At 31.8% G+C, this 72089-nt stretch overlaps 1 protein-coding gene across 4 annotated transcripts; it reads right to left on the bottom strand.

The window, feature by feature from the left end:
* Nucleotides 1-9005: 9005 nt before the first annotated feature.
* LOC118202625 (transmembrane protein 163a-like) lies at nt 9006-48889 on the bottom strand. Of its 4 annotated transcripts, none has more exons than XM_035374795.2 (8): nt 48655-48889; nt 30864-30995; nt 29336-29379; nt 26546-26637; nt 24201-24297; nt 21752-21863; nt 18425-18566; nt 9006-9553 (listed from the first exon to the last, which is right to left on the bottom strand). In XM_035374795.2, the coding sequence occupies exons 1-8, from the start codon at nt 48758-48760 to the stop codon at nt 9490-9492; spliced, it is 789 nt and encodes a 262-aa protein (XP_035230686.1). In that variant the 5' UTR covers nt 48761-48889; the 3' UTR covers nt 9006-9489. The 4 variants fall into 4 exon arrangements, with proteins under 4 accessions (XP_035230686.1, XP_035230689.1, XP_035230688.1 ...); XM_035374798.2 differs by lacking the exon at nt 48655-48889 and adding an exon at nt 35035-35188; XM_035374797.1 differs by lacking the exon at nt 48655-48889 and adding an exon at nt 31103-31145.
* Between the last annotated feature and the right edge of the window lie 23200 nt (nt 48890-72089).

Below are 72089 nucleotides of genomic sequence, written 5' to 3' on the forward strand. Positions count from 1 at the left end.
CTTTCTGTTGTACATTAGCTTGTATTCAAGTTACCCATAAGGAGAAATACAAAATCTACATTCATCCGCCCCTTTTCGTCAGGTACCGGATCTGAGGCGAAATACCAGTTTTCAGCTGTCTTCTCTATCATATCAGCAGTTGATGGTCCTAATAAAATGTAACTAGCAAGAGATAAAAATGTTTATGTTCGCGATTAATCCTTCTTACTTTGAGTAAAACAGCGTTCGTTTTTAAATTCATTGCTGACCTCTCGGAGCAATTAATTACATGCATCCTTTGGAACTTTTCACGCAAGATGTGGAAAATTTGATATCTAACACATGAAAGTTTAATGAACATTTTATTAAAAGAAACTTTTGCTCTGCGGAGATTGTATAAAGCCTTAGATTTTATTTTGCAGAATCTTTCGGATCTAAATGTTGTGATTGTTTTAACACACTTATGTTTCTCATTTTGAGAAATTTTCCTGTTGAAAATACATGCTAGAATCAGTACAGGATATTAAATCTACTACCACCGTTGTCAAAACACTCCATATGTAGATATAATTTTCGCCTTCTATTATATATGCGTATTTACATTTTTTTTCTGTTACCATTTTGCTTCCTGCCGTGATGTTTTAGAACTTCGAATATATTCTCTTTGTTTCATTCTCTACAACGACGGTTTGTATTATTTAGCACAATGACGTTTTTCTCACGCGTTCTCTAAAGGGGAGAAGAATAAGATAGCGTCTCCTTTCAAACAAACATCGTTTTTGTCTAAAGCGTTATGAAGATAGTATCCGTGGTCGAATTAACTGTGACGTGATATTATATTTCCATATGAATCATCGCCGTGTATATCAATTTACAATTATGAGTTATAATACGGGAGGAACTCAACCGAGCTTGCACCTTGCAGACATTCCCGGAACAATAAACAATCAGGTTATATATGTGAGTGTTTGGAACCTGTTGTTGTATCGAAGCCAGTTAGTTACCTGAACTTTGAAAGCCTGAAATCCAAAGCTTGATCAGGAATGGCATGCAACTTGCAACAACTTTTGGATGGCTCCACATTTCTTTTCTTCTCTTGTTTCGCTTTCATCGGTTTTCCACTGCTGAACACGCCAGTCCGCGTAGTCATGCAACGAGTGAGACAATACTCACCAGCCACGGCTCTAAGAAGTAAACTTTGGAAAGAGTGTCGAAATGGCCGTGAACTGACATACCCAAACTATACACTGAATCTCTCTTTCAATGCTAAGGTTGTATACAAACAGTTATTTTTCTAATAATGGTTTCGTGGAATACATTGTTTTAAGTTTGGCAAGTAAAATATGTTTGTAATTGTGCTTAATTCCTCCTTGTTACTGACTTAGATTAGCTTCTGCCTTTCGTACTGCTGTAGCTTTAACGATCGCCATTATTACAGTTATTATTATAATATTATATTAAAAGATTTTTTCCTCTTTTTTTAAGAGCAAATCTCTGTATACATACAGTGACAAACTTTAGTTTTATAACCTAGCTTTATAGGCTAATTATAAAGGTGTACCTTTGCACAGTTTATTGCACACTAATCTGCATGTGCTTAAATTTAGATCCATTAGATAATTGCTTTGACGCAGCAATGTGTTATAGCCTGAATTTTTATTTATTTATCAGTCATCTCGTAAAACTGCCGCGGCAATGGACATTAATGAAACTTGTCATTGTATTCTGCATCATATGTAACAATCGAAAGACTAGAATTGTCTTATTGTTTCATTTTTTAATGCTATCGTAATTTAGACATTTTAAACAATTACTTAAGCATCTTCTAGTGTGCTTGTTATGGCATCTAAAGAAAATAACAGAACACCTATAAATTAAAATCAGTGTTCTCTTTATTACAGCCATGATATCTAGAATTTTTTATGAGAAAATGAAGCACGATTTTTAAGAAGAATTTGCTCGATTTTTAGCCTGAGATAAATCTTTGACAGATCCTCATAATAATCTAACCTTGAACTCTTTTCTTTCTGTTAAAAGCATTCTTTTGAAGAGCACTTTTTATTGATAGCTTTTCAAGTAATCTTGTACGTTTTTCTAGCAGGATTCAGGAATCTATCCTTAGAAGGTAAGTCTTATCTCACAGCCAGACTGAAGTCAATTTCTCTTGTCCAGAATACTTCCGAATAGGATGGTCCACCTTAAGGTTTTTCGAGACAATTTAATCTAAAATAAAATTTTAGTTTTTCCGGACAATGCAATCGGAGAAGAAAAAAACTCTGAGTTTAATAACATTTGCAGGAAAAAGCCTTCCTAAGAATACGGAAGTCTGAAATAAAAATGAGAAGCTTCTTTTAGTTTTCATTTTTGTCTTCTAGAAAATGTCATTGCCTTGGAGAGACACAAATTTCTGATGCCATGACTAGTCCGGCACTTGACGCCCGTTATTTGTTTTCATTATGTCGTAGAATTATTGGTAGTTTAATATCACAAAAAATAAAAAAAGGAAGTGTAACATATCTTGCATACTTTGGTACAGAATAATTATTTGGGTTTCCTTTTTTTCGGGATATTATAAAACTCTAACACTAGTGATACGTTTTACCCTCGAGGGCCATTTTATGTCTTTTTTATGCCAGATTATGGTACTGATGTACGTAGAATAATGTATCGCTTATTTCATCTTACCGAAATTATTTGTCAATGAAAACTTTTTTCTTTTTAGATTTTCAGTAGTTTTACTTTGTTTTCTAAACAACGTTTTGAGTATTATAAGCTACTGACGCATTCATACTCAATTTCTACCCTCATATTGTACAGATCATTAGCCATTTTTATTAGAAGACCTGAAAAATATGAAGTACCCTAGCCGAGAGTCGAACTCCGGATCTGCCGACTGCTAGCTGTACGTGCTTCCAATTACACAACGAAGGCACATGTTAAAGAGAAGGAAAATGCCTTGCAAGGTGAATGCATTATTTTCTTAATTTTTGATTACATATAATAATCAAACGTTATATTTCGGATTTGAAGTATAATTTCGTTTTCAGTTTTTAACTTTTAATTTTAACTATTTTTCGTTTTTACCTTGTAATTTTGCACTTAACATTTTGTTTCAATTCTTGTTAACTATTCTATTATAATTTTTCGTTGTGAGCAAAGCTTTTCACACTCATGCTCATGTATTAAATAATATATCAGAAGCCTGTCCCACACACATATTTTTCATAGTTTAATTTGATAACAAGTCACAGTTTGAAATCTGACTGTCGGATAATTTTGTTAGTTATTGAAAGAACATAGAAAACTGATTGAATGCAATGAAGTAGAAGATGAAATAATTATTTCAAATGAACTCAGAAATGAATGTTTAAGATGTTAAGAAAACTAATGTTACTAAATGGCGTTAAAGACTATATAAAAATAAATTGGGAAAAGATTGTTACTGAATAAAATAATAAAATTTATCAAAATATTATACTTTTTTATTTAATAACCGAATAACTATTGGAATATGAAATGTAAACTTAACGCATTTCTAATGGCTCATTTTTTGTGCCGTATGTCTCTCATGTAATATATCTTAAAGCACTGACTCGAAGACTAATTAAAAGGCGTCGCGAAGCAAAAACTGTTCACTCTCAGAAAATTCTGAACGATTTGATGCATTTTTTTCAATTTCTTAAAAGATATTTATTGGTACAGTTGGTTTTAAACGCCTTAAAGAATGGAAAGAAATTCTTCAGTCCTTTAAAACAAATAGAATGCAATATGCATCACAGGAATACATTATTGTGCAAATTATCTCATTCCAGATTTAGAAAGAGTTTACGTATTTAACTTTGAAAATCAGATTTAGAGAGATTTTTCAGTGTCCGGAGCTATATTTTAAGCCTAATTAAATGAGATTTCTCATTATTATAGATTCTGAGGCAAACCTTTAATCTCATATTACGAAATTATCTTTAATCTCATATTACGAAAAATTCTTCAGTATCAGTATTTTAAGCCGATTTTAAGCAGCAAAATTTTAAGCGTCATTAGCTGACATTTTTCATTATCTGTAGCAAATTTTTAAGAGAAATAACATTTTGAAAAATATTTGAGCTTTGCTGTGATTATTGCATGGAGTATATAGAATATACGTGCGAGATTTGGTACATGCATTATGTAGGAGGTATTTTAGAGCATTTGTGAAAAATGAACAGCAATAAGATAAAATACATCCAGAAATTTTAGCTGTTGAAGTAAGTTGCAACATTGCGGCAAAGCAAAGAATTGCTAAAAAATAAAACACTCTAAACAAGCATTTTTGAGAATGTTTGAAACCAATTCTACATTTTTCAATATTGCTTTTGCTGCTTTTTATTATTTTACCTACATATACTGCAGCTGAAAATCAAGAATTTTCAATAACAGCAGTTTCTTATTGTGCGAGGTATTTTGGATTTCAAAGATCATAATTAGTATTAACTGTATGGTAACCCTAAGAAATCGGAAATATACATGAAATACAAAGTTCTTAAAAATGAGAAAGATCCCAGATCCAGATCCTGAAACATTCTTGGACCTTTCGAATTCTTATTCATAAATTAAATGTAAAAAGTAGGAGGAGAAAAATCTTTTATCAATAAAAAGTTTTAATTAAAGCAAAATCTGAAATATGCTTTTAATGAAAAGCAAATTTAAACGCACACATTTAAAAATACCTGCATATATAGTAAAACGACACAAATGGAATTTATTAAATGAAATGCATTATTAAGTCACTTGAATGGGCTGGTTTATTACCTCAATCTAGTTTGACAAAAATTGAACATTTAAAATTTTCAAATTGTTTTTAAAAGAATTTTCCAGAATCTTTTTAAATCGAAGAAAATATTCATAGGATTATTTCAAGAGTAAATTCAAATAAGCATTAAACATATACCATTAAATTTTTCCCTGAAGTTAAACGTTTGTCATAAGGGCCCCCACAAGGTGATACAAGTCATCAAAATTCATTAAAATTACAATATTGCATTTCCCCCCAATAAAAGCTTTGATTGGATACCAGTAAAGCGAAGCTTTCCAAAATTTTGAATGAAATTATTTAATGATTTTTTAGTTTGATATGCCAATGATTCAGATGACAAAAAATGCACAAAGATTCTAAATTCCATTCTTACCCAAATGCGTTTAATGCCAAGTTTCATTCTAGAACTGTTCATAACGTTTTCTAAAATTATTTTACTTATGCTGAACCCTTAATACTTGGAGAGCATCCCTGTTTTAAACGGAACGTGCCAATGTAAAATTAAAAATTAGACGAAAACAAAAAACGCAATCTTATTGGATAATAAGTAAAGGAAAGAAGGATAATTTATTTATTATTTTGTTCCTGTGTTCTTGTAAAGGAAGGGACTTTTTCTAACCAACCTAAAAATAGATAAAGTTAATCAGAATCTATGCGAAGATAAAGTTGCCTTTTTATTTTTTTGTCTGCTTAGTTCTAAATGGTTAAGTAAAATCGAAAGCAACATGTTTGGTGAATTAATATCTTAGGAACATTTCTCTGGCATTTGCTACTTTTTATAATTTACTTCGACCTTATTTTTCGATTTTACTTTAGTTTAATAAAATTTATTGTATAATCTTTTGATCATTTTAACAAAATTGTTTATCATAATAGCTGAAGAATTCTCTTTGTTCATATACAAATAGATGGGACTTTAGCAGCTGGATAACAATATCCGAATTATTATTATATTAACCACGATCACATTAAGCGGCGTCTATTTACTTTGTCATGAGCCATCCAAAAGTCTAAGATCTTGCACTTTCATTAGCATCAATTTTTTCATTAGCATTTATTTTACGAAGGTTAGTATTCATATTTTGGCTTTGGCAATAGTAAATGTTGCTTGTCGACATCAGACGTTTCCAATCGAAAATTTGATTTTTTTAACCATAACTTCTTCAGAATGTTTTGCCATTTTAGCATGATTTGTGCTGTTTCCTGTAAACTGAAGTAACTGTAAACATCTTGGGCAAAAAATGGTTCGTGAGCATTTTCGTGCGATTATTTTTCATAACTTTCGACGGGGATTATCAAGACAAGAGTGCTTCGATGAACTTACTTCTTCATACAGCTATAAAGCGCAATCCTACAGCACTGTAAAAAAACTGGTATACCGAATTTCATTCGCGGTTGACGTTTGCTACAAGACCAATTCCGTGAAGGTCGTCCAAAATTGGTTGTTGTGCCAGAAAATATCGATGTTGTGCGGGAACTGATAAAGCAAGATCGTCATGTGAAATACCGTGAGCTTGAGGTATCTTTGGGCATTAGTATGACAAGCATCAATAAGGTATTGCATGAAACATTCAAGGTGTATCAAAGGCTGTGTATAACATCTACACAGGTGACGATTAATGGATCTATGCATATGAGCCTGAAACAAAACAGCAGTCGACTGTATGGATCTTCAATGACGAGCCAAATCCAACGAAAGTTATTCGCGAAAAAACAGATCGAAGCAAACGGTAGCCAATTTTTTAGGTATTACCGGTCACGTCGCAACAGTGATGTTGAACAACGCAGGATGGTCAATTCCGAATGGTACACGACCATTTGTTTGCCAGAAGTCATCGCAGAAATACAAAAAAAAATCAAAAGAAGAGGCGAATCATTCTTTACGACAATGCGAGCTCTCACACATCAGCTCAAACAAAAGAATTTTTGACGGGCCGAAACATCGACTTGATATGTCATCCGCCGAACAGCCCCGACTTGGCACACAATGCCTTTTTTTTTTATTCCCGCACGTAAAAAAAAAATTACGAATTCAGCGATTTACGAAACCCGAAGGAGCAGTTGATACATTCAAAATGCATGTTTGGAGTTACTTCAATCGGAGTGGAAAACGTGCTTCGAAAATCAGTTCAAACGCATGCAAAAGTACGTGAATCTTGTTGGAGAATATTTTGAAAAAAACTAAAACCGTTTTCGAACATAAATATTTGTTTCTAAACTATTAGGCCAGAAATATAACTAGCAACCGTAGTAGCACAAGAGGTGCTATTAATCTCAAATCCCACTTTTTTATCTGCATCATTTTCCAAATGTGTTACCATTAGGCAAAGCTTAAGATATGCCTTTCAAATTTAATAAAAGAACTCAGCTATTTAAAAGGAGAGTGTTGCTACTGCCCATGTCTATCTTCCATGTATCAGTTTGATGCTATTTCGCGAAGCGAAGATATTTATTTATTTGTTATCTGTCTGTTAACAAACTAAGCGATTTAAAACCAATAAATTCAATCTTTTATCTGTGTTATTAAGCACTAGTTGAATCCGTGAAATTATACTAGCTGGATTTATTAAACGCATCATATATATATATTATAGTATTAATTTTAGGCGGCTGGCTGCGCCAGTAGCTAGTTATTTGAAAAGTAAAAAAAACAAAAAAATGTGATTAAACTCAAAAATGAGACTAATTAGCCCGTCTGTGCTAATAAAGGTAGTGTAACGCTAATACTGTGTCGAGAATTCTAAAGGTATGTTTTTTAAAGTATTGTGATTTTGCTGTAAGTTTTATGAGAAGGGCAGAGAAAGTGATGTTAATAATAAAGTTAAAAAAGACAAAAAAATATTGTATATGTAGGAATAAGTCCAAGAGCAAATTGATAAACTGCGAACTCATTGAGAGTATATCTTTTAACAAACCTTCTAGTTCTTCCTAAAACCTGAATCCTTTCGACTTAATTTTTTTTTTCTTTATTTTAAGTCCCCACTTTAGCACTATAAAGTCAAAGCTTCAACAGCCAAGCAACTTGTGAAGCTATGCAAAGTATTTGCAGTTCATACTAAAATTCAGAAGTCTTATGAAATTCTAAGGTTTTTTTTTCAGGCAAGATATCATGAAGGTAACTGTACGCATTATTTTTTAATTTAAGAGTGAGAACTTTCTTTTGAAAGGTATCAAAAATAGCATTCATTTTCATACTTAGAATGGAATTATGTGTTCAATTTAAAATGAACTGTATTATCTGAATCCTCACGAATAATTTATTCTTAAACTATTCTGTATTTATAGTGTAGCCCGTCTATTTATTTTATGTTATTATGAAAAACGATGCTATCGGTGCTACTTCTTTAAGTATTTTTAAAGGAAAAGCTCAAACCTATAATGAAGAATTTCTCTTGCGACCCTTCACTAGGACCAGTACACTAGAAATAAATAACCTTATTTTTAAGCGAAACACACTACAGCTGTTTGCTTAAGCTCCTTTCTAATTTTGATCAAAAGTACTCTACACGAAAACGAATTTAAATTTCCTCACCAGTTTTGGCCTACAGTCAAACTTTCGCGAAAATTTTCGTATCAATTTGAAATCGATACGAAATGATGATTGTGATATCTATTACAATCATAATTGTAAATGCCTTTACTAGGATTCAAAACAGGCTGTTAGAAACATAATTCCATTTTTTTCTGTCACAGAATCAATGTATGGGATATGTTAAATCAAACGATTGATCAATCAAGCCAAAATGTGATTAATGAAGTTTACGATAGTAATATATGATCGCAATGCGTGTAAATAGAAACTGTTATACAATGCTGCAAACATTACCATATATGTGCATATAAACATACCATGTATGTGTATATGCACATATTGTACAACCTATTATGTTAACATGATTCCGTTTTCTGTATAAAATATACGAAATATAAAATATACGAAAGCTGTCCAACAGAATTCAAGATATGTTGAAAGGATGCCTAACTGGCTCAAAAGGTCTTGAATCAGGTCATATCAGGTATTTGTCTGTATACAGATGTTTGAGCGGTTAATTTATATGTAAACCAGAAGTGGTTTGATCGACTATGGAAAATAACTGATTGCTTGGATGATTGTTTTAAATTTTTAATTTAGTACCCGTTATGATGAGGGAGGGCTCAATTAGGTGTAAGTTTTACGCAATATGCGTTTCTCATAAATAGACAAAAGATTTCTTTAAAATAATGCAATGCAATATTCTGTGCAAAATAAAGGCACTTTAATTTTCTGTCAACAACAACAATCATGCAATGCAATGTTCTATACAAAATAAAAACACTTTAATTTCCATCAACAAAAACAATTTTGCAGTTACCGGAATATTAAAAAACAGCATATTGTCGCACACACTTTACATCAGCGTTACACAATAATATATCACACTTTAAAAGTAACAAACTGAATACAATGTTAATCCAAACGGGGAGATTGACAGAAGGACAACACGAACTGGGAAGAGTCTGGAGAAGACTAGACTCTGCCGACCAGACCAGGAAGATGGAGATTATTTTACTTCTGCGGCCAGCCTCGACCTTCTACGGACAATTCTGACCACTTGGCCCCAAAGGCCAGTCACTTGTCCTTCATAGAAGGGTGAGGGTGCAAAGGGTGCTGTGCTCTCTGCAGCTGAAGTTCTACTAGCTAAGGATGAAGGTTTCTACAAGAGTTGGAGGCGTGTCGTTCACACCGCACCACCGCCTAGTAACGGGGTAGTCTCCACAACACGTTCTTTGCGGCATAAAACTCTGTAAAGAAGATTAAAAAAGTGTTTAATGAAATATTTTTTATTTACTCTATAATGTAAACAGTTTCAACAGTAAAATTAAGTAACTTTTATTCTTGTTAATGCACACAATCCCGGGTGAAAGGTTAGGTATAGGCTTTATTTTCTTTAACTATTGATCCTGGGTATGCTCTACCAGTTACAAAGTTTAAATAAGGTTGAGAGTTTTTATGAAGAGTTATTTCGAAGCCGGAGGATAAAACGATTTTTAAACATGAAATTTAACCTTTTTACAGTACTTTAAAGCAAAGAATGTCATTCCACTTGAATAAGTTAAATGTAAATACAAGTTCCGTGTCTTGACATGCATAAATTTTACTGAGCTACGACTTCGTGAGATGGATCAGGTATATAAAACTAACAACTAGTGTGTCTTTACTCAACACGATTTACTCAACGTTATTTGTTTAGTCAGTTGCTTTCTCGGGTTTTAGGAGAAACTTAGGCAACATTTTCGTAAATATGTAAGTTTGATAGAATTCTATTTATGTTGGAAAGTAACCATTGTAAGTAAATTTATCTTCCAACCTCGTCACGAATGAAAATGGCTAATTTGGCCTTTTGTTCTAAGGAATGATTAATGAATTTAAGTTTCCTATACTCAGGTCAGTTATACCTTCAGTTTGGAAACGTATTTTTCCTATTGTGTTAACATGATCAGGTATTTTCCTGCCAGGACAGATTTCATTGGTCAGTCCGCCACTGTTTGTGAGTAATAATCAGAAATCCCGCAAAAGGTATATAACCTCTAAGAATTTGAATCATAAGAACAGAATGCGAATACTTCAAAAACTCAAAAGGCAAATTATAATCTTCGAAATGCAAACAGCTGATTGATTTCCTTGCCACAGAATAACCATAAACGCTAATGCATTAAATTAGCCATGAATTAAATATTACACTTTTGAAGACGAACCCAGCAAAATATCAGGCAGACTATGTTTAATCCTCATGATCTCATGACGAATTCATGTACGGTATATTCTACCAAAGTAGAATTAGGGTTTCAAATTGACTAATAAAATATTTATTGAGTGCAACTGCCGTTCAATAAATACTTTGCCGTCACTTACAAGTATGCTGATATACTACATAGCAAAACAATGTTTTACTACGACGGCATCAGTTAATAGAAGTTTAGAATGAGATTGTGCTGCCATCTAGTAACAAAGAAAGGAACCACAATGAGAAACTATCACTGGCACCAAAGGTCGGCAATTAGACGCATAATATCAACGCGTATCTGCAATAAATGCATATGTAAGTTTATAAAGTCGCTTTGGATATAAGTTAGAAACATCTTAGAAATCATTTTCCTGATTCAGTCACTTTTTTTTAGAATTCTGTAATTAGATTCATTCAGTAAGCATTTCCTTAGAGTTTGTTATTTCAAGGTTTTATTGTGGCTGTTTCGAGAACGCATATGCGATTAGAAATATGTAAATAATTTTTTAACTTGCATTTCGAAAAAGAAAACTCTATTATAGAATTTAGTGAAATGGTTAGTTTAAATCACTTAAGAGTGTTTAATACAATAAAATCATTTAACAGTATTTGATACAAAACCTGGCAAAATTCAAAATACAAGAAAGTTTAGGAGACTCTCAGTGAAAATACTTCAGAAATAAAACAGAGTGTTGTCAAATATATTAAAATGATAAAAATGTGTTCGCTCTTTAAACTTGCATCAAAATGTTATTAAACATGCGACACAACATTTGATCCATATGCTATTAAAATAGTAATATGATATGCTAGATACATCCGTGGGGAAGAGGGTAAAAGTGTGGTACCTATGAAATAAAAAAGGTCTTCTATCTCATAATCTGACTCATAAGAATTCTAAATAACGAAAAAATCAATTTTTGGAGAAAAAATCTAATCTGAAAACATTGATCAATTTTATCATCGAAGAATTGCAGAATCCAAGTAATAGTTTCAATGGTAGAATATTGCGGAAAAGAAATAATGTAAACGTGTCACGCCTTTTGAAACTGTAACCTTAAGTTTGTTGATGATGCAGTATAGCGCATCGATTTAAAATGAAATTTCAAATCATCTGCATAAATCTCAACTGAGAATATAACTTCAAATTCTACAAGGACAAAGACCGTAAACACTTTTTTGCCGAATGTGCAACTCTAGGTGCTCTTTAGAATGCACATAGGAGTTGCGCACACCCCAACACTCTTCATTCGGCCCACGAGCAAGAGCTTGATTCATAAAAACTGTAAGCAATTAACTAAAGAACATTTTTCCATAGTTTGATTCTTTTTTAATGTTTGAATTATATCAGATCACAGCTTTTTTATTGTAATAACTATCTGCACCTTTACCTGTACTTGAATGTCAAAATTCTGAACCTACTCTAGGGTTAATTTTTCCAAATATTCAGAAAACCTTCTCAGTTATCAAATTAAAACCCTATCGATCATAATGCAGAAAATGTTTTTCTTTAAAATGCTACAAATTAAAAATGCAGGTTGAATGTATAAAAATTAGTTGCGAAATAGAAATATATCAATGAATCCATACTGAAGACATCACTTCTTTTGAAAGCTAATCCAGCAAGTACAAATATTAAAAAAAATAATTTCCTTTCTTTTATCTTTTTACATTGTACTGGAACAGTAAATGTTCGATCTGTTTTGCCACACAACTTTTTTCGAACTTTTGCCTACCCAAACGGACGCTGACTTTTGTGTCATATATTAGTCATGTGAAAAAAAAAAAATAAGCATTATTTATAGTTTCACGGTAAGACGTTTAAATCTTTTGACATTATTTTCGAAAACTAAAATGTGGGCGGTTACTTCTGAAAGCATTTTTCAGTCCCCTTTCTCTCTCAAAACATGCACTGAAAGAGACCAGTTCAACAGCTAAGGAAATATCTTTTTCAGAATCTATAATTATTCTTACAAGGTGTAAATACTTCAGTCAACGTTAAATCATGCATGAAAAGTACTCAAACTTCACTATTCTCGGAAGCAATCTTCGCTCTGATGAAATTTTAAAATACGTGAAGGTTCTTTATCCCAAGGGATTCCAAACCGGAAATTTCCCCCCTATAAGAGTTTTTTTATAGGAAACACTTTCGTGAGAATAGGAAGAGTGATAGTATTTTAAATAACTCCAATATTTACCTGATATCAAGTGAAAATATTCCAGTATGATTAAATATTGATTTCAGAAGAAAGTTTTGCGCCTAAGGCTTTTAAGGAAATGGCTACAGTATAAGCTGTATTGATTTTAAAACATATGCTTTATATATCTAAATCTCTGCATATCAAATAACGATCATTTCACAATTTTATGGATTGAAAGTATGAAAAACAAAATGTAAAAAATGATTAATGAGTTGAATTATATGGACTTCATTATTTTAAAACAAACGTAGTTTTTTTAACTTCTCCCTCACGAAATCCTACGATCCATCATTTTTTCCCAATTTTAGCTCGCTAGAATCAACTGATTTATTGTAAAAAGTTCGTTTTTTTACTACTTAGCCAAATTAATAATAAAAACAATTATTTTACATCATTTTGTATGCAACGAACCACCAATAATTTTCGGTTTTTTAATTACATAAAAAGGTTTGATCAAAATTTAATAATTTAATATTAACTAGAAAACTACTCCTCGGATACAATACATGAAAAAATCTACTCATACCTGCGCATATGTAAACTAAAAATCCAGTTATTCTTTATCCTGAGTATGTAATATATGGCATCACATTTTATTATTTCTTATAAGGGCGCAAATGATTCTGAAATTTACGAATTATATGCGAATCATAAATCACATGACCAAGACATGAATTGCATCCATTACGAGATATAACCAAAAATAAATCTATGAATTATAAAAAAGGTATATACAATAATTTTTAGTCGTTCAGTTAGATAAATGATGCAATGTTTCAATTCGAAAAATTAAAGTTGTTATAGAACTTTGAATGGCAGCAGGTGATAAAAGAAAGAATGTATATTTTGCATAATGGGAAAGCTGGGCGGATGATAAATGCCTTACTGTATCACAACGTAACGGTAACGGGACGACAGAAAGATTAAGCTATAGACATGTCTGATGTCACAACAATCTTTATATCAGAGTTTCTTAAACTGGGTCGCGACCCCCATGGGGATCGCGGGACCTGCAGTAGGGGGTCGCCAAAAATTTTAGCAGTTTTGGTATTTCTTTAACTTGTTACAATAATTTTACAATTACCAAATATTTTTACATAATGTATCTGAAAATAGATAAAGATAAGTCAATGCAGACAGAAAAAGGAAAAAGAAAAAAAAAAGTTTTTGACGCATTCTTTTTATACTATAAACGTTCAAACGCTCATTTTACTTGCTTTGCACGTGACGCTGTCATTTCGTTTGTTACTTATTTAAAATTTTCACATTGTTCCATGTCTTAAAATTAGAAATTAAAGTTAATGACCTAAAATTGCATTAGTATATTACAGTACAAGTGAAAAGATTGACAGTTTCATTCACGTGTGTGTCGGATTTGCGCAATGCTTATGGGTTTCCACACAATCTTCGCAAATATTATGAGGTCGCGAAAAAATCTGTGATAAAAGGGTTCGGGGCTGAAAAAAAGTTTAAGTTCCCTGCTTAATACCCTTTTTATATTTTTTTGCACTGAAATATCTTACATTAGGAGGAAAAATAAATCGTGTAAATATGTTCTGTCCAAAAATTACAGATTTTTGCAGTTGCAGATATTTACAAAATTTACCACGATCTTTTATTAACATATTGTTAAAGACAGTACGTATGCATCTGCAGCTATTTTTTCTCTGCAATAATACGCAGAAATCAAATTATCTAAATCTATTTAAGTTACATTTTAACTTCTGAATCAATGAATTCTGAACAAACTCAGTTTTTGTTGAAAACTGAAAGAAGTCTACATCTAAAGCAGCTTACTTTGGAATCTACTGTTGAAAGGAAATTAAACTGACGTAGGTTTTAAACAAACTAATCGAGAATCGGTTTATCTTACAGACGGCTACTCATGTCGTAACAAATAAATCGTAATAAAGATATGGTGTTTTTAATATTACACATATCTACTGTTTATTTTCTTTACTTTCTACATGATGATACATTATGTTATACTATAACAACAATAATCAGTCATGCACATTTGCAGATGCCAGTTTTAATAAAAGTTATTGCTAGCCAAACTTCTAGAAGAAAAATTTAATTATCCATCAGTTGGCTGGTTGGTTGGAGTGTTTTGGCACAAAACCTATGGGGGTTATGTTACGCCAAACAAAAGGTTGTATATTTTCAAAACTTAAAATAATAAAGACAAGAACACATGCACCATTCAGTGCGTACTCACGAATGGAAGTTTAAGACCACGTTACATTTAGGTACAAAATAGCAAGCAATAAAATCAAAAACATAAAATTATTTTATGAAAAACTAAGATATGAAAACCATGAAATACAGATAGAAAAACTCTGTAGTCAAAGGATAAATGTTGATGATATGACTATAACTAGAACTAGATACCGATCAGATCTTCTGAAACCTAAATTGAATTCAGGGCATTTATATAACATAGTAAAACTTTGCAGAATTTGAAACGTGAAAAATATTAGAATGTGGTTCTTTAACCAACTAAATCTTTTGCTGAAATCTCACAAGTATTAAAATAAAATTTTTTGAAAGCAATTAAAAGTTAAACAATTAATTAAAATATGTTTAAAATAGTGCTGTATTCAGCAAACACTGGTTCCGTTTCGCCTATCAATAGATATCTGTGTGTTAGCCATGTGTGACCGATTGTTAATCGGATCTAATTATCCATCAGATTATAAATGTTTCTTACTATGAATTTAAAAGTATGACCGATTTTAAAATATACACATACTTCTAGTTAACTTTTATTGTTATTGTTTTCAAATGTTTAATATAATTTATGCAACGCAATAACAATATTTCTGAGAATTTTCTCAGAACGCTTTTATTGTTAATGCAATTAATAAAAAGTTTTTATACTATATATTATTACAAATTACATTTAATTTTTACAAATAATTATTTCCATTCTAACCTAAATAATAGTAACAAGTTTTAAACCTTCTGTAATATTTTAAATATGTTTTACATATTTATTGGTTCAAGCAATGCACTTTTTTATGAGAAGACAATGCATTTGAAGAAATGTGATATAACGCGTATTTGTCCCAAATATTTACAAACAGCAGCAGAGACAAAAACTTCATATTCAGCTGCAGCTAAAAGATAGTTTATCAAGGTCAAAGGTAAACTGTCAGTCGTTTTGAAAGTCATTGATAATTCCCATGCAAAAGCTTTCCAAATCACGTCGTCACAGGTGACAGGAAATGAGAATATAAAAGATGTGACAAATTTAAAAATGCATAACATAAGCTATCATATGACTTGATACCATCCGGCTTAAACTAGTTTTGTTGTTTATAGGATAGCCACAATCCGAAATTCAAACAGGTGGTTGTTTGCACGGCTGCTCGGTCGCATTCTCCATTTAAGCGTTTGAGTAGCGAGTAAGATCTCAGATCTGATGTCACAGGAACAGCGGATATGTATTTTAGGCAATCATTTCAAAAAATTTTTAAGCACGTGAAGTGCATAAACTAAATACTCTTTAATATCTAGTTCTTTAAGACTCGCTTAATTCATAGATATGTTCATAGAATCTTGGGCTCCAACTGCATTTAATTTCGTTGTTATTTTCGAAACTATCCGGTTCTCATATAATCTAGTTTTATAACATTATCCTTCATAAGATTATTTACTTTATTAAATAGTTACACAACGGTAAAAACACTCAAAATCCAGTGGACTCAAATGATTTCTTGCGAAACTTTTCTCAAACATTAGTTTTGCGCTACTGTGTATTGTTTATAAAAAGCCGATAGATTGTAAGATATAGTTTCTACAATTCTTTCATTTTAGATGCAAACGAAACAGCTGCAGAGACCAATAAAACAAACATCAAAAATTTTCTTTTGAAGTAACTGGTAATTGTCTCCAGATGAAAATTGCTCATTTGTTACGGAAAAGCATTTGATTAGCTCCCTTCTGAAGGAAACTGGCTTGTGTTCATTTTATACATAAAAAAATCAATGAGTGAGTCTAGACGTTTGCCAAAACTGAGCAAGGGACGAACTACCGGTGGATAAGGACTAGAACTATAGCCATAGGGCCAAAGCTGGAACAAATAGCCTTTATATGGAGGTAAAAAAGGTTTTCGTAAATCAGAACTGATATATACAAGGGTATCCCATTAAGATCGCCCAAACTCTGCACAGTCAGATTCCTCGCTTGGAATATACAAAAAATGCCCTAAGACAATGCCCTTTGGAAATAAATGCGAAAGAAAAATATGACGTCATATCCAAAGCAAGGAAAAAAAACTTTATTAGAAGCATGAACGGTGCGCGCAAGCATACCTTGATATGCTCGGGGGACATTTCGAACATATTCCTCTGGAAACATGGAAATGTCAAGTGCTTGTTTCTAATAACTTTTTTTTTACCTTCACCGGATATGTCATACTTTTCTTTCGCATTTGCTTCGAAAATTATGGGTTGTGCAGGTATAATTGCTTGAGCATTCTTTATGTATTTTAAACGAGGAATCTGGCTATGCAGAGTTTGGGAGGTTTTCTTGAGGCACCCTCTATATATATATGTTAATACATATAAATTTACTGTTAGGTCTTGACTTACAAGCAAAAGTATCTTAACGATAGTTTATTGAAAAAGTCTTTCTAGATTACTCTAGGAAAATTCACAATTACAGTAACAATAAAAATGATTTTATATTTAGTTATCGATTGTTAAAATGCAAAGAATTTACTTGGCAATAGCTTCTAGATTTGGATTATATCGTTACTGGGTTTTAAAGTGATTTATCTTGTCCTTTCCCGCGACGTTTTACTGAAAATACCCTGTTCATTGAAAATGTTTAATTAAAGCTGGAAATCGGGGTAAATCAATGAAAATCAGTTATCACAGCTTTAGGAGAAATGCATTCATATCGATTTACATAAGGTAAACTAGCCAGAATTCACATTACACATTAAATAAATCTCACATAACTAGCCCGATTAGTCTCCACTAATCGGATCCATCATAATTACTTTATTGTTAAAGAGAATTGAGAGTTATCTGCTATGAAAGTATTATCTTACACGAGGATATTTTAAGCGAATTACTTTTTATAGTTTTATTCTATAGTTTATGAACAAAATCACTCATATAGCCAATCCTTTCTCTTATTTCTAAATGTGAAATGACACTGCAGATGCTCAGTAATCTTATACGTTTTTCAATTCAAATTCCCAGCTTATATGATAAAAATAAATGAATTCTGAAAGAGAAAAAATAAATTTTGATGGAATTGAACCCGAACTATCTAGAGAAAAAATTATTTTGTGATAACACATGTTAGTTTAAAAATAAAGTTAAGACTTTTGAAAGACGTTTATTATCAGTTGCTGAATGGTAGTTTGCAAACCACGTTTTGTAAATATGACCAAAATGAAAACGGAAAAACAAAATATTTATTTTTAAAAGAGTTTCTTTATACTACATGATGTGCATAAGCCAATTCTCTAAAAAATCATTTTTTCTAACTTACCTATGTAACAGTTATACTTTAGTATAGAAGTTTAGATTCGAAGCAAGATTTACCCAGACTGTGCTGATTTTGTACTAAATTGCATAGCATATGCATTTTCTTTCGACTTTGCAAATTAGTTTAAAAACATTTTAATAATTATTTTTTCCTTCTGATCAAATCTACTGAAAAATTCTTACCTGATGCCTCCAATAAATAAGATCAAGGCCACAAACAAGCTTGTGATGGGATCAATCATCCATGCCGATGGGTGATAAAAATATAAGATGTCGCTGACGGCCAGCATCAGCGCTAGCACCGAGCTTAGACTTGTATTTACAGCTGAAATAAAGAACAGAAACTCAATCTGAGAAAGCATCAAGTTATTTTCCCTGCTTACGATATTAAATAAATGCAAATAAAATACTCGAAAAATGTTAAATATATACCATTCAGAGGCGAACCGCAGTTCAGTTTGCTTTTGTGATGGAAATGACGTCATTTAAGCCTGATACTTGTTTGTGTTCATTATCGTACAGGAGGGCGGAACTTAGAACAACATTCAATTTCAATTACTGCTGAAGAAGTTCTGTTTATCTTGAGCTATCTGTATAATATCATCTTATAGTTCACATACGTTCTTCACTTGCCTTCAGTTCGGTTTATTTTGGGCCACCCTTTCTTTAAATATGCTGAATAACTCACCTAGTTACCATACTTTTGAGATTGAACACAGTTAATACATTTATGAGTTTTTTTGGAATTTTATGTATTTTATTTTCTTACATATACTATGAAGTATTCTCAAAATTTCTCTCAATCAAATTGGCCAATTATACAACGCTGTTGAAGGTCATCTGCCCTAAAGTAAAGAATGCCTTTTTATTCAAGGATTTTCTACAAAATGCTAGCAATCTTATGAGGAAATCGTTTGCATAAAGAAAAAGAAAGAAAATCGAGCAAAGCCAAACTAAAGAAAAGTGCGGTAAATCCGTTAAATAATTTTATTTTGCAGAGAAAAACTGATAATCGTGTTCATTCTTAAAAGCATATCAATACCCGATAATTATTTTGCTTACAGTTATAATTACAGTTAGGAGAAAGTAAAAGTAGATTATTAAAAAGTAATCCATATTACAACCCGACCAGCTACAGTTCTAGTGAATCTATTTAAAGAACCGTATAAACTTCTTACTTGTGGATATGGGTTGTCTTAATTATGATTATCAGTGATGGAAATTATATATTTGCATTACAAAACGACTGATTTACCTTAATCGCTTTTTTTTTTGAGGTTGTTAAAAACAAATTCTGAAGTAGAAATTAATTAGATAATGAACACATTAGATAATGAACAAATTAGATAATGAATAACACAAATTATATAATGAACACAAACAAGCAGTACATAAATTTTATTAGTAAGTTTCATTAATAAAATTACGAATCATTTACAAAAATGCATAGCCAAACTTTTAAGCGTATTTCTAAATTTATTACTTTTACTTTTTCACTCGTACAATCCTTGATCTAAATTTGATCATTTAAGATTTACTTAAGTTAAAGAAACCATGCGTACATACATTGAGCTGTCAGCTTCGTAATAAATACGATCTAATGCAATAATGTAAGAAAGAGAAACTGCTTACGTGAACGAAACATTGATTTGTTATATGTTTTCAGTCGCATGAAAAGAAAATATTAAGAAACACATGAACCATTTAAGAATGATGAATCCTTTCAAAAGCGTGTATTATAAACTGTATGGGATAAATTGCATGACATTGCGAAAAGGTAGGATTGAATTGTTGAAATTATAACGAAACACACAATTGCTATCTACCTAAAATTTAGGAACACCTTCATGAACGACTTTTAAGGGAATTAAGTTCGAATAAATGCTACACGTGCGGAAAAAGATGAAACCTCTCACAGAATTAGCTCGTTTTCCCAGATTGGAACTCTGGTTGAACTGTCAATATTTAAAGGTTTTACCTTTAGGTAAACTGCCCATTTTAAAGCAACAGGCTGCTGTAGTCTATTACTTTAGAAAAGCTGTTCAAGGTATTTTTCATCCTTCCCACCTTGTCTAGTAACCGTAGTAACGACCAGTTCCGGAAAGCCGGGTCAAGTACCTATATTTTTTCTACCACTTCATTCTCTTGTTTCATGCAGTGTGTTTCGCTTAGTGAAAAGCACACGAATGAAGGCTACTTGAACTACAGTCTCAAATGCAGTGTAGAAAACAAATTTTGTGTGGCTGTTACGATGTATGCTATGATCGGAAATGGGGAACGGGAAAGGACCTCAAAGTTCTCATTAGAAAGTAGTGAACCATGCTAAAAAAAAGATAAAATTAATAGTTCAAAAATAATTAACTATTCTTAACCATAAACTCAATATTTTTGTTATAATATGAATTAAAAATGCGACTCTGATTTATTTCGCACATAAAATGTTTAGTTTGTTAATAGAATGACACATTTTTGTCTTAGTCTTCAGACGTATTTGACCATCGCGGACGACTTAAGTAGTCTTATAGAATAATATTATATTGTAATTACGAATAACAGTGTTTATCTCCTTCGAAATACTGTTGTTGTTGCTTCTCCTCACATGTCTGACGTATAGTCAGCTTAAGCCTAAGAAATTCATCGTGGCAAGGAGCGTTAGATTACGTCTGCCGTTGGCAAGAGCCTTAAACACCTTTCAGGTGACTGAGCGATTTTGCTCGGTTCCGCCCTTCAATTTTGATGGAAAGCACCCCGGAGGGGAAGGGTCGGAGGGTCGAAACACTGCTCACGTTTAGTCTTGGTTTCCAGAAAAGGGTTCACTGCATATTATGTATTTAAAAAAGATGAAAGGTAAACTCGTTTTGATGTTTTAAAATGATAAAATTATCCGTTTTGAAAGAAGTTCTTAAGTTTATTTATCAACATTATGTTTTTCTATATATATGCCATTGTTGAATCGCTATAAATAAGTACTGCTGTGAACACTTACTGAAATCTTTTGAGAAAATTGAAAAAAAAGGAAAATAAATAAATATCGTGAGATGCACGAAATCTGCTGGATGATGAAGCTTTACCATTAAATATAATTTTTAAATGTGAAGGATTTAAGGAAACTAATTAAGGGGAAATAAAACAGATAATTATTCTAGTTTTTGTCCTTTTCATCCAACAATATTTACATTATCTGCTCATGACAGTGAATTCTGTATACTATTTGATTCCTTCAACAAATAGTGCTAAGTATTTGTTGCATTATTTTCATGCAGCAGAGCAAAAAAAAATACGAGAAAAATAATTTGTTTTTGAGAACATAGAGTACAATACGATGTCTCTCGAATTTGTTTGAAACTTTCCATTTAAAATAAATGTTTTAATTTTGTTAAACTTTAAGATTAGCGTGTATGTCGTGTGTACTATCTATGTGCATAATTACTTTTGCCAAAGTTAACACCTCCCTTAAAACATGTCACTTCATGAAGTGATAATATTATTGGGCTGAAAGTACTTTCTTACCTTCAAGAACGAGGGACGGACTCCTCATTTTTCTACCCAGTATATATTTCACCGTTCCCAAGACAGCATTCGTGAATCCACCCACGCCAGCGAGGATGAACACATACATCAGCTGAAATAATACATAATTTTATTGAAATATTTACAGTTTTGAAAGCAGCTAAAAGTATTTAATATCTCACAGATTATGGTAAAACTTTGGAGTACCGTTTGTTCTTAAAAAATGTCTTCGTGGATATCTTTCCGAAAGAAAATGATTCCTAATTTTGTTACGTGGGAGCAAGAGCACGGTAAGTTCATACCGCCACTTCATTCACACGCCAACAATCAAACTTGGAATACTTACTAAAATCTAGCCATCTCTGTAACTGGTAGAATAGTAAAATTAATAGCCTTTTCATTAGCAGATGGCAGAAAGTTAAACGAAGAAATATTTTCGGTGTACACCTATCTCTCGATTTACAAGTTACTCGCTTTACACGATTTCGGTTTTACACGGTTTAAAAAATTACGGACTTCAAAAACTTGGTAAAAATGTATATTCGGCTGCATATACACAAATACATACTATACTTGAAGTCATTTTGACGCTCAATTCTTTTGCTAATACTGGTGGCGGCAACAAAGATGGGGATTCCCCGCGTTTGTAAAAGGGGAATTCCCGTAGTTTATATATGTATTTCACAACAGTAAAGCTATTTGATTCATGTGAACTAGTGCAGTATCAGTATTTTAGCAGGAAAGCTTACATCATTTTCATCTATAATATTTGAATGTTTACTGGTAAGTTTTAAACATTAATATTTTTTGTGACATTTTTATAATTTACATAAATTATTTAAGGTTTTATAATGCCAAAAGTTTTGAAAACGGTCAAATAAAAAGAAAAATTACTTCTTTAGAAACAAAAATTAAAATATTAGATCGTCTACTTAATACAGAAAGACTAACAGATGTTTCTAAATTTTACTCCATAAAATGAAGCCACAATAAGAACAGTTAGAAAAAAATGAATACTGTATTAGAAAAAGCATAGCAGCTGGAACTTGCAGCAGTAAGAGCACAATTCCATATGCAAGAGACGATGCAATGGTAAATATGGAAAAGGCATAAGTGATATGGATAGAAGACCAAAATCAAAAACAGATTCCAATTGATACTAGGCAATTGTTAATTACGGATTTCACTAGAAAGTCTTGTCGATCTCAGATCTTTCCCAATTCGTCAACCAGTGAAGCAGAATCTTATCAAGAACGCTCAAGTGATGAACGTGGCATCATACCAATCAAGAAGAAAAGACTATAGTTCATGAAAGTGATGCCAATGATTAAACTTATAATAATTTTTTGAATGATCTTATATTTTCCTAACGCAAAATAAATTAAATATATACTTCTATTATCTACATATATTTGTTATTTTATGAACGAAGTATAACTGTATTTATTTTAAGATGTCTTACTTTTATTTTATGTAAATAAATAACTAAATTATGCGCATTTAGTGTGTTTTTCATTTTACACGGTTTTACATAGCAAAATCCAAAATTTCGATTTAAACGGTTTTGTGCGGAACCTATCTTCCGTGTAAATTGAGGGTTAGGGTGTACATATTAAGCAGCGTATATAGAGTATGATGCATTTATACATGTCCTTAGACATTTAATTTAATTTGTATTTACAAAAAGGAGGAACATTGTTTGTAAGTAACTTTGCCAATGCCGTGATAACACTTGACCACTAAGTTCGGCGTTTAATTGAGACAAGCCTTGAAACAGTTTCTGATAGGCTAAGGGTAAGTTTTAGCTCAAAATTTCACTAGTAGATACCGCTATTACCATCGTACCTTATTATAATAAAACATATTCCGCATTCATTCATTTGCAATACCAAACATATTAAATTAGCGGTACTGCAAAACTAAAACATTTATTTATCTGCATTTGCTAGCATTATATGTGCAGTTTGTATCAAAGGATTTGAATTTACGCAGTTTTATAATATTAACTCCATAGCGTCATGTTTCAATTAAAATTTAAACTTAAATGTATCTAATTGTGTTAAAAATTCCACTTGTGCTGAGTATCATCTGTTATAATCATTTAAACCATTTCAAGCAAATAAAGGTATTTTGCCAAACATCTATCCGAAAATAAAGGCGGATGTGTACTGCTTGGACTTAAGTCTGATCTATGAGGTTAGTCGTATCAATGAATTTTCGAATGCAAAGCAGATAGAACACTAACGAAATCTAAAATTAAGAGAGCTAGTTTGGCAACCCTAACGCAATCTTCGCTTCATTTATTTCTTAACATTTGTGTCTAAATATCTAACAGTCTAAATTTCAATCATTTTCTTGTACTTCATGGGAGAAAAAGGAAATTAAAAAACATTCCCAAATTGTTAGAACTTCAAAATCTTTAATGGAATTCTTTCGGATAGAATATTACCTGTTGAGGAACGGTGTGAGCCACTATATCATAAACTGATTTGGAAACAATTCCAGCAGATGCTAAACAGAATAAAACTCCTAGACAAATGCAAGCCCTAGAAAAGAAATAAAAACAAATTTCAATTTAGTATACGAAAAAAGTCAATTACAGTTTCCGGTTTTCACCCGATTATTGATTCGATGCATATTAGAAATTCTGTAAGCCAAGAAGAATTTTGTTTCAGATGAGAACTTAGAGAATAATCTAATTTCGTCAAGATGGACTGCAGTTTCAGAATAATTTTAAGTTTGTTAGCCCTTTTCCCCCTTCAATCAATATCTTAGGATGCACTTTTGAAAAAAGTTAATTGAAACCTCAGAGTGAAACTTTAGTCTGTTGCAGCTTCAAGAACTAATTTCCTAACTTGAATTTATTTGGCCAGTGGGATTCAGCAATAACTCATTACTCAAAGTATGCATGCAGGATTTTCCGAAAATTAGTTACAGACGTTATTTTTTAGGCATTAGGTATTCACTTTAGACATGTATTTCCAATTACGAAACTTCTGATAAGCCCAGGGTCTTATAATAAAAGTTTCAAGACTGTGATAAAAAACAAATTTAAAATCTATATTTATATAGAGTACTCGTAGAGCAATTGGATTGGATTATTCAAATTATGGTAAAGCACTCAGTGTTATTTCGCTAAAAGAGTTGACTTCGTGGAGGATTTCTTAATATAAACTTACTCATATTTACATTATACATAGACAAAATTAGGAAGTTTCCCATGCAGGTAGCCCATTTCACCGGTATTTGAAACTTAGTCTAACTGCCACTATTCAACAATATTACAGCTCGCCCGCCAGTGAGCGAAAACTTCAGTACTAAAATATTCTTTATATATTGATGGATATCCCTACTTTTAATAAATGATAATTCCTACGTTTAACAGCAAACCTCAGACGCGGATTCATATTTTCAATAAGCCAGCTTGAAATTTAATACTGAAATAAACGTTTAGTCGACAAATTAATTAAAAATAAAATTTTTGTGCATTTTTCTTTATCTGATGAGTTTTTGAATAGCCATTGAAGACATCTTTGCCAATATACAGTTAATTGCTTCCTGTATTAAGGTGTTTCTTACTCTCTGCGTATTTCTTCATGGTAAGATTTTGCAGTTCCATTTAGACGTGTTTCAAGCGATTTGGCCTGGAAGACCTAATCGACTACCGTATCCTCTTAATACTTTTAATACATTTTTATACATCTTTGCCAATATCCAGCGAGATTGAAAACTAGAGGAACTAACTTTTAGGAGGGATAGGGTACATTTAAACAACTCGGAATCACATAGAAAATAAGGGTCGGATATGCAATCCTAACGAGATAGAGGGATGTTAAGGGCTGTCGCAGGAAACCCGTCGACAGCCACTCGCAAAGTTCTTAGCCACTCACAAAATCTTAATCCACCGTGGTCGCAAACTGACATTTAAAGACCATAAAATAAGTCATGAATCTTCTGAAATACAGCGTTAGTCATTTCGAGTTCCCACTGATCGAGCCTTTCCGGGGTGCTTTAGGAAGATGTATAGCTGCTCTCAGTCTTCCTCTTCACGCTTCACGCTTCCTTTTTGCCACGCTTGCAACTGCTTTATAAGAGCAATGGCTCTCACTTCCTACTGGACTGATAGATTACATAATTGGCAGCATCGAACATTTCTGCATGTATTATAATTCTTCTAGGGGCGATCGTACTCTATCGAAGGTAATTTTCTTATATCAAACTGACACATGTGATTTATTCATGTTATACATATGCTAATTTTTATAACACCATAATTGTCTGCTAATTTCTTTTCATGTTATTTTATGCTTTACTATGTGTTGTATGCTGTGAGTCAGTTTCATTAAACTCTACATTAACCTTTTGAGCAACAGTCATTTTTGTGATTTTTCCTTAATTAAATGATAACCAGTGCCCTTTACACTTTCAAATGTATTCGATCAATTTAATCCTCTGTGATGCGCATCAATCAAAAAATACAAAACCGCTGACGGACTATCCTTCAAGATTTCGAAAGAATATCCTTTAATTTAAAAATTTTAATTTGTCAAGACTTCTAAATTTAATTTTTCGCAGAATACAGTTAAAACGTACACCGCAAACACTTCTCCCAGGAAGACCAGAACTACAGTCAAACTTATATTGAATTATAAAGGATCTTTCTATGTAGTTAAAATATACAAGTTCTCTCTGAATTCCAACTATGTGGGAATTAAAGATAAAAATAGAAAACTATCTAAAAATTACAATTTTAAACTAACACTGTATCGTAGAATTTAATGAAAAGATACTTACAAATTCTCTCTGAACTGGGAGTAAGTGGAAGAAGACCCGTAAAATCTCCAGATCACTAAAGTGGCAGCAACGACGTCTAGTAAACAATCCAGCTACATGAAAAGAGAAAAATTACACTACAACAACCAGTTGCATTAAACTTGCATTGGCACAAAGAAGAAATTTTATTTAAGAATTTCTCACTTTTGCCTCTTTACGATGTCGAACACCCCCCAGTATCGTTAAGCAATATGTATACTATATGACCCTCTAAATTTTTAGTTTCAGCGCACGTAAAGATACTTTTCAGTGACAATATTCTTTACCTACCAGTTCGTTTTTCCTTATTACATACCGAATTATGCCTAATACTAGCCCTGACAGTCTGCTGGGGAGCCTTCTGGCACACTGGAATGTCTTCAGCGGAAGAACTGGTTCTTCAGATCACCTGTTGGAGTTTTACTGTAATGTGTTATTGTTTAAACCAAATTAACACACGATATAGTTAAAACAAATAAAACGAACGTCCGTAAAATAGCATCGGTATTCGTTAGTGTTTGAAATTAAATTAGCAAAACTAAATCAAGAATTCACCAAAAATTATACAAAATGCTTAGAAGGAACTTTAAAATGCATTAGAATTCTATACATGCGAACTAACTGCAGCAAAATGAATAACTCGCTTATTGTTTGCTGAAATCCAAATGATTTGCAAACATGAGAGGATACTTTATGTGCTTCTTTACCGTATATTATTTTAGCAAAACTATTTAGTTAAATGAAACCTTTTATTTCTGCCCAACAAAATATAGCATTTTGGGACAAAATTCATATTAATCATATTAATCTAAATTAATTCAAAAGTATTTTAGAAATCATGAATTATCTTTTTATAAAATTTAGACCAATGAAAATTAAAATGTATTAATAATGATAAGCAGATAAAAAATACATTAATAATGACAGACTTAAATTTACTTGCCTGGAAATAAAATCAACTGATATCAGAAGTATTCCAAATATTTGAGAATTTCGATAACTTGAGTTAAATTGTACACGTTTTATTCCTGATAAATACTGAATAGTAAGCAACATATAGATAGAAAAATTCTTTATATTTCACATTCTGAACCCTTAAAAGTCCAAAATTTCATAGCAAAGCGGAGCAAGTCTTCGAGGAGTAATAAGAGATATGTTCACTCTTAGTTGTCATGGACTCGTATTGTGTTAATAAAAGCGTTTATAAGACGTAGGAACAGTTAACAGTTAATTGCTTCCTGTATTAAGGTGTTTCTTACTCTCTGTGTATTTCTTCATGGTAAGGTTTTGCAGTTCCACTTAGACGCGTTTCAAGCGATTTGGACTGGAAGATCTAATCGACTACTGTATCCTCTGAATACTTTTAATTTCGTGACATTCACCATCACACTAATTCTATGTAGAGGTGGATCATCCATTATCTGAAGTAGAAAGGCATCTTAAACAGCCTTTTTTAAATTCCTACTATGAGCTCATCCTCTCCCTGCATCTTGTTCGAATTTTCAATCGTTAATAAAATACTTTTTATTCATCCACTCAAATTCAAATACATTTTTTAAACTTGTAGTGAATGACCTTGATGTTAATACAGTTTACAAAACATATTTTTTTGTACTTTTAAAACTTTTCTTTGTTGATTTAAGTAGGAATTGACTTTAATTTTTTTATATATTACTTGTCAAATCTTAAATATCTCATTCCTGTAGCCACCAGTAATTAAAACAGGAATCTCCAAATTCCATGAAGAGAACATTTCGTTATGATGCTAAATGTTACCTACAACCACGTAGGATCAATTTCTTTGATAATAGATTTGGCTTTCACCAAATAAGAACATTTCCAGAGTTTAAATGCCTCATCTGAGTTTAACCATTAATAAAGAGTACCCAAGACCCATCATCTTAGATCCCATCCTAAATAGAACTGAAGAGCTGAACATAACGTAATAGAACAGATATCTTGAAGCTGAAGAGCTCAACAGAACACAGATACTCGTATTATCTTTTTTAAAAAACCTGCTTTCATAACCTTTACAGATTCTTTACCTCAGAACTCAGCTTTCAGGAGCAGAGAAAAGTATCAAAGAAAGCTGATTGTCAACGCTACAGTGCTATAAGAAATTAAGGCTAAATAATGGCCTTCTTTATTTGTTACATTGTTGACTTTCAGAGAATGCCTCCAGTGTCGCAAAATTATTTTCATAGAATAGTGACAACTTCCAGATCAATATTTAGCTATTTCTGCTAGTAACTGCCCTATTTCTAAATTTCAGTCTGGCTTTAGCTTTAAGTAATCAATTAGTATTATTCAAAAGACAATGAAAGTTTAGCTAAAACATTCCATCTACTCTTATGGCAAAGAATTTAGAAAGATTACTTTCCTTAGAGTTTGATAATGTAGACTTGATCTGTATGTTTTGGCAAAAACTACAGCAATTTTGATTGAGTATTTAATTACCTAATTTATTTCTCTCTTCACAATAAGATATGTTTACATTCAGATTATAATTTTTGAGAAAGACTTGATTTTGGTTTTGCCAATTTAATTATTAAGACTAGTGTTTAACTCGATCCGAGTAATTGTTATAAACATTTTTAAAATTAAAATTAGAACAATTTGTTTGAAGCCTCTTTAGCTTATTAAAATCCAATATTCTGTGCGATAAATTTTATAAAATTTATAATTTTGACGCGAAATATTTTACGATGAATTACATTATAAAATTAAATTAAAATAAATTCATACTGTCAAATCACTGAATCAAAAACTTACCGCAAATGCATACCCAGCTGAACTATCTGTAATGGCCGCACACACTAAAAAGAAAAGTTTTTTGAATTATTAGAAATTGTTTCCAACACAGAAATTTTTAAACTCCAAAGATCTGAGGCAATACGCCATTGATACACAGGATAAAATTAACTTTATAAATTTATTAATTTTATAAATAATTTTATTTTTAAAAACGAAAAATTAATTGCTAAAGTTAAGATCAGGACAAAAAAAAAAATAAATAAATAAATAAATTCAGCTAAAATTTTCTTTTATTACTTTTATTCTTATAATTAAAGTAAAATAGCTGAAATTAATTACATTAAACTATTACTCTCATAATGAAAATCTACAAAATATTCTTTATCCAAAAGTGAACTGTAAAGTTGATAAAGCAGTAGCTATTACATTCCTGTTTGGCCCATGAAACAAAATTCATTGCATTTATCTTCATAAATCTGCAGTAATTCCGCACTCAGAAGGAATCAGTAATCAATATGAGCAAGGTGCTATACTTTTAAATAAAAATAATTCCCTAAATAACCTAAGATGACATAAAAAGGTAAATTTGTAAAAGGTATAATAGTAAAATATCATGTTAAAATTTGTTATAAATAGGTAGTAATTCTTTGATATATTGATATCTATTGAAGTAATAAACGTCTTACAGCATTTCTAACCACAGATTTCTAAATATGCATTGTAAGTAAAAATAAACATCCGGAAGTTTGAAGAATTAAGAATGTAACTAGCTTTTCTAAATACTGTGCTAACATAAAATTTTGCAATTTTACAAAAGTGATAACAGAGTTGTTGAAGGCTAAACTGTATATTAGTTAGCTAGCTAATTATGACAAGACGTGTGGCGTCTATATAATAGAAAGAGGGCCCTTTTTTGAAGATTTTAAATGAAACTGCTTTATTTCTCCGTTTGTCATAAGCAAAAATAGCGAAAGCCGCATAAAGAAACTCCTTCGGTTCCGAGAGGAGAATCTGAGAACTGCTGCAAAAAGATATCTAGGATTTACGCAGTCAACCGCTAGTGGAGTTTGCTGTTAATGGCTTCGTAGATAACATTTCATTGGAGTACATTACTGTTCTATGTGAAATGTCGATACATTATTGATAAAAATTCGGAGCGTACGTGTGAATAGTTATTTCTCACTTACAAATGGTCATATGCAGTGTTAACTCAGTATTGCGCTACATCTCCAAGAACCTTCCGCCAAAGGACTGAATTATAATAAATTCTGATACCATGGAATACTGAATGTTAATCATTATCAGTTTATATAGCACAGATTGTTGATGGACATTTTTTTATTTCATGTTATATGTCTACATCTTGAAATATATGATGTTTCCTGAACTATCTAAGAACTTGAATAAAAGAGAGGAAGGTTTTGTTTCAAATAACATTCTTAATTTGTGTTGCCAACCATTTTTTGGAAACATTTTCATCAGTTACCATTTAGGAATTTTAAGATAGCTCTACTTTAATTATAAAAGTTACATGAAATTGACTTACCAAAAGCTGCTGTGCCAAGGAACAGATCAAAAATAACTGTCACGATGCAAGTCAACATGGCATACATTCGCCGGCGCTCATCATCATCTGCCATCTGCATGGACATCTCTTTTATAGTAAGGGACATGCCCTCTGAAAGATCAATAGATTCCTCTGAAATGGCTTTCGACGAACTTTTCTCTGGTGCCATTTTTTGGCACAGAAAATTTTATTAAATATAGCACTTTTATCGCACAAACCGAGAGAGACGTGTATCACAAGGTACATCACGCTCGCCCATCATTCGAACTGCAGAAAAGAGAAGGCTCCAGAGCTCGAGCTTAGGAGAACGCGTGATGTTTACTCAGCTGGATAACGTTTAAGACAGCAACAGGTTGCAGTAAAATGGAAAATCATTATTGAGAAAGGTCACTTTCGAGAAAGTTTCACGTGATTCTACACAGAGATACGTATCTATGAGGAAAACGTGAATGAATCACCGCCATAAGCTTCTGTGTTACTGCTATCACATAAAATGCTTAATTCCTCTTTCTGCGAATAACTGCTTCTGCGCAAACAGGTCAGGGCAGAACAAACATAAATTAATGAGTATATTATATGGACCATCACATATGATAAAACTCCAATAATTCAATATACAAAAATTCTGAGTTGCAGTTGCACGGATAGCTTTTCTTTGGAAACGAAAAATAATAATATTAAGTTTGCTTAGATTTATTTGTGTTCTCATTTTTTAAAATAATGCAATATAGTACATATATTAAGATTAAATATAAACTTTTAGATCACAGTGCTCAAAATGGCTTATTCATTGAACATTGAATGTTCAGCTATGTATTCATTGAATATTGAATGTTCAGCTATGTATTCATTGAATATTGAATGTTCAGCTATGTATTCATTGAATATTGAATGTTCATCCTTGTATTCATTGAATATTGAATGTTCAGCTATGTATTCATTGAATATTGAATGTTCATCCTTGTATTCATTGAATATTGAATGTTCAGCTATGCATTCATTGAATATTGAATGTTCAGCTATGCATTCATTGAATATTGAATGTTCAGCTATGCATTCATTGAATATTGAATGTTCAGCTATGCATTCATTGAATATTGAATGTTCAGCTATGCATTCATTGAATATTGAATGTTCAGCTATGCATTCATTGAATATTGAATGTTCAGCTATGCATTCATTGAATATTGAATGTTCAGCTATGCATTCATTGAATATTGAATGTTCAGCTATGCATTCATTGAATATTGAATGTTCAGCTATGCATTCATTGAATATTGAATGTTCAGCTATGCATTCATTGAATATTGAATGTTCAGCTATGCATTCATTGAATATTGAATGTTCAGCTATGCATTCATTGAATATTGAATGTTCAGCTATGCATTCATTGAATATTGAATGTTCAGCTATGCATTCATTGAATATTGAATGTTCAGCTATGCATTCATTGAATATTGAATGTTCATCCTTGTATTCATTGAATATTGAATGTTCAGCTATGCATTCATTGAATATTGAATGTTCAACGAATATACAGCTTGCAAAACTTCAAATGAAGAGCACGTGCTCAATTATGACCTCAATTAAAGCAATATGTGATAAGAAGTATAATTTATAATTGTACTTCTTATCACATATTGCTTTAATTGAGATCCTCTTTAACTGGGCGTATTGTTTCGTCCAAAGTGTGGGTTGAGATAAGAGTATTGCTGCTAATCGTAGCTTCGAAAGTTTTCGAACGTGCGATTCAGTTAGTAGTTGTTCTGCCGTTGATGTACCTTGCACAAAAGTGTTAGGATTTAAAATAAAACTTGAAATAAAAATTGACTGCAGACGTTAAAAAACATTTTTTATTTGTTACAGGAATGGTATGAATGTTCAAGATAATTATTCATTACGTATGCATTACACATCTCATGTACCGATATATACATTGCATAATTTAGATGTATTGTGAATAATACTCGCGAAGGGGACAGATATGCAAATATGAGTTTTCCTAACGGCTAGGAAATGCATACTTATATCACACCAAGCGTTATTAATTTTTGTCTTTCGCACATACAGCAGAAATCAAATTTGCAATTGTTGACTACTATTGCAGCTAAAAAAGTGTCAACGTTTTCAAAAAAACCCCACAACAGTCAAGCTTAGACATATAATTATGTTGCGAATGTTAGACAAAACTTATCATTTAACAACTGTGTACTGAAAAGACATTTCCTGTTATTAAAATGTCAGAGATTATTGAACCTTCACATTTTCACAAATACAACTTTATCAAATACTTTCACTACATGAAAATGCTTTCACCTTCTTTTTATCTAGAATTTGCTACAAAATTGCTTCCGATGTATTCGATAGTTTTAGAATGATAACAAAATGAATTTTTTGTAAGAAATAGATAACAGCCACTATCTTGTGAAGAAAAAAAATATGAGATAAAAATTTGAGTACCCTCTTCTAAAAATTCTGGAAGCATCGTGTTTTTCAGTGCAAAAAGATAAGAATGAATAAAATTTAAAAACAAAATTGAGTACTTTAAGATAACATGTAGCATCTTTCTTGTAATAAAAAAAAGCATACAATCTTCTTAAGAATTAAAGAAAGCCGGGTTTTGAAACAGGTATTAATACTATACCGTTAATTTACGAAATTTCTACTTGAAATAGGTATTTTTTTATTCTCGAAATAGAATTAAATAACAACTTACGAAATACTAACTAACATTTTATTCTTCATTACATTGGTTTGGACCCAAAAGTGGTAAAACCAGTATTACACAAAATAAAACACTAATATACCAAAATAATAATTATCAAACTTACAAAATTTTTATTTGAAGTAGAATGATATTTTAATGTAAAATAGAATCAAATTAATTTCAACTTTTTAAAAAGTTTTAAAAAAAGACTGAAAGACAGCTTTTTTTTAAACTTTTTTTTTTCCAAATCATGTTGAAGGGGGTAAATTTCAGAGAAGAAAAAAAAAAGAAAAGAAATCACATTACATCGCTTCGAGCAAAGCATTTTCTCTACTTTACTCCTAAAATATTAATAAATTATTTAGTAATTCTGCAGTTACTTTAGTGCTTAATTTATGTTTGAAATAATTTTAGGATTTTTGAGCTAAAATTTTTTAAATAATTTATGAGGTTTATTGAAATAATTAACCAAAGAGATATACGTATTTATGCTCAGAAACATTTTACTATAATACTAATTACTTGATGACAAACACATGTTTTCTCATTAGAAGTGTCATGTTGCGCATATCTTTACTAAAGAAAATTGTATGGCGCATAATAACGTATGATAGACAAAATCCAAAACGTGGACGATGAAAGATGCCGAATAAAATGAAAATAAGCATCAACTTTCTTTATCTAAACTACCTTAAATTCTAAATTCGTAACAAAGGAGAAAAATTCCTATATCAAAAAATATTGATAACAAAATAAAAGCTAGAAACAAATTTTTGGCTCTTCTGTAGTATATCAAATTAAGAAAATTTAACAGTCTTCACTCAATTCGTTAATTCTCCTTAATTTTAAACTAAAAGTTTTTATATTTTAATTCGCATTAAAACACTGAAAAATGTCTCAGAAAATCTTCCCTATATTTCAAATTAAATTACCGTGAATTTTTCTGATTGTTCCATTTAAACCATACACACTAATAAATTTTCATTTTCTAATTTTCAAATTTTTTAAATTTTTAACACAGGAGGGGAGTTTTTTAATGCACAAAGTAACTTAAGTATTTTTTTAATTCAGAGCAGCGTTTAAAGAGATAAAGGGATTTTATTATTTTATTGTTTTGATGTAGGCACGTACGTATTTATTTACTAGCGAACAACGATTTTTATCTTACGTACGTATAAGCAAACAATATCTGTCATCAAGCATTGGCATAAACCGAACAAAGAGTTGAAAAATAAAAGATATCCATAGACCTTATGAAATCATTCCAAATACACTGAGCATAACGAGAGAATATTCTAGAAAGCTATGAAGCTTTAAAATCTTTCAGACTTTTCACTTAGCTAATACATTTCATTAGACAATGGATGTCTATGTGTTAAACTCACGCATAAGATATACAACAGAAAACTTTTATGAGCTTTAATGAGAAAAAGTGATACTCACTAATGATATGCAACAACTGCATCTTTGTCCTTTAATTTTCAAAGTGTTAATTAAATTATTAATTCTTAACTTCTAAAATAATAGCTTTGCTACGTATGAACTAATTAAAAAGAGACTTTACTTTCGCATAGAAAAACGTTCTTTCTAAAAATAAAACTCAAGATAGAGTTTTAAATTTTTGATCTCATATTACGTTGTAAAAAAGGTACGCGATACGCCTGTCCGTTTGAACTAGAACGTCGAGCTCTTTTCAAGAAACCTGTTGATAAAATTACACAGTGCAGTATAACAATAGCTACATAACGTGAAATCACATGAAGAATTCTTGGAAAAACACTTATTGCATCGGAAATCAACAACAAGTATCAAATTGATATGATCAAACAATGTTAATCGAGACATTTCTTTAGTAAAACAAAGTACTTAGAGCATCTTTTATCTTTGTTCTTGAAAAACAAAAGGCTTTAGAAAAAGCATTCATTAAAAAAAAGAGCGTGCTTAATATTATCTAATAGAAGTCTGAAGATGGTTGCGGAATATTGCACAATTCAATTGATAACATTTTATTCATTGCAAAATTAGCGAGAAGTAGAAACTTATGCAAATAAAAGTACAATAACTCAAAAGTATTGGTGATCAGGAAACCATCAAATATTTAATAGTAAATTGCTGTGTTAATTGATGTACTAATCTATGTTAAATAAAATTAATAACCAAGATATTTTAAAATATTTTGTCTAGAAAATTAAGGTAAAAAAAAGTAATGAAATATTGCGTTACAAATATTATCACGAGATAGTTCTTATAAAACACTTCGAAGAAAGATTTTAAACTCGCAAAATTAAAATTTAAGGAGAACATAAATTCGTGAACATGAATTGAAATAATTTTGAGATTTTGTGTGAGCATACCTATACATTTTCAATGGAATCGTGAAAATTCTGTGAGATAAAATGAGAACTATTGAATATAATAATATCTATTGTGAAATAATATACTTTCGAAATGCCATGAAACAGATTTGATTGAATACAAATTCTAAAAACGACGTCCAAAGATTTTCGCTGAGCGCAAAGAAAAATACTGTTAGAAATACACTCTTTTGCAAAAAAATCGAAGCACCATGAAGGAAGTGGTTGTTTTTGATGATATTAAAAATATGTATAGCTCATACACAGATAATAAAATGATTAAAAAATCAAGGTCATAGTACCTGTTCACCACTCACAATCATCCATTGAATGTTCAAATTAGTAGTTGGTCGAACCGCCCCTGGCGGCAACATTCATCCCTGAACTTTATACGATGCAAGTCTGATGACAGCCACAATGATCGGCTGCGACACCACTCCAGACGACTCCGCCGACGTTGCGTTTTAAAGGCCTCTGTGAGCGTAACCCCGCCGCAGACAAGCGCCATGAGATATGGACGGTACCACGGGAGGTATAAACGTGGCTGTAGTGCATTGAATAATCGACAATGGTACCATCGGGGCAGTTAGGGCCTGGCAAAAAATCATCCTATATTGCCTCGCATTGTCATCCTTCGCCTTCTAGAGCCTTCATTTCGTCGGCAATTTCGTTGTAGCAACGATTGCTGCCAACTTCTTTGCACAAGAGTGTCTGTACGCTGCAAGTGACGGCCTATTGCTCGGTTTGACCACCCAGCTCCACGCAAAGCTACAATGCGACCACGTTCGAAGTCGTTTAGTTGTCTGTAAGGTCTTCGATAGCGTCGTAATGGCATCTTTAGTTGCTCCTTTACGGAATTACAATGGCAGCAACAAAAAAAGATAAATTTTCTGCCTCTTACTGGTTTTATACTTGGCGAATTCGCACTAGAAATGCGCGCTATGATCGCGCATCCTGTTCATTTGCCTTGAAACTTTGATCATTTGCATGTGCAATCAAGGTGTTTTTGTATACCAAATTTCGTCACGATCGCCAAAGTCCTTGGTGCTTCGGTGTTTTTGCAAAAGAGTGTATTATTTGCAATCCTAAGACCAGTGCAGTCGAATTAACTTACCAGTACAGTCGAAGAAACTGAAATAATGTTCAACAAGGTCAAGAGATGTCGAAACTAAGCAATACGTGAAGAAAATAAAGCTTTTATGATACAATAGCAATATGAAAGTCATTTCTCAATGAAAGGAATCCAAGACAATGATTTCAACTCACTACGACCTGCCTTATAAAAGACTAAAATGTTTTGACTTCAGTTCCAGGTAAACAAATTCAGTATTTCGGAGAATGGACAAAAGCAAATGGCATTGCTAAACCTAGTACTGAAGTAGCAGAATATGCTGGATATAGCCAGATGGTCAGGGGCTGTATCAGTGCCTTCAGCGTTCAAAATCCGCATTTTATTGATGGCAGAATCGATAAATTTATGTATTTGATTTTGATTTATGTGATTAAGGAAAAGCCTCGAGGTCTATTTGCATAAGGAAAGGGACTTCGTGGAGAACTTTCTTATGGAAACTGGTTCGTATACACTTTACACATGGGGAAAACCATAAAAATGCTTATGCAGCCAGCCCGTTCCCGATATTGGAACTCGGACCGAACTACCAGTGTCAGCGGTTTTACTTCTAGCCCCCTCTCCACGCTGGTGGACCCTTTTATGTGTTTGAATGTTGCAAGACAAAAACTTGAAATATAACATACAAAAATATGGACATATAGTTGCGTTAAAACTTTATCGCGACTATAATTCCAAGTATAATACTCATACCTATAAACTGTAGAATTGATGTAACTGTCCACTTTTAATTACTGAACTTATTTCTGATAATTTTCAGAATAAAAATAAGATAAGACAAAATTTATAAATTCGTAATTTCCAGCAGAAACGAGCTTAGAAAAAAACTCAAAGAATGGGAAAAAAATACGGACTCTTGTGAAATCTAAGCCTAGAAGGCTCAGTAAAGTCATAAAAGTAAACAAGCCCTTTCGCGGAAATTTAAGCTCGGAACGAACTACTAGAGTTCCGCGGCTTTACTGCTTGCTACTGGTTGTTTTGTAGCTGCAATAGAAAAACACATGTGTATTTGCAACTATTTAATAACATCTATTAAAATAATTAATAAATTATTTTATTAAGAAAAGTTTCTTTGGATTTTTATTTTGTAGTATGTTAAAACTTTCGATTTATAGTATTTGTCGCTCACCCGTGCCACAAGCAACCAAACAAAAAGTATGTGTTCAGCTATCAAGAAGGTTTCTATGGAGGTCTGTTGCTAGTTGCGATCACCAACGTAGCACGTAATGTATAACGAAATTCAAAAAGCATACTAATAAACACACCATTAAAGTGATTTTTTGAACTTTTTTTGTACATTGCACAAAAAAAAATCAATACTTTTCCTTTTACTTCATTTTCATTCATTATAAATCACCTATTTTACAAATGAAGGTCAGACACAGGGAAGTGAAAAATAAAAGGAAAACTGATAAAAGCAAGCATAACGCTTTTTATTCTTTCGGAAAATAAAATTTGTGCAAAAAATCATAAGGCATAATATAAAAAAAAACTATACTTCAAAGTCGCCCAGTTTTTGAACGCAAGAATAAAGATAAGTTACGTAACTCAAAAAATAAGGACTTTGAAAACATTTAAAAGCTGAATTTATTGTTCTCTGTTCAATTTCAGATATTATATAAATAAAAAATATTTTCATCGTTTTATGTTAATTAAAAGAAAAAAGGCTAAGTTTTACCAAACTAAAATAATTTCATCATTTAGTTTTATTTAAAGCACTATTCCATATGATGTTTTAAGGAAACAAAATATATAATTTTACTTTTTGAATTACGTCATACACTATGTGCTACGTTGGTGATCGGTAACTAGCAACAGACTTCATTTCAGTTAGTCACCGACAAAGTCTGGGTCGAACAGACTTTGTTTTGACTTTCTGAACATATATTTTGTTCAACAGACTTCTTGACTGCACCGGTGAGCGACAAATATTATAAATTAAAAGTTTTAATATATGAAAAAATAAAGATGCAAAGAAATTTGTTTTAATAGTATAATTTACTAATTATTTTAATGGATGCTGTCAAATAGATGTGGTTTCCTATTCCAACTCTAGACAAACCATTGCCGAGCGGTAAAGTCACTGAACACTGGTAGTTCGATCCAGGCTCGAATTACGGCGAAAAGGCTGGCTGCATATCGCTTTTGGTGGTTTTCCCGTGTGTCACGTGTCCACGAGCAAGTTTTCTTTAGAATGTTAACCACGGAGACGTCCTTTAGGGAGATAGCTCTCGTGTGTTTTACCATAATCAAATAAAAAACATAAGCTACTTCGGGTGTCGCAATAACTTATAGCTTAGATACCTACTTCTTAATAATTTGAATCTATCTTATTTTAATTATATCCGCGATTAATGCAATTTATTACATGTCTAATTCTTATTATTTATAATATATCTGATAAATAAGTTTTGTAACATTTAAACCTTTATTGTAATGTATTTTGCATAAATAAATCATGTTTCTGATGCGCATTCCGGTAGATTAACATACTTTGTAACATACAAAATAATCATTTGCGCAACTCCTAACAATGGATTCTTTTATTTATTTGTGTACACTAATTTCTGAACTTAAAAATTAACAAGTTTGTGAAAAATTATCATAATTTTTAAAAATGAAGGAAAATGTAATTTTTTCTTTTCACTTATTTTCTAAAAACTTCTTTATAAACTCTTATTTGTGATACGATACTGTAAGGAACCACTAACTAGGAAACGGATTAACACTTTTTAAAGCTTTTCCTATAAACAGAAAAACTTAGAACGACTGCTGTACGATCCACCTAAAGCTTTCAATTTTAAATTAAAATTGTATATAGTGTTTTGATAGTTCGGAAATGAACTCTATGCTATTTATGCTTCTAATTTAATTCCCACCTTGGTTTTTATAAGTTACGCATTCTATTACAAATGTACATAAATAAAGTTTTCTTTTCACCCGTAACACAAATATTTAAGTTACACATGCAGGGAAATAATATTTTTACCCCAGTTGATACACATATCTGGTAGAATTTACGTGAGCGCTGGAGTGTTAAGTGCATACCTGATGTACTGTTAAATCATTTATAAATTTTGATTCATCATATAAGACTCTTTTTTCATTTGCAAAGCATTATTTCTGTACATGTTAATAAGATATTTATCGATGACAATATTTTTATGTGAAATACGGATCAATAATTTCCCTTCAAATGCTAGTGAAATTTTTGTCTAATTTGTTTTATTGAAAAATACTTTTTGCTGATCTGAGCATCAATGAAGTGCTTTATTTACAGGTTTGTTGATAACCTAAATTCAGAAATTTTACGAAGTCCATTGTGACAAATCAAAAGGGTAGATTAAATAACCGATAGCAAGAGATAAAAACCAGGTTATTTTGAAAAACAAATGAACAAATCTTTCTTCTCAAGGTAAAATTAGCATGCGGTATAAAAAAGTGTATAAATTCTTGACCTAAATTTCAGCATTTAGTAAGATAATTTTTGTTCAAGCAAGATAAGTCTTTGGCCATGAAATTAGATTGCCTAGACCACCTCTTATGTGGCATATCGGTCATTTAAGATAAAACAAAGGCGTTGAATGAAGGCTTTGTTTTCAATCGTAACTTGCGGAATAAATTTATTATAGTTTCTAATTTTAACAAATACGTTTCGAAACACTGCATGTAAAAAGCCAAATACAACGTAATTATCATATATAATTAAAAAACAGAAATTGGTTCCGGATATTGAAATGAAAAAAAGTTTTCAAATAAATCTCATCGAAATCGTCCTTCCTTCCTTTCTCAGTGGAACGACAGCCCGGGGTGGGCTCTGGCCTTCTCAAGACTTCCTTCCAGGCCTCTCTTTTCTTGTCTATAGTCTTCTATTTAATCACTCTTAAAATTGATGAGGGCCGCTTACAGGCAATCAACCCATCTGAGGTTGGGTTGGCCCCTAGTTCTTGTTCCAGTGGGCTTGGCCAGGAATATTTTCTGCGTTGCGAGTTCCCTGTTCATTCTAATAATGTGGCCAGCCCATTTAATCCTTTGGATTTTTATGTATTTCACGACTTCGGGTACTTTGTAGGTACGGTGAAGTTCTAAATTTGAACGGCTGTGCCAAACATCCTCAGCTTTTATTCCTCCAAAAACAGCTCTTAGTATCTGCCGCTCATCGAAATCTAAATAATTTGATTTTTTAACAACCTAAACTTTTCTTTTATTTTACGAACATGAAGGAATAAACATAAAACAAATAATATATCACAAATTGAAAAGGACATTTAAGCTACGTTGTATAAGGCTGATGATCACTCTCAGTTCATACCGGCTTTGGCTCCGGTCGAATAGGAATTCTGCCTAGGATATTCCCTTTTTTTTCTCCCATGTATAGCGTGAAAAGAAGCCTGTATTCAATAAAAAGTCCTCCAGAGCATTTGTCTTTCGGTAGATGGCTCTAAAGTGATTTACTATAAATAGCTAACCTAACCTTATTAACATTACAATCTCCAGGCCTACCCGGTCTTCAATTTTTAGAAGCCGCTTCAATCTGTTTCCTTCTAGTTATAGGTACTTATCTCTTTTGAAGAATATTCTTTACGGTTGTATCACAAGTTATGCCCTAATGGGACTCTTTCAATAACTCGCAAGAGCAGGGATCACTATTACCTGCTGCAAGCTAGTATACCGAACAAGCATCAAAGCATCAACATTACAAAAGTTGTGGAAAAAATATGATTCTCACATGCATTTAGATTGACCGTTTGAGCATTGCAAAATATGAAAAGATATCTGTCTTATGAAAAATACCCATCTGAGAAAACAAGGAATGTTTAGGTTAATCGGTTAAGGTAAAGCAACTCGATTAGTCCTATGGGGAAGAATACTTTCGTGGGGGATTTTTTAAGAGAAATTCCCTCGTATCTGTATCATACAAAGGGAAAAACTACATAAATACCGATACACTTAGTCTGCTCTTCGAGATTTAAACCTGGGACAAAGTATCAGTGTTCAGCGAATTTACTACACGGTCGCTTTAGAATTGGAATCTAAGCGGGAACGTCTTAATAAAGGTGCCGCTGGCAGTGACCGAACAACGGCCGAACTGTACCCTCACGCAGGTCGGGAACTATTCCAAACAGAGAAACCTTCCTAAAGATGCAACGCCATAAGATCGCGCACTCTTATGAAAATCAGTTTCTAATTTAAAAAAAAGCAGCTTTCATAACAATGTCGGAGCCTTTATGCCGAAATACCCATATGCAAGTCCGATTTTCGTATGCATTACTGATTAATTAATCAGGGGAAGAGATAAATCTTCAGTACTTTTATGAGAAACGGGACTTTGCACAGGGTGTCCGCCCTTTCATGAAAAATGGTGAATTGGCATAAGGGTGCCGACGTTTTTGTTTTGACTGTTGTGAACCAGAATGATTGATTCGAACTACTACTTAGCAGTCTTATCCTCTCGGGACGTAGTAACCTTTTAAGGGTTCGCTAGGCCCCTTAAAGGGTCGTTAGCTTCAAGTGATCCCTACTTTTAAAGGTCCCAAAATACGCAAAAAAAGGTTTGCTTCCTGCAAGCAGCCCGTTCAGCCGACAGTAATAAAAGTCGGACGAAAGACTAGTGTTTTGCAGCTCTGACTACTCGGTCATTCGGTTTTTGCTTACAAGTAAAATTATATTCTCTTGAAAACAATTTTCAAGTATCAGTTAATCAAGGAAAATTTAGGTAATTTTCTTTTAGTATAAAATACTCTGGTTTGATTTATTTAATTGTGGAAAAGCATCTCAGGGTTATCTGGCTAAGGGGAGGGATGCCTTCGTGGAGGACTCGTATACACGTTACACATGGAGAAAAACACGAAAACGCCCATGCAGCTAGCCCGTTCACGGGATTCGAACCTCGGACTGAACTACCAGTGTTTAGGGACTTTACCGTTTGGCCCCTCGTGCCGAGGGCGCTAAAATACTCTGGAAATTGTACTTTGCGCTTATTCGCGTCCTCCACCTAAAACATGATTCGCCAACACACTGGCGACTTGTGAATTGGTGAAAACTTGCTTTTCTGTCTTTATGGTTTATAGGTAGTATACTGATCATAAATAATTATGATAAGAAACATATAAGAAACAAGAAATTTTATAAGGGTAAAAAAGTAATTAGATCAGTATTTACATTTTTATAGCTAGTGGGTACTGTTCATAGAATTTTTAAATATAATGTATGCAAATTTACGTGAACTGAAACATGCGTTTGGGAAGAACATCCTTCGTTTGGCTATTATTGCACGCGTATTTTAAAATAGCCAAAAGCACGGCAATTCTACCGTACGTTGAAATAGGGAGAGTGGATAGTAGGAAGCACCCCCGAAATTTTCGGTGAAAATAACAGAAATCTAGAGATACATGTATTAAGCAGGTAAGTAAGAAAGTTAAACTTAAAACAATAATTATCTGCCGAAGTGTTTAATATACGAGTCAAATATTTCTTAATTACGATAATGATCTAACGTAACTGCAGCGCTCTGATAAAAATCAGAAACTGCATATGTTAAAAAAATGCCAGTTAGACATTTTATTAAGAATAAAATAATGATGAAAGTCATTAACATGTGCGTTTGTTTTTCACGCATACTGATCAGCAAGTTTTTTTATTTGCCAGGTAAAATATATTACTTTATATTAACTAGCAGCATTCTGGGAAGTAACTATTTGCCATGCCACGTGGAAATGAAAGAACTCATGTCTCTTGACAATGACAGAAACGGTCCAAAAATTCGAAAGAGTTTCCCGGTTTAGACATTTCTACCGTCTAAATGTAACTCTCGAGTAGCTCATATCATACTTCGCTTGAAACAAACAAAGTGCGCAGTAACTACCGTGAAATCATATTTTTCTTGTCTAGCACTAAATTAAAAGCTAATTTGAAACTTTTGCATGCAGCTATACGAATTCTGGAACTGCGTAAACAGAAAAAATTTCAAATATGATATTAAATTATTTATTGGCCTATTTTTACGATCTTTCATTATTTTTAAACAAAATTTTTATTTTAAAAACGAATAAATAGTATCTTCCAATGAAGTCATACCTGGATATAGAGGGCGTTGTTGCTATTATCAGGACATCTCGTACGGTGAGAAGAACAACACTCCATCATGATTTATTATTTTCTGTCGGACATTACGTCGAGAAGAAACTTGGTGAGTAAGAAGTCACGTGATTTTAGAAAGGCAGCCTCATCCGTTTAAGGAAAATGAAGAGCAATGACAAATCCCTGCTCTTTCCGCAATTTTTATTATGCAACTGCGTTGCTCTGAGAAGTCATGCAGCAGTTATTGACTTCTTTTGTTTTTTCAGTAGGAAGAATATCAGATGCCAGAGACGGATTTCGTGTCAGACAGAAACCATAATCAAAACAAAACTATTTAAAGCTAGACAGGAAATAAAAGAAACTGAGAAGGTGTTAAGAACGTAAAACGCTTTAGAAAAATTAAACGATATAATAGTTAAATTACTTTTTCGATTCTCTTTGTTTTTAATTAAATGAGAGAAAGAATTAAAATTTGTAAATTAAACTAATGAATTTGAGTTTACTTCTCTGTCAAGCATTGCAGATTAGTTTAGAAATAGGCTTTCAAGGCTAGACGGAGCGGCAAGCATAGGATTTATTAATTCAAATAAGATAACAAACATCCGTTGTTATAAAAATAAAAATTTCATCTTTATATTAATACGATTTAAAATTAAAATCATTACAGTAATAATTTCTAAAAGAAGTTGGGAAAGCACAAAACGAAATTTCGGAGTTTAATACAAATGAATATTTGTTCAGCTGAATGCAGCATAGCACACAAGGGCTACCTAGCTCAGAGAAGAAATGTCTTCGTAGAGGTCTTTCAATGGTAAACGATTCATGTTTTCAATACACATTGGAGAAAACACAGATATTGCCAATGTCTTGGCTGGGATTTGAACGGGCAAAAATACCAGTGTTTAACGATTTTGCCGCCGTTGGGCCCGTTGAGAAAGTTTCTCATATGAATGCGATAACCTATTTAAGATGTAGTCCGTTTTTTTATAATTTATTAGCATTTTTCATACTTTCTTTTGGATAACTTATTCATTAGAAATTCACATTACGAAGTAAATTCTAATTGACATAATTTATCCGTAAACGCAGATATTTGAGCTTTTGGATAGAGCTTTCTTTGTCCGTTGTATTTGCATACAACTGCAATAAATCCACTTATCTAAAATTAATCCAATTAACTAAAAAGGTAATCCACTAATGGCTTTGATGCTTTGGTTGCATATTCTGGTTTACAGAGAGAATTAATTCCGCTCTTACCAGAGCTTATCAGACAATTCCCCGAGGGGCCTCCCACATAAGGGCTCATCAAATTGGTCCCCCATGAAGGTGTGTACTTTAAGATAAAATACATCACCAATGGCCGAGAGAATAACACTGTTGAATACTGGTAGCTCGTCGTGGATCTTACTTCCTGGTGAACGAGCTGGCTATTCAATTCTTTCGCTCTTTTCAGAAGAAGATCTTTAAGACACCCATAAGCAAAAATTTGGAAACTTATTCGTTCAGTTGGGATAAAGTATTTGTTTTTTTCCGCAACTTTTTCTCCCTAAATTTGTTTTAGGAAAATGAAAAAAGAAAATGTTAAATTAAAAAGAAATCTTTAAATTTGGATTTGCTATCAGAATGCATATTTATGTAAACCTAATTTTAAATTAATTAATCTACTCATTAAATTTTCTTGAATCTGAAATAAATGTTAAATGTGAATAAAGTATAATTTGAAACAAGTGTCAGCTCAACGTGCAATATCTCTCCCCAGTTTCCCTTATTTTATCTTTAATAGATGTAGTCTGTGTGAGTTCTAGCAATAAATATTACCTACGAATTCTCTTGCCTCCAGACAAGAATGCGGTGTGTATCTCGGTATGCTTTCGTTTTTAGTGAAACTAGTAAATATATTTTCGAAATAAAATGACTAATCATTTCTATAAATAGTTTGACTACAAAATTGAAATGCCTTCACAAAATGCATTATTATGAATGAGTATTTATAAACATTTTGAAAATTGAAAATAATTATAATAATGAAATATAATATGAAATTATAATGACTAACTTAAAGTCAGCCGTAAATTAGTGATTTATAGTCAGTAGTACTATATATTATAACATGCTTTACAGAAATATTTTAAGTAGCTCCAAACTGAATTATAATAATTTATAGTCAGCCGTGGATTTTTGATTTATAGTCAGTAGTATTATAGTATATTATAACAAGTTTTGCAGAAATATTTTACGTAATTCCAAATAAGTTTTTTGTGGAACGTTATAGCAACTTACTAGATCATCACATTCAAAACTGTTAAACATTTGAGATATTGTCCGTGACCAAGTTTGCAGATAAAAGATTTGAAATTAATAACGCCCATTTAACAACGCGCCAAATGTAGCGTACGCGCTGGTTTCAGATTGCGTAAGTTTATATGGTTCTATATTTCTTAAGACGCCATTGAAATACTAGTTTAATTTTTAAATCCTTTTTTGATTTTAAATCCTTTTTTGATATCCTATGGATTTAACAATTTGGGAATGCCCATGATGAAAAGTCGGCAATAGAATTTTGGGTAAAGTGCAGAATCACTCACTGCTTGACGCGTTTTTAAGAATTGCACATACTCGGTATCCATGGGCACACCGACCTATTTTCACTTTAAAAAAAAAAATCCTAGAATTGCACAAAAATGGCACTGCGCACCTCCTTGACTTTATCTATGTACACATCGACATATTTTCATTTAAAAAGTAAAATAAAATTGACAAAAATCCAATTGTTTTTACCCTTGTAAAAAGCGGCAAACAAATAAGTAAGCGATTCTGCACTTCTGAATTCCGATTCTGATTATTTTCAAAGAAAAGGCATCATTTATTGTAGAAAATTACGTTTGAACAACCAACGAGATGAAATTATGCTTTAGCGATAAGTCGTTAGCGAAATAGCGATGCAGGCATCCATTCAGTTATGTTTAGCAATTTTTATATAAATTCTAATAATGATCTGAAATAGTTATTTACTCTTATGCTTCCATTCAGTCATGTTGAGCCTTTTTCATATAAATTACAATAATAAAAAGTATTAAATGAAATTAACCTTTCATCTAAATTAAAATATCAATCTTAGATAGTTATTTGCTATTATACTTCCTTTCTTGCCGCAATTATTAGGGTTGCGGCAATTATATTTGGCAGCATTGGCATCAACAATAGTTTGGCGATTTTTTACGGCCCTCGAAACCGAATAGTACCAATAACTGTTACGACTATCACATCAGAGTAGTACAGGTATGTTCATGTGATGTTATTACAAACTGCAATAACAAAAGATAAAATGCCTGCGAAGTTTATTAAATATCAAAATTAATTTTAGTTACATGTTATTATCAGGTACTAATTTTTGTTATCGCTAATGGTTATCATATATTAGTTTTATTTACCATATTTTGATAATACGACAATGAACGTTTAAATGGTATAAGGACATATTTGGTTTGGTTTATTTGTTGTTATTGTTTATGGCAAAGCACTCGAGGGCTATCTGCCTAAGGGGAGGGATGCCTTCGGGGAGGACTTTATAAGGGAACCTGGCTCGAATACACGTTACACATAAGGAACGAAAACACACGCTGAACGAACACGAAAACGCCCATGCAGCCAACTCGTTTGCGAGATTAGTCTTGGATAGAACTAGCAGGGTTCAGCAAATTTACCGCTCGGCCGCTGGGGGCCCATGGAAAACTTGTGCGCAGTTGGTATGGTTGCTTTCTGTGAAACAGTATATATAATCCCCAAGTATGTCACTGGTCACAGAATTAAGTATCCTAATTAAAATTCTCAGTGTTTTCACAGAATACAATAAAAATACGGAGACAAGCAAGATATTCCTCCCGGTAAGTAAAACATTCATCGGTTATCTTATGTTAAGATATCTGATAATATTACGCTTTAATAACAGCAACTGTTTAAAGCTCCAAATTTATCATTAGCATAAAGAAATCTGTATATGGCATAGAAATATTTTTTAAATGGAAAACAATTTCAAACGTAGAACGTAATTGTTCAAATTAAAAAATAATAATAATACACATTTTCAGAAACAATAGAGAACAAATTCACTTTTACCATCATTAAAATAAAAAGCAAATTTTATCAGATATATAAAAAAGTATGATAAAAGTGCTTTATACTATTTAGCATATAAAGTATGTACATGCGATATTCTTCATACAATTGACTGAAAGCATACCACATGCTATATTAATCCTACGATTCGCTAATAAAAAATGAACATTCGAATACATACTTACTGACACATACAGTTAAAATTATAAATTAAATTATAAAAATAAAATCACCATAATTTTTACATAAAATCGCCAACCATAAGTCTTTATAAATTAATTCTTTGGGGGTCTAAAAACTGCTTAAAATCATTGATAAAATACCTTAAAAGAATATATAAATTAAAGCAATATTAATTTTTTTTTAAATTTAAAAAACACGAACCTTTATATGAGCCATGAGGTGAGGTGTATTTATAATACACCGCATTTCTTTTGCCTAACATACCTGTTGCCATTCTATTAACAGAAAAGAAATACAAACACAACATACGTCAGGAAATAAACGCTCGAATAACTGTGAAGCATTAAAGATTTTCTAAAATGTGGGTTAGATTGTCGTACGATGGGGAGGATGAAATCAAGTAATGTTCACTCGTCAAAATTCATTCGTCAAATGATGTTATCAGTTTCAGGTAATCACTTTTTATATATCGATTGATTTTGATTATTGTTTTCGTTCTGTTTTGACGCAGAATTCTGATCGTGACCTTTGAATCGGGGAGGGGGGGATTGTTTTCTTACATGAACCTTCTCGATCGTCACTCGGGGTGACTCCAAGGAGCACGTGCATTAGCAAATGCTTTTTCCCGTTGTTCATGAGAAATCGCAGGTCTGAAGTCCAGTTTAAAAGAGAGCTTGATAATAACAATCTGAATCAGGGGATGTTCATACATTGAATTTGCGTAATTTAAGATCGGAATACAGGTGTAATAAAATCAGGCCTTTTTACTTCTCCTAGAACAGTCATATTAACAAAACTACCTTCCATAAGTTCATTTCAATAGCCATTCACCTTTTTAGTAAATACAGATTTTTGATGTTTGCTTTATCGTTTAATAAAACTATTATTAAATTTTGACGCATTAATAATTTATTTTCAATTATTAGAGTTTAAAAATTTAATAAATCAATTTCTAAATTAATAAAACTTTTTCTAAAGCGATAAAAGGATTATTAAAAAATAACTGAGTTTAAATAAGTAAATTTAATATACTTTATTTAGAACAAAGAACATAGTTTAAAATCATCATCACACATTTTGTTTTAGTAATTTAAATACTTTATCAGCCTTGCTGAGGCGAAACGCAATCAGAAAGGTTTTCCACGAAAGCTTTTCTCTCAGCAATAGTTTGAAAGGAAGGTTTCTAGTTGCACCTTTTGGGAAATAGTTGCGTTAAGCGAGCTGTTTCATGGAAACAGAAACAGAAGCATTTCTTCCATTTTAGCTGAAGTACGATTTTAAGATTTTTCATGCCTTCGTGACGTAATTTTAATAAATGAAATTTTGCTGGAACTGGAATCAACTAAAAGGCGGGCAGATGCTTTTACTAGCTGAGCTACTTTTGTCTAATGATCAGCTACAAATTGTTTGGGATCGAGTACGATGCGATTCGAGTAATTTTAATATGATGGACAGAGATGACTTCTTTTTTCAGTTGTGCCTATTTTCTGATCTTTGCAAAAGAGCTATGTTATTTTCTGATCATGAAAGATGAAAATTCTCTTTGAAATGAAAAGCATAATTGTGCTCATTTCACTTTGAGTTCAAATGTCCTCTTCTGATGTTTCAAGGTAAAAAGTGGCTTGAGATTCTCAATCAATTCTGATGATAAATTTTCAAACTGAATGACATATGTATCTGTATTCTCCTACACCTGGAAGAAAAATTCTGATTTTCGTTTATTAAAAAATATTTTTTAGTTATCTGAAAGAAAAGAGCTGAAAGTTTTTCTTGAAATTTTCCAAAGATGTGCATTGCTGTATAAATGTGCACATATCACCCCATAAACTATCAATATAACCTGGTGACGTAGCTCTATTTCATGACTGTGAGGATACTTCACATGTTCCAAAAATTGTAAAAAAAAAAAAAAAAAAAAAAAAAAAAAAAAGGTGTCTTGCATTTACTAAAATGAAGGTTCTGTTCCAAATTTCGGGTGTAAGATGATGTTCAGACTTTAAATTTCAACTTCCGGTTCAAGAATGAAGAACACTACAATAGAGTTTTCAAACGAAACAAATGATGAGAAATCCAAATGTCTTAATTAACTCTGTATCATTTTATATTATCATAATTTAGCTTATTTCAAGTGAATTCATGAAAATATAGAAGTTTCCAGTTTATGGTTGGATAACAAGAATATTAAACGTGCAGGATGGCACTAAGTGCAACAGTGTGCAGGGTTACTGTTGCACGTTGCATTTAGTAGTATTTAGGCGCTGAGCACTAGTGTAGTGTTTGGTTAACTATTCTAATAATTAACATAGTGATTTACTATTTGAATAAGTAACCTCGTACATGGCTCGTTCAATGGCTTTTAAATTATTTCTCCCTTCGTATTATTTCTCATCCCTGAAGGACTGGATCATTAGATTATTGAATTTAGACAAAGCACATGAAGGCTATCTGCTTAAACTGTAAGCATAGTGCCAGTTTGCTCAAGGGATGAAATTTTAAGGACTCGTGAAAGATAAATTTAAGATGGTGCGTGAAAGATAATATTAAGATGTCTTGTTTCTCGCTCTGGCAATACATTGTTTTTAAATCCTATAAAGCGGGTTGGTTAACCAATAACAGGTTTATTTAATTTGAAAGATAATTTAAAAACCGTATGCTTTGCTGAATGGTTGCCTTCTGAAATTGCGAATGAAAATTAAATTAGAGATCTTGCTTTTCACTAAGTGACAAAACTTCACCACCGAGCAAAAATATTTCGCACCGACATGTGAAGAAAAAATTACTACATTTGGATTATTTTCGTTTTCTGTATTATGAGAATTTTACGATATTACTGGCTTAATATAATAGATGATTAAACTATTATGTAAAACTTCTAAAATAATACATGTTCAAAACTATGGAAAAAAATTATTCAAAACTCAATCTCACTGCAATCTATAAATTCAAGAAATGTTTTTATTAATAAGAATAATATAAGACCCAAATGTAACATCAGCCCTTAACGTATGTATTAATTTATCTTACAATTTCTAATACGATTTTTAATACTTAATAAGCTGTTCACATATAACTATTTAAGTTACATAAGTGTGTTGGAAGCCAAAAATCTTCAAAAAATGGTAATTTGGGATTTTTGCTCTTTCAGATTCTCTATAATTTTACCTTCTAAAACTACCATACTTTAATCTCTATGAAAATTAGAACTGTAAAAAATATAGTTTTAATTTATCATCGAATGCTTGTAAAAAATATAGTTTTAATTTATTATCGAATGCTTGTAAAAAATATAGTTTTAATTTATCATCGAATGCTTGTAAAAAATATAGTTTTAATTTATCATCGAATGCTTGTAAAAATATAGTTTTAATTTATCATCGAATGCTTTGACAAATAAAGATTTTTTATATAAAAAATGCGTTTTTCTCAAAATGTGATTTTTTTTATACTCAATGTACCCTTTCTCAGGAACTACTGCTCACATGTATGTAATTTTTTACGGCTTATTATGTTTCCTAATAGTTACTGAAATGAGCTTTTTGTGATAAACTAAGAAAAACAAGTTCCACAATTTTTTGTAATTAATTTTGTAATTAAATAAAACAAAGCTGCTTAATTTTACTACGCCTACTACAATTTTATATAAATTACTCTAAAACTCAAAATGCTTCAAAAGCTCATTTCAGTGTAATCAGAGGATGTACTTTAATTATACAAAAAATTTCAAACGTGTATCTAAAGCAGATTTTGAGAAATGGTACATAGAAAATGTCCAATTTAACATTGTCGGTATAGGGGGACGACCACTAATATTGTTGCGATCTATAGGTTCCTCTTTAACCTCTTTGTTGAGACTTCTTTAGAAAGGCATTCCAGCTAAGAGGAAGAAACTGGCGAATTATTAGAAAAAATTGAGATACACAGTAGTATAATAAATAACTAAAAAGAGCTGAAAGAGAGCGGGCATGTTAAACGATTTCTTTTTTGTGCACCAAAAATATTATCAATTCTCAAAATTACTCACATAATAGACTCTAAATCTCAATTCAGTTAATCTCTAAATATCACAGCTGGTTAAGAACCGAACTCCCTAATTCTCGAACCCGTATTTATATTCTGTACTAGTTCTGGAAACTTCTAAAAAAGTCGATCGTATGGCTTAGAAGACGTTTTTCCCCGAGTCATCCAGAATTTCGCCAGGTTGACAATAAATCGCCAAATGTCGCTAACTTACAAAAACGTCACCAAGGCCAGTCAGGAACGACTCGTTGCACTCAGAATTGAAAGCTCTACAATTCTGTTTACATAACAAACAAAAACTTGAATACAAAGGATGCAGTCCCAAATTCAATTAAACGCAAAATAAACCCAAAAGTTCATATCCTAAACGTAACAAATAAATAACTGATGTAAATAATACACCGCATTACAGAAATGAATAGAAACAATATTAAATCAAAAACAATTTATATGCTTACAAATATTTACAACGATATCCTATTTACATCTTTTTTACGAGCATAAAAAACGTAATTCGTAAAAAAAAACGTAATAAAACGTAATTTTCTAAATTAATCTGTTTGTTTTTCAGAAATAGTAAAATCTGTAGCTGATGAATGTGTTCACTTTTCTTGTATCAGAAGGCATCTATTCCTCAATAAACAATTAAACTAGAAACAATTAGTATAGTTTCTAGTTCTCAGACTAATTTTATTCTCATTCATTGTGAGTACTGGAGCAGTGGAGTAGTGAGCATAACTGGCGCCCGGGACAAAATACCTTTTTGGCGCCACCCCCAAAAAAAGCAGTAATATGATGTATAGAATATATTTTTAATAAGAAAATAATTCTAATTATAATAAAATGCTGAATCTGTCATAAAATATATTAAGAATAGTCACTACCTAATTACACTAGCATTTAAATTCGGAAATGTATCTGCGTCGGAGATTCTGTTTCTTTTCTACTACGGAGTAACATCTTGTGATCACATTCACTGTTCAAAAAAATTAGGAAATATTGTGAGTTCGGTATGAAATAACCAGATAATCGACAACCTTTTTGACTAAAGGAAATATATAAGATTATAAAAGGAAAATTATAAAGTTTACAAAGTTGGGAATATGTAAATTTAGTCTGTGACGTCGAAACCTAAGCGCTTTAGATGAGGAGTAAGGAGCAACCTGCAGCATTCCTTTTGTAGTAGGAGATTGAAAACATTTGACACGCGTTTACTACTTTGTAGCAGTGAATATACGATGTCTCAGCAAGATCACTTTGTTGAATCGGTAGCCAGGAAGGCCATCAATCGGTTACAGAAGAGTCAAACGCAATCCATTGTAGCGAAAACGTTAGGAGTTTCCAAAATTTCATTTCCAGACTATGGAATCGGTTTTGGGAAAATGGATATGTTAGTGAAATTCTGGAAAAAGTTGTGTTATCGTTTCAGAATAAAATGCGGGAGCTATACATGCATTTCATTTAAAAAAGAATAAAGATATATCTCTTTTTCAGAAAAATAAAGTGGTCAGAAAGAACGTTTTGTGTGAGGAGATATTTTGTTGATGTACTAAAAACATTTTATTACGCATTTTATCAGACAAATCAAGAAAATAATTATATTACAATAATTATTAATTTTAAATACATTTTCTAGAAATGGATCAAGATAAAAACTGAAATTTTCCCAAAAAATCTTGTTTGGAGACCATTTGGCGCCCCTCTGCGAGCCGCGCCCGGGTCATCATACATCCCCTTGCCCCCCTCGCTACGCCATTGTACTGAACATGGAGGTAGGAAGCCATGGTACCTCCATGGTACTGGAGATATTCTTTTCAGTTCCTGCTGGTGCATGGTGGAGCTTCAGTGCAACTTTGAACGATGTTGTTTAATTATTAGACGTTTATTCCGATGCAGCATTTTTTATTTCAAACTTTGCATTTTAAAGAAAGAAGAAGGGAAGGGGAAAAACCCACGAATTCTTGGAATCTTTTTCAATACTTCTATGCTCCTCAATAGCTGATATTCTTTATCATGCTCTTCTCAAACGTGATCCTTCATACATATTTATTTTAAAAATTATCAACTGAATTTCATTTTGAAGGACAAATATTTCACCTTATAGCCCCTTGTGACACAATCTAGAACTTCAGTCTTATCTAAGCTCCTTTTAGACGGTATTCAGCTCTCAGTTCTAAATATAAAAATGTTCTGTGCCTGGGAACTGAACACTGTCGGCTGAATTTGTCGTCTTCTTTGGTGCGTTTGCAACATATTGAGGATTCTTAACAACTTTCCATTTATCCCCTACTCATGAAATTAGAAGGCAGTATTCATTGGCTTTGGTAATCTAAATTCAAATTTACGAAATTACTTAATAAGGAAGACTCCAAACTCCTTGAAGCGATTCAAGAACTCGATCTGTGCGTCACTGCATTTTGCCAGTCATTCTCAGTCTTTCCATTTCCTATCCGTTTTTTCCGTTCCTTGTTCTGAATTTCATGTATAACTAACGTATCTTTGAATAGATTAATAGCAGTATGATTACACTATAATAATGAGAATAAAAATAAAACATTTAGAAGATTTTTTCTAAAAGGTGGATATAGATTTTATGAAATGTTATGTATATATTTTATACAAGTAAATATTTTTAACTGTTGAAATGGAAGTATCTCTTACAACAAAACTTCTCTAAAGAGAATTTCATCAGAATAATATCAACCCTGAATGTAGAATGATTTAAAAACAAAAATTTTAGCTTTTAAGGTGCTTCCATAGAGTAATAAAGCCATTTTTCTCTAGAGATTTCGTATATAATATTACACGCCTCTTAATAAAATTATTTCTGTTTCAAACGTATTTAAGTTTATTAATTAACTGAGTTTAATAGTTTAATGACTGAATACTGCAAATCGTGTTATCAGTTTTAAATTTTTCAAGTAAAATATTAACTAAGAACCAATTTAATAATGAATGTTAAAATATTAATTAAAATTTAATGCTAAAGTTAAACTATTTAGGCAATTCTCAATTCATTTTTCAATTAAAAATATTTTTGATAAATACTGTCTTGATAAAATTTTATCTCTTACAAACAGCTATGTACAAATTTAAATTTTGTATTATCAAGGAAGGTAAAACATTAAACTTTTAAGTGAAAACAATTAAATCAGTCATATAAAGTTATAAGCATTTCATTGAATAATGCGGATAATATGGATCACTTTTCGGTAAGTAAGGGATGGATAAACGTGTTTTCAGGCATTAATTGCAATGTCACGCTTCGCCATTCCGTTCGTGAAAGTAATCACCAGCACTGCTGAAGAATTAATGATTTTGTTATATTTAGTGATTATCAACCTTGTAAACCTGAAACTTTTTACAATGTGTCCCGATGGCACACATGTAAAAAGAGATTGCTTCTACGTAATAGCCTGCATCTACGCAATAGTAAAATTGCTCAACGCAATAGCCTGCGCGACGCTAAAATCGTGAACCATAAATATCTCATATGAGACAATTCGCATTTATAAGCAGATCCCTCATACCTAATTGAAATTGTAGCGTCGTGTAATTTTCCTACACCAAGTAAAATTTTTATTGGTCCCCTCAATGTGATAACAGTTGAGACAAAAGACTCAGGATAAGAATCACTTCATATGTAAAAGTAAAAAAAATGGGTCGCGAAATCTTATTCGCTCAATTGTGGCGTCACCTGTGGCAACAACGATGAAACTAAGATTCTTCGGCAGCGATTAGCGCTGACTGATTGGTTCATCCAGATCTTATTATTCATTGAATTGTTTGTCGCGTGTTCACAGAAACGTGCGCGCTTGCCGACGTTTGATGACGTCAGTGAAGTTTTACAATCGCTTACTTTATCATTTTCCAAGGAATTCGAAGGTTAGATGATTAGTTATCAATCCCTTTAGAAACTTGTCTTAGCTCATATTCTAACCTATTAATTTATTTCCTAACGAGGCTTTTAACAATGATTAAGATTGGGTGAAACATTGTTTTCTTTTATTCCCTTCTTTTCACTCTATTTTTTTTAATAATTATTTTTCTGCTATGCAAAACTTTAAGACATGAATATCTAAACTGCTAAACTGTTCACTACCTAACGCTCCTAGCAGCAAACATTCATAAAAATACTATGTGTTTCAAGATTTTGAAATTTAGAAATCCCTTTATCCAAATTATCTGGTAGATATTTCAGTTAACTCTTTTTTCGAGTGGTAACACACGACTAAGCTTGATTGATGCGGGAGGTAATTTTTGTAGCTAACATTTATAGATTTTAACTCAATGTTTAAAATTAATGAAAGGTTATTTTTTATTACAATTTTCACCAACATAATGCAATTTATCAAAATCATCAAAACTTTAAACAAAAAGGAGGGAGAAAGAAAAAAAATGCTCTTTATATCGCATTAAAATGCTTAACAATTTCAGAAACTACCTAAATATTATCAACATCTATGACAGTAAAATATTACTAATATTCATGACAGAACACTTGCAGATGCATGCAAAGGAGTAATGCCTTTATGAAAATCTTTCTAAGAGAAAATGCTTCGCATTCATATCGCACGTTAGGGAAACATAAAAAGCTCATTCAGCAGCCCCGTTCTAAGGAACGTGCACGCATTTGGTAAGCGCATAATGCCCGTACTGCGTGGAGACACTTGAAATCTGTCCAGCCGACAATCTTCTCGACACGTTGTGATATGGAAAAACAGTGCACTATACTCTCGCTCTCGTACTTGAGTCTTATAGGTGATTTTCGTTTTCTCGTCCATCAGTTTCTGATTGTGTCTGGAGATTTTATTCCACCAACAGAGGATTTTATATGTTAAGAAAAAGCAACACTTCTCCTTCAAAGTGTAATATTTTGAAAATTATTAATAAATATAACTATAATTAAACCACCGCAGTTATAACCGCGATATAGATAAAAGGATAACGCATTAGCTTCAAACCGATAAAACGCAGTTTTGAATACCTTCAAAACCGTATTCTGGCAGATAGATAAACAGTATATAATATATAAAGTGCGAATTGTTCATTTTTAATCATTCTTCAGGATTATTCGTCCTGTCTACAAATATTTCAGGTTAATTCGTCGTCATGTGTAGCCTAAAATTTGTTAAAATTTAGTTGCAATGATTTTTTGCTTTATAAAGGATCTTAGACAATAATGAAAAGTCTGTGCTGATTCTAGCAAATAATACAAATTGATAAGATATAAAAATTTCATTTACATATGCAATGTTTCCTTATTAATTCCAAAATATTACCTCGTTAGGTTATCTAGAAAGATAAGCTGGTACTTATATGAGCGCCGTTGGGAGTTCAGGGAAATTGAAGTCCTGAAGAGTAGCAAATGAATATATGATGGAAACAGGGGTGCTCCCTAATTCAAAGCACACTGATGTTCATCCGTTCCAAAAACCGTCCAAAAGACGTCTCACAAAATAACAAAATCCGAATGCCCCGCTCGACTTAAGATGATAGAAAGTAGATCCAAACTATTGAAATTACTCAGAAATCCACGAATTGATATGAAAATTAAAATCTCTAATTAAAAAGCCGCAAAATGTGCTGATTAGCGCTCATCTCGTATGATCAGATGATTAGAAAAGAAACTTGAGCTAATCTCAAGTTGGAATCAATGAAGAAGCTCAAGAACAACATCTTTTTAAATATAGAAGAAAGCATCAGATCGTTTTCGTTCTTCTCTCTTTTTCTCTTCACCTTTTCCCATCACATTCTGAATAATTCGAACAGCCTCATCTTTTTGTCTTTTTTACTTTTTTCAAAAGCGAAGTACCACAGTCAATCGATCTTTTTCATCTCGCAAATTAAACTAGGCTTATCATAGCACTTCTCATTTCTTTATCTTTCATAACCCCCTTTTAATCTTCTTCCTCATCGCGCCAAAGCTCAATCAGTCGTCAATTAAAATTCATCAATCTTCTTTTTTCATTCTTTCTCTCCGTTTTTTTCTCTATTTTTAATTTTGGCAATATTTTACTATTCATGCCTTTATCTTATTGTTAAGTAAAACTGACTTTTGAAGCAATCATATCTCATGTCACATGAGGCATCGTATGTTGGTCAACTTTCTTCCCCATATCCTCACGTACTGCAATAAACAGGCACTGATGTACTGCAATAAACAGGCACTGATGTACTGCAATAAACAGGCACTGATGTACTGCGATAAACAGGCATTAGATGAAACGATTCTCAGAAAATAATCTGCCTGGTAGACAGTTTATCTATAATTTATTTTTTACCAAGTCCAAAGCCAGTCTTAACAATAAATGATGGCAAACTAAAAAGAATGAAGAATAACTAAATTTAAAAGGTTAAATGATTATTTATTCCCAATCTTTTGTTTATCTAATTTTCACCGCGGCCTACTAAGCCATCCCACTGTTTCAAAATGCTCGTTTATTATTTCAAGGAATAAAAGAAAATAATTTAGTATTATTAAACCACATTTCCGAAGCCACATTGCTGTGTAACATGAATGACTTTTTGGTATTGCTACTGCACTGTAACTCTAATCAGCCTAATTTAGTTAAAATTCAAACTATTTAATTAAAATTACACTGGATTTGCAAGTTTAAGAATTACAATTACACATTTAATAGCTACATTTATATTGCCTAATTATAGTGCTGATTGTGTGAATTTTAATTACATAATAACTGAATTACTCATATTTGTAATTATATCGTAATTTATGTGTTAATCAATTACATTATCTCTGATTAATTCTCAACTGAAATACAGACTAAGACAATAACAACAGTATATATTAAGTACATTCACTATTTATTATGATTTTATTGTCGGCTTCGTAGAGTTAACTCCACTCATCGAATCGTTCTTGCATGTTGCGAATGTTTTTTACTTCCTTATACAAAGAAAAAGGAAGTGTTGTAATCGCGAAAAGTTTCAGGTAGCATATTTCAACGAAAATATCCAATTTGACCGCTATCGAATGCAATTTAACAATGGTTTTGCGTGATATCTCTACATAAGAACAGAATAAAAGATTCTTTTCCTCCAAAAAAATTATAAAACTGCTTTAAAATGAATCTGAAGATAATTTTTCGTGGCGTCTGTACTAACGTATGTACGTACGTACGTATTTCGCATACCTCAAAAACGAGTAGCCTCAGAACGTTGAAATTTTGTATATAGGACTATTATAATATGTAGATGTGCACCTCGTATTTTGGTTGCAATCGGCGCGCCAAACGTATATAAATATATTTATATATATATCCACTCTGTTACCCGGCTCATCTCAGTTTCTTTACTCTTATATGTTTGTAAATTGTACATTTTTTGCTTTAAAAAATGACTGAATTGTGTTGCTCTTATCTTCAGGTTAAGGTTTTTATGCCTTTAGTAAATCTGTGTGCAAAATTTTTAGAATTATCAACAATTTTAAAGTTGTTTAAGTGCCGCTAAGCCTTTTTTTTTTTTTTTTTTTTAGCAGACTAGTGGATTTGTTGTCAATCTAAAGAAACTTAGCTTCGCAACAACAAAGATAACGCCTTTCATTAATTATTGCGATTTAAATCGTGCTTAATCCTTTCTGGAATTTTTTCGAGGAAATAAGTGTTTAAGATTTACTTCGTAATTCGTAATACAGATATTTTGGGTTTTTGTATATTTTTGCCTTGTCACGAAGTGAGAACTGAATTAATTGAATGAGAAATACTCAACCATCTGTGAAAAAGTGTTCTTTATTGTTTTGTTTGCTTAATTTCTTTTATACATCGTTCTAGCTTTATTATGGTATTTGAATAGAACATGTGGCAACGATTAGATAATATTTTAAATGATATAAATTTTGTGCATTCTGAGTTATAATATGAATATAATACTGTTAAGGAAATATATGAATATAATACTGAAAATGAATGAAATATGCTGAATAATATATGAATGAATATAATACTGGAATATAGTTATGGATATAATACTGGAAATATAATACTGTTAAATGAACCTAGCGCCAGAGTGTCGCTATGGTAAACAAATAGAGTGAATTTTAAAGAATGCATTTATTCTACTGTGGTTTATGCGCTGTCGGCGAAGTAGTTTTAATTCAATCCAATAAGTTTAAACGAAATGCAAGAAAAACGCGAATAATTTAATATTCCGTACAAGGAAGTCATGTGGTGTACACATCAGATTTTTTTATATTGTTGTTATTTTTTTATATCAAATGTTAAGTGAAATGTAGAACTGTGTCTCACAATTTAACAGAAATATGAGTCTAGGTCAATTAGCTTAAAAAAATTTTTCTCATTTGAGTATTGCAAAAATAAATGTCCTTACAGGATGCGGCAGGCGCATTTTAGTGCAAATCCTGTCTTTTTGAATATGGTAGATACCACGCAATCCTTTAAGCCGATACCAAAATATTGCTACCATGGGTTGTTTAGCCAACCAAAAGCAATGCAGAGTTCGACTCCAAATTATGTTTCATCAATACGTGCAACAAAAGATTTCTGTGTGGTGTTCGAGTGAAGCCACTGACTGAAGAAGTTGTTGTCTTGTCCATATTACATGGAACAATGGTTGCCACAACCTACTCGAAAGAGAGGTTGGACTTCTATTTTCCACCCCCAAATTTTGAGGGAGGGCACCCCGTAGGGATCCGGAGGTTTCCCACCCCTCTCCCCTTCCACTAATCCACACGAGAGGACTTTCGGCTCGCCGCATATTTAGAGTGCCGCCATGCCGCACCGACACTATACATTTACAAACATCCATGACTTCTCCGGGATTTGAACCCGGGCCCTTCGGTACCGTAGTAGGCTTCCCTAACCACTATAACCACTGGTTTCCCTAAACACTGTGCGACGACTGAAGAAGTTAATAAGTTTACTATGTGAGCAAAATGCCTGAAAATATTACCTTCGTTAGGGTACTTGGAGAATCTGTCGTTTTCAAACCTGATAAAATTTTATTATTATTATAATTAACGATTGGAGAAGTTGTTAATACTTTTCTGTTATAAGATTTTTATTTCATAATAAACATATTTGTATTTTCATGTTAAATACTTTTACTATTCTTATTATAAAAGATAAAATTTCGTAAGGTTCATGCGAAATTTTTCTTTTCATTAAGCCAGTTTTGTGATAAAATGTTGTTTATTTGCAACTTGTATATTTTCCTAATCAATATTTAGTAGTTCCATATTATCCAACTACCATAAAGTCGCTTTATGAATTTTGTTAATTAATGCATTCGAGCCATTATTTATTTTTATAATATTTTTTTTAATCTAAGAAAATTAACGATTGTAAGAAGTCATACAAATAAAGCCTTTTGATTTTTGATAAAAATATCTGCTGCTGCCAACTTCACAACAATTAAATGTCTAATATTGAATAAATTTAAAACTCGACTCAGAAAGTTTTTCGGTTTAAAAGCTCCGACTTTTGTTTTTGGATTTCTTTTCAAAATGTAAAATAATATGAATAGAAAAGTATCAAAATATTAAAAAAAATTATTCCTTCCATGAAACATTTTTAAGAAGTGTATAAAGTATAACTGCATGCTGTGTGGTGTAAAAAAATTTTTATCACTCACCACCGTTTAATTTTATTTCGGGTATACGCGATAATAGTACATAGAAGAAAAGAAGAGTTGGAAATTTTGCATTTAATACATTATACAGTATTAAAATTTATTTTGTACATGATACTTACAATATAAGGAGACACTTGTTACAAATGTTTTGGAAGTACAGATAAACTAACTTTTTATTTTTTAACTTTGTTGCGCTGATCAGAAAGGCACTTTCATAACATTAAAAGCAAATTAAGATCTTAGGCATCGTAGACTGGAAATAACGTGCTGTTTTGTTTTTGTTCTCTGTTTGTAAAGGATAGGACTTTATCATAACTGCAAACTATAACACTGATTCGATGTGTTAATAAATGTGGTAATATTAAGTATTTTGGGGATAATTTTGGTAAGTAACTTATATTACTTATTCATTTAAACTGAATTCTAACTATAATAAATACAAGTATACCATTTTATATGGAATTAAAAGGACCTTTTTAGTTAACAGTAATTAAATAGTAGCAAAAAAATAATAAATTTGATGCATATCTGACAATGAACGGTACTTACAAGTTCGATACAAAAATTCCACAACGCTTACGAGCACATGCGCTTTCAAAACGTCTTTCGTTATTGTTATAACCTATAAAGCAATACAGATTTTTTAATCACTGATAATCTGAACTAATCAGTTGTTGATTGATTTTATCTCGCTATCAAACAAGTAAGAGTCTGAAATTCCTCCTAAATATTTCTTCAAAATAACTCTTGGAATGTTCCATTAAAAAAAAGTTTAAATCCTTGAAATGCATTTGCATCACTTTTACTAATCACTTTGTTAACAATAAGGATTTGAATTATCAAAGCCTTTTGAAATTTGAGCTATAGAATATTTTATAACTGTTCAATGCTTATTTCTTGCAGAAGAAAGGTTTGTTAAAATGCAGTCACATTTTTTCAGTATTACTAAAATTTTTTCAGTATTACTAAAAAATGTATATAAGGTATTTTCTCCCATTCACATGCCTTCGTGGTGTAACCTGGATGCACGGACGCGTGTTCGGGAGATACAAAGTTCGAATCCCGGGGAACGGTTTGGACATTTTTCACATTCCTGCGTCGATGTAACCTAATGACTCTACATTGTCGCACAAACTTTAAAAGATGGTGGACAAACATCTGTTACTATCGGTATTTTGGCGACTGGGTTCCCTAACCCCCAGTCGCTCTTTAAAAAAGGGAGTATATTCCTACTTTCCACATGCCTTTTGTGCTGTAAATGGAAGCACGCTTGACGAGTATTCGGGAGGTCCGGAGTCCGGATCCTTATAAAGGCACTGCATTATTTTTCGGGCTTCTGCATCGATATAACCTAATAGCTATGCAGGTATTTTACTTAAAGGAAAACTTGCTTTTGTTCAAAGTGTAGAAAAGACAAAAATCACAGGGACCAGTAATGCAAATTAATAGCCCAAACTCGAGAAGGAGTGAATCTCCAATAATCGGGTTGATGCTTCGACCAGCGGTTCCCAGCTTTTATATTGGCAAAACCCTTTTACAGAATCAGTTTCTATGGCAGAGCATCTTAGGCCTATCCTATGTCTTACAAGTTTATAATATCTAGGAGCATTGTTACGAGGGAGAGAGACAATAAGGGAATCTAAGGTAAATATATATCTAAATTCTGTAATTAGTAAAATTATATCCACGAAATGACATATTTTAAAAACTTTAAAATGTACCCCTATAGCTAAATTTACATTCAATCATCACCAAACATAATCATATAGTCAAAACCTGGTCATCCATAAAATTTCTTCCTTAGTTCAATGAGCCCACCAGCTGCCGAAGTAAAACGTTGAACAGTGATGGTTCAGTAATCATTCCGGATTCAAATCCCGACGAACCGGTTAGTTGCATGAAAATTTTTCTGGCATTCTCTAGATATATTGTGAATATGAACCTTAAAATTTGCTGACTTTTAAAAGCTTCTTTTTATTTTCTAGACATTTTAACTGCAGATTAAGCTTATTGTAAAACTCGGAGGACGAATAACTGAGTTTAATGTACTGACGACTTGATTGAAGGACAAGGAATCTCCCAAATGATTTTGGTCAACAGAATCCAGCGTTTATTTTGTTCCACCTACTGATACAATATTAATATCGTGTGTTAATATTCTGAATCATATAATTTTGACAGTGTTTGAGACTAGTAAATGACATATTAAACAGCATATTTGTTTTAACGATATGTAATAATATAAGGAAAAACTAGCTATTTGAAACATTTTTTTTGTAAGAGGGTTAATATCAAATTTATATTTCATGCATTTTAAGTAAAAAATGTTCTATGATCAAAACTGTCGATATTTAAATATAACAAAGCCCATGGAGGCTATCTGCCTAGGGGAAGGGATACCTTCATGGAGTACGTTTCTAAAAAAAAGAAAAAGTGGCTCATATTCATCTTTCACACGAAGAAAATCACTAAAACCATGCATCCAGCTCTTTCGCGTAGGTTGGTTTTCCGAGACAAACAATCAGCAGAGCGGTAGTTAAATTAAGAGCAAGTTTGTTAGATTTCTAAAGTACCTCATGTTAATGAAGCAGTTATTGTGATTTAAATCGTTATAATAACTTCTCTTTTCCGCATTTCACACGAAAATTAAAATTAGCTTTGTGTGTATTTAGAATGGAGGTTTTGAATTTTGATTTGAGAGAGCTTTGGCAGTTGCGTCTTGTTTTTAGCAAATTTAGCCAGCTCTGTTGAAAAATTATATTCCGGCTTTTAGCATTCTCACTAGCTTCAAATACGCGCCGGTAAAATATCTGAGCCAGCTTATTTTATTTAATGCGCAATCTTAGACTACGTTATCAGCGTTCAAATTTAACTGTTTATTCTGTTAATTTAAAGCAGTGATCTTCAAACTTTGTCGACTCCCTCAGCCCTTAGAGCTGCACGGTTTGTTTCGGGGATCCCAAACCCACCATTAGAAAAATATATCTTAAAATAATATTTAAAGTAGATCAAAATGCTATAGGTACTCTATGTAAAAACAATTAACGAAAAATACTGCACTTTTTATTAAAAGATTCTAACATAAAAATTATGCAATTTATTCATTTAATAGCAATAACTTGTGCTCTTGTATGACATTTAGTGATGAGAGTGTGTTAGCAATGTTACGCAAACTATTGAAGTTTACCTCTGTTCATGTTATCTGCAGTCGCCTTTTGTATTTTGCATTTAATTTGTCCATGTATTTTATTTTACGCATTTATTTTGTTACACATACATTGAGACATGTTTTTCTCTTAAATACGTTGTTCCGAATGGTATTAAAATGTTTATAACTGTATGGGTAACTTCTGGATATGCTACATAAACCTAGAACCAAAGCTTGATGACTTGTTCTTGCTTAAATTTAGATTTTTAACATCGAATCTGTTGATATGTCGATAAGCTGCTTCCTTACCTGCATTGGTAAACATTCTGATTTATCGTGGTTGAATAGATTTTTATTCAATCATACTAGTGTTTTGAGTAAATATATTTTTACAGTTTCCTTAAACTGAAAATGATTCTCCATTATATAATTTTAACACCATCGTATAAATGTAGTTCATTTTCCATTAGAAAACTGCTTAGTTTGCAAAGTATTGCACTTCATGTTCTTTAAAATATGATGACCACATGCTAAGTTTTCAAACTAACCTATAACTAATATAGCTTTATATTTTTTAGTTAAAAACACTAGTCAACTATTGTGAGTTCTTTATAATTTACTTTTCGAATTTTTATTTTCACTCTCAGAAGCCCGGGATTCCCCGGAAGACAGTTTGAAGACCACTAATTTAAAGTATCTGCAAGTTGTGTAAATTTCGTCTGTAACACAAGTTATGTCTTTATGTTCAAACTGAGAGTAAAATAAAAATATTATTAAACCTTCCTCTATATTTTGTGAGTTGTTCAGAGCGTAATGATAATTCTCTTATCCGTCTAGTAGGGTATGCAGGATTTTAACACTAGTTCTCAGTTATAATAGCAATCCTACAGATTCTAATTTATTTCTTTTGTAAATATTTAAAGTATTATTACATTCTCAGGCACAAGCAGCAGAAATTTGTTAACGCTTTAGTTTTTAAACTACCAAGTCGTAGTGCGACGGGATGTTCAGTTACATTTACCATTACGGTATTCGCTTGATACTGTAGGAATCTATGCTAAAGATGAGACGATTATCTCCCTCCGTTATTTACCATAAAAAGGTTAAACTGGTATTTAGATTAAATGACATTAGGTTTATCTTACAAGAAAAGATGTCAAACCAGTGCTACAGTTTTAAATGTTTGGTGAGTAGCTGAGAAGTAAGCACACGATTTTTAGTCTTAGGTTATTGATTCTGAAACCGCTGAATTCGATTGTAATCCGCCGTCCCGACGGTCAGTAACCACTTCGTATAAATTCTGTGTACTTAAAATAAGTATATGTACTTGGTCATCCCACGTGTTCTCTAGATTTGTTTCCTTGCGATTAATTTCGCTTCACAAAACTCAAGTATCCCTTTAGAGAAAAGATTGCCTTTTATGAAAGAGGTAAAACGAATGAAATATTCCACTCTTAGTGCCGAGCCAAAACAGACCTCTATAAATCTTCTCTTTAATTACAGGTCATATTTGTTTTAATACAGGAAATTGCATCAATGTAAACACTGCAACGTTTCTATTCTTTTAATACGATCTGATTATTTCATAGCCATACCATGAATGTACACTAAAACTTCTATTACTTGAACTTCAATTAGTCGGAATGATTGTCACAACTAGAAATTCGAAAGTTTATTCAAAGTGAATATCGAAATAAACTATTCAAAACTGATACTGATTCAAAGTCGAATATTTAATATTTGATGGGTCTGCTCTATTAATTTGGCTTACTTGATTATATTTAGATATATTATTCGCTTTTTTCAGTAAAAGCGAAAATCTTACGCGTGATATAACGGCATCGTAAGGCCTAGTTTCAGACAGCAATATAACCTAAAACTTTGGCTCCTTTCTACATATCTCGTCTCAGCAAAAATATATTAAATATAAATTTTATATTAACCATATTACAAAGAATGTTTCAAATAACTAGGTTATCCTTCTATTTTTAGACATATTTTTTAAAAAATACGCTGTTTAGTATGTACTTTAATGGTATTCAAAATTATCAAAAATATATGATTTAAAATATTTGCACCCGATCTAAATATCGGATCACTAGGTGGGACAGGGTAAGTGTATTCTGTTGACCAAAAATGTCTGCGAGATGCTTTATTTTTCTATCATTTGGTAAGCACGTTTTAACTCAACTATTGTCATCCGGGTTTTACTTTAAGTTTAATTAGTAGTCAAAATGCCTAGAAAATAAAAAGCAGTCTCCCTGAAAGACACAACTAACTTACTTTAAACAAAAGTTTAAAAAAAATTAAGAATATAAAATTTATGGAACTATAGCTGTCGAACAAATTGAACATTCTAATGTCAACATTGAAAACAGATGTTTCTGGAAGAAAAAACTGAAAAGCAAGAACATCAATTTTCAGAAAACCTCATCAAAGAAATTACGTTTTTAAGAAGAATTATCTGTAGGTTCGAATCCTATTTTGTCCAGGTGTTCACATTATATCATATCATAAATGGAGAATTCAAAGATAGCTCAGTCAAATTTAATGAAGTTTCATGAATTTATCCAACTATGTGTACGGTTATCAGATAAAAATGTTTGCAGTGTTGATGAAACTAGCCTTTTCTTTCATATCATTCCTTCCAAATGTCTAGCCTCTAAAAGGCGTTCAATATCATGGATAAAATCGCTCCAGTCTTTTACTCTGACGAATTACTGATGAAACGAAGGTGACACCTCTACTCATAAGAATGTCACAGAAAACAAGCTGTTTCAAAATTGAGTATGGTATATAGTGAATAAAAAAAGAAAGATGATTGCGAATATATCTGCAGAATGCATTAAGAAAATCCTTAAGGCATTAAGATTTTCTTGGGGCAATAAGTCATTAAGAATAAAATTTAAGGCGTTAGAAAAATAAAACATATATTTACTTATTTTTATTTAATTACTTTTAGCCCAAGGGCGTTAACCCAGAAAGGCCATTAATTTCGTTTTGGCATTTTGCGCCGAAACCATTAAATGTCCCTTTTATTTTTCAAATTGTTGCCACCAAATATTAACGCTTTGTGTTATATTTAAATAAATTAAATAATGAAGAATCTGCATAATTGTATGTATGTTTCTAGCATTGTTATAAAACAACGGTATCTAGAGCCATCAAATTTTGAATAACGTAATCCTCCACCAAATATGGAAGTCCTAATTTGGATCGTTATCGATTTCATATTTTGTAACACGTTAACGAATTTTTGATTAAGAAACTTAACGATTTCAAAGTGAGCAATGGCAACACTGTACGAAAAAAAAAATTACCTCCAACTCTTGAAACTGTCTATCGGAAATTCTAAAGATATGCTAATTTTAAAATTATTTTGAGATACTGCTGTTGAATGCTGTTATGGTTTAAGTGCGAAGAACATGATAACTAATAAATAAAGGTGTTGAAGCCAGAGGCGCCATCTGTGAAAAAAATGTATAATATTTGTGTTCTAAAGAGATGACACCGATGTATGTTTTATAAAGCCACCTTGCGGCTACTTGTATTGGGTTTTTAAGCGTGTTCTGAGAGGGAAAAGTTGAACATTTTCGGAATTATGGATAATATTTAACACACTAAAAATGTTGCCTGATAAAATTGTATAAAGCAATCCTGCAGTGATAAAATCGTGGAAAACTATTTGTACACGTATAATACAAAATTAAAATGTAGGTAATACAGCTTTCGCATTTATATAACTTCTCCAAACGGCTCATTGAATGACGTGTTAACTGTGTTTTACGCTATTTTCTGTTTTAATCCAAAATGCGGTTTTCAAAGGCGTAATAAACACTGGGTGACAAAGCATTCTTTCGAAAAATATGCTATTTAAATAAATAAAAACCAAATTACAAAAAAGTTAATATAAATGAATATGTTTAAAATACTTAATGAGAATGAATAAATAATTTTTTTTTAAAATAACTATTTGAAGAACTTGAATTCAAACACGTAACTCAAATAATTAAAGTGAAAAAAATATCTAAGAGTAACAATTATGATTAAAAATTATAATATGAAGTAAAAATATATAAAATAAAGAAAAAAAATCTACTTTATTTCCTCTCGCACAGAATGAAAGAGAAAGTGGAATAGGTTGCCGTAAACTGTAAAGTTCGAGAAGTAAGTTACGTTTAACATTAAGTAAAAACATCTGATGTGTATACGACGTGACTTCCTTCTACGGAATCTTAAATTATACGCATTTTTCCCTGCAATTAATTTAAACTTATTTCCTGGAATTTCATTACATATATATTTCTCATTCAGTTATTTCAGTTCTCCATCGCAGCAAAGCAAAAATACATAAAAGCTCAAAATATCTTTATTAAAAACTGAAAAATATAGAAAAAAATAAAACATCAAATACAGTTAAATCAATTTTTTTAAAAAAAATTTACAATTAAAATTAGAATGGTAAAAAAGTAGGCTTATCCGCACTTACAACTTTTAAATTGTTGATACTTCCACAACTATTGAACTATTGCATGAAGATTAATTAAAGGCATAAAAACCTTAACCGGAAAATAAGAACAACATAATTCAATAATTTTTAAAGCAAAAAATGCACAATTTACCAACATATAAGAATTTAAAAAACCTTTTGGTGCGACCGACTGTAACCAAAAAGGGAAGTGCACAACTACATGTTAAAAAGTCCTATATAGAAATTTTCAATGTTTTGAGGCTACCTGTTTTTAAGTTATGCGAGGCACATACGTATATAAGTAGAAACATACGTATGTAAATAGAGACATACGTATGTAAGTAGAGACGTCATGAAAAAAAAATCTCTTCTGAATTCATTTTAAATCCTTTTTGCAACCCGTTTTGGGAAAAAAATAAAATAAAAAATAAATAAATAAATAAATAAATAAATAAAAGTCCTTTATTTTGTCTTTACGGACAGATGTCACGCGAAAACATAGTTAAATTGCATTCGATAGCGGTCAGAATGAATATTTTTGTTGAAATATGACACCGAAAAATTTTCGCGATGATAATACTTCCTTTTCTTCGTACGAGGAAGCAAAAAATGCTCCAAGATAAATTTCCGAATTACTGATTAAATTTAAATTTGGTTTTAGGCATAATTTGAGTTATAGAATTGAAATGTAAAAAACATTGTCATGTCATTTGAGAAAAATCCAGTTTTGTATGAAAATACGTATGTTATATAACAGGGATTCTCAATGAGGAAACTTCTTTTCTCAAGAGGAATTTCATAGTTTTAGTGGGGGGCAATGCCGTCTACTTTTAATTTAGCTATTCAGTATTTGTTTTTAGTTTATGAATATTACAATATTGCTTTTGTTCAAATTTTGATATTTATTATTTAATTAATACAACACATTAAAAAAGTAATCTAAATAAATGTAGATGTGTTTTTTTCGTCGCGCTTCGGAGCAACGCAAAAACGCAAGTTCAATTTCGTCAATCGGCAGAGTAGAAGAAAAAATACAGAACTGTCAGGTTTTTTTTTTTTTTTTTTTTTTTTTTTCCTTAGGTGTGTATAAATAATTTATGTATATTTATTAAAAATATCTAATGTTCTTCAATGCTCATAATTCTACGAAACGCATTCTGATTCGTTTTAGCTTTAGATCACATAATTTAACCTAGAAACGCCTTTCACTGTTTCAGTGTTTGCATACTAAGGCTTCACCGGATTGAGGTAATCTACACAAACAATTCATTTGTCTTCGTCATTACGACATCCTAATGGTCTGAAACTCGTGCCAGTAATCGGAATCCGTTATTTCCCAAATTAGATAAAAGGCAACATGAACCTACACTGCGCACGTATATTCGATGCAAGAAACATAAAAAGCAAACTAAATGAATCATGCAAGTCCTGCTGTTATCACATCTGCTGATAGAATCTTCTAATTGTAATCATAGAATCTATTTAACTCTTACGGCAATCAGTCAGAGATAAATCCGTGCCGCCAGCTTTGAGATGCAAATCAGCCGCTTGTTTCCGTTAAAATTATTTACCCTTCTAGATAATTTTCAGGTGGCATTTTATTAGCTTTAAAAGGAAATAAAATATTCTCTCCATGTCCTCGCACGATACACCTCTCATTACATTTAACGAAGGTAAAATCGATGTCTTGAAATGCTGCTACTCCAAAAAATCTGGTACATCTATAGTGGTATCAATTTGATTTGAGCAACTGGTTGTCTTTTAAATTAGTATATGGAAGAATGTGAAGAATTAAAACAATTCCTTCCATGCCTTATTATTAGTGGCATATTAACTTGGCATACCCAGCTAACAACCGGATATTCCATGTTCACATCCAGGGAATGCATTTCTAACTTTTCGATGATATTTTACATTTCAGATCTTAGGAAATACCACAATTACATAGAACTCTCGCTTAACCGAGAACAGATTAATTGGGCTGTGTCTAAAATAGTGGTTCCGAACAGGTGCGGTATTGACCTACCGGGAAGATGATAAAATTTTAAAAGGGATAAGTGATAATCAAGGAGGCGATAGCCGAGTTTGCACGAGCAACTGATGAAGATCCTATTGATTACAAAAATATATCAATGTTGTAAACTGGATAATGAATTGTTTACTGATGTAAATCTTTGTCATATAGTAAGAAGAAAAAGTCGTATATAATAAATATAAGATGAAAATACACAAAAATTATTTAATATAATTATAAAAATCAATAATACTTTTAAAAATTATATCAATGTTTACGCAAAAAGAGCAATATAAAAAGTAAAATGAAGGAACGCAAGAAAAAGCAAACAGTTACGAAGAACGCAAAACTTCCTCTGAAGCTACATTGCTATT

This window comes from Stegodyphus dumicola, chromosome 7, assembly GCF_044657685.1.
Source record: "Stegodyphus dumicola isolate Sdum_Otavi_A_Nest chromosome 7, ASM4465768v1".
NCBI lineage: Eukaryota > Metazoa > Arthropoda > Arachnida > Araneae > Eresidae > Stegodyphus > Stegodyphus dumicola.

Coding starts and splice junctions, on each gene's coding strand:
- LOC118202625 (XM_035374795.2), bottom strand. CDS start 48,760: ATGTTGTGTTTGTATTTCTTTTCTGTTAATAGAATGGCAACAGGTATG. Junction 26,638..29,335: donor CAGCTGGGTATGCATTTGCG/GTAAGTTTTTGA, acceptor CTTTTCATGTAG/CTGGATTGTTTACTAGACGT. Junction 24,298..26,545: donor TCCCAGTTCAGAGAGAATTT/GTAAGTATCTTT, acceptor TTTCTTTTCTAG/GGCTTGCATTTGTCTAGGAG.